General features: G+C 20.2%; 1 protein-coding gene across 1 annotated transcript; it reads left to right on the top strand.

The window, feature by feature from the left end:
* Positions 1-22,907: 22,907 nt before the first annotated feature.
* Positions 22,908-25,034, top strand: LOC126993145 (uncharacterized). Its single transcript, XM_050852003.1, has 2 exons — positions 22,908-23,503; positions 23,693-25,034. Exons 1-2 carry the CDS (start codon positions 22,908-22,910, stop codon positions 25,032-25,034), a joined length of 1,938 nt encoding a protein of 645 aa, XP_050707960.1.
* The last annotated feature ends 47,055 nt before the right edge of the window (positions 25,035-72,089 follow it).

Genomic DNA, 72,089 nt, shown 5'->3' with positions numbered 1-72,089 from the left:
ACAAGTTTAAATTATTTTTGTGTATTTTTGTATATAGTTTTATACAAATTTAGGTTATTTTATATGTATTTTGTATATCTATTTTCATACAAATACACATTCTTTTCATGATATTTTGTTTATTTATTTTGACACGAATTAACATTATTTAATGTGTATTTTATATATATATTTTTATACGTATTTACATTATTTCAAGTGTATTTTGTATATATATTTCTATAGAAATCTGCGTTATTTTATGTGTATTCGTATATATATTTTGAAACAAATTTACATTATTTTATGTGTATTTTGCATATTTTTTCAATACAAATTTACCTTATTGAATGTGCATTTTGTATATTAATTTTAATACAAATTTGATTAATCTATGTGTATTTTTGTATATGTATTTTTATAAAAATATGCTTTATTTTATGGGTATTTTGCATCTTTATTTTCATACAAATTTACATTATTTTATTGATATTGTGTGTATTTATTTTAATATGATTTTAAATTATTCTATGTGTATTTTGTATATATATTTTATATAAAATGTATTTGTTTTCATTTCATACAAATCTACATTATTTTATGTGTTTTTTGTACATGTATTTAAATACAAATTTAACTAGTTATATGTGTATTTTGTATATCTATTTTGTATGTATATTTTCACAGAAATTTACTCTATTTTATGAGTATTCGTATATATATTTTGATACAAATTTACATTATTGATGTGTATTTTGCATATCTATTTCAATACAAATTTATTTTATTGTACGTGCATTTTGTATATTTATTTTAATACAAACTTAACTATTTTATATGTATTTTTGAATATATATTTTTATGCAAATATGCGTTATTATATGGATATTTTGCATCTTTATTTTCATACAAATTTACATTATTTTATTGATATTCTCTTTATTTATTTTGATACGATTTAACATTATTCTATGTGTTTTTTGTATATTTTTTTTATACATATTTACATTATTTAATGTTCATTTTGTATATATATTTTATCCAAATTTACATTATTTTATGTGTATTTGTTTATATATTTTCATACAAATTTACATTATTTTATGTGTTTTTTGTATATATATTTTTCTACGTATTTAAATTATTTTATGTGTATTTTGTATATACATTTTCATAAAAAAATTACGTTATTTTATTGTGTGTATAAGTATATATTTTGATACAATTTTTATACAAATTCATGTTATTTAAGTGTATTTGTATATATATTTTCATACAAATTTATATTATTTTATGTGTATTTTTTCATATATTTCATTACAAGTTTACCTTATTTTATGTTTATTTTGTATATTTATTTCATTCAATTTTAAATTATTTTACGTGTATACTTGTATTTGTATTTAGGTTATTTTATGTGTATTTTGTATATATGTTTTCATCCAAAATTACATTATTTTATTGATATTTTCTTAATTTAATTCGATACGAATTTAGATTATTTCATAGGTATTTTGTATACATATTTTTATACTCATTTACATTATCTAAAGTGTGTTTTGTATATATATTTTTATGCAAATTTATTTTATGTTCATTTTTGTACATATATTTTTATAGAAATTTGCGTTATTTTATGTATATAGTTTTATATAAATTTACGTTATTTTATGTGCATTTTGTATATTTATATTTATACAAATACACATTCTTTTATTGGTATATTGTTTATTTACATTTACACGAATTTACATTATTTTATGTGTATTTTGTATACATTTTTTTATACGTATTTACTTAATATTATGTGTATTTTGTATATGTATTTTAATAGAAATCTTCGTTATTTTATGTGTATTCGCATATATATTTTGAAACAAATTTACATTATTTTATATGTATTTTGCATATCTATTTCAATACAAATTTACCTTATTGTATGTGCATTTTGTATATTTATTTTAATACAAATTCAAATATTTTATGTGTATTTTGGTATCAATATTTTTTTAAAAATGCGTTATTTTATAGGTATTTTGCATCTTAATTTTCATACAAATTTACATTATTTTATTAATATTCTGTGTATATATTTTGATACGATTTTACATTATTCTATTTTTGTTTTGTATATATTTTTTTATACATATTTACATTATTTAATGTGTATTTTGATTATATATTTCATACAAATTTACGTTATTATATGTGTATTTGTTTATATATTTTCTTTCAAATTTATATTATTTTATATGTATTTTGTATATGTATTTCAATACAAATTAACCTAATTTTATATGTATTTTGTATATTTCTTTTCATACAAATTTAAATTATTTTTGTGTATTTTTGTATATAGTTTTATACAAATTTAGGTTATTTTATGTACGCATTTACATTATTTAATGTGTGTTTTGTATATATATTTTTATCCAAAGTTACTTTATTTTACGTTCATTTTTGGACATATATTTTTATGGAAATTAGCGTTATTTTATATGTATTTGTATATGTTTTCTCATACAAATTTACATTATTTTATTGATATTTTGTTTATTTAGTTTGATACGAATTACATGATTATATGTGTATTTTGTACATATTTTTTATACGTATTTACATTACTTAATGTGTATTTTGTTTATATATTTTTAAACAAATTTACGTTATTATATGTATTTTTATAAATATTTTGATACAAATTTACATTATTTTATGTATTTTCTATATACATTTCAATTCAAATTTAGCTTATTTTATCTGTATTTTGTATATCTATTTTCATACGAATTTAATAACTTCTGTGTATTTTTGTATATAGTTTTATACAAATTTACGTTATTTTATGTGTATTTTGTATATTTATATATATACAAATACACATTCTTTTATAGGTATTTTGTTTATTTATTTTGATACGAATTTACATTATTTTATGTGTATTTTGTATACATTTTCTTATACGTATTTACTTCATTTTGTGTGTATTTTGTATATATATTTTTATACAAATCTACGTTATTTTATGTGTATTCGTATATATATTTTGAAACAAATTTACATTGTTTTATATGTATTTTGCATATCTATTTCAATACAAATTTACCTTATTGTATGTGTATTTTGTATATTTTTTTAATACAAATACACATTCTTTTATTGATATTTTAATTATTTATTTTGACACGAATTTACATTATTTAATGTGTATTTTGTATATATATTTTTATACGTATTTCCACATTTCATGTGTATTTTGTATATATATTTCTATAGAAATCTACGTTATTTTATGTGTATTCGTATATATATATATATATATTTTGAAACAAATCTATATTAATTTATGTTTATTTTGTATATATATTTCATTATAAATTTGCCTTATTTTAAGTTTATTTTTATATCTATTTTCATTCAAATTCAAATCATTTTATGTGTATATATTTATTTGTATTTACGTTGTTTTATGTGTATTTTCTATATATATTTTCATTCAAAATTAAATTATTTTATCGGTATTTTGTTCATTTATTTCGATACGAATTTAGAGTATTTCATGTGTATTTTCTATACATATACATATAGAGTAAATTTCTATGAAAATATATATTCAAAATACATATAAAATTATGTAAATAAGTATAAAAATATATATATCAAATACACCTAAAAAAAATGAAAATTCGTATCAAAATAAATAAATAAAATTCCGATAAAAGAACGTAAAATCGAATTAAAATAAATAAACAAAATACGAATAAAAGAATGTGTATTTGGATAAATATAAATATACAAAATACACATACAAAATAAACATAAAAAGGTAGATTTGTAATAAAATATATGTACAAAATACACATAAAATAATGTAAATTTATATGAAAATACAAATACACATAAAATACCATGAATTTGTATAAAAATATATATTTAAAATAAATATTAAATAATGGAAAAGCGTATAAAAATATATATACAAAGTACAAATAATGTAAATTCGTATCAATATAAATCAACAAAACACCAATAAAATAATATATATTTGAATGAAAATAAATTTACAAAATACACATAACATAACTAAAATTTGTATTAAAATATATACAAAAATACATAGAAATAATTTGAGTTTGTATGAAAATAGATATAAAAAATACACATAAAACTAGGTACATTTCTTTTGAAATGTATATACAAAATAGCCATAAAATATTGTAAATTTGTGTCAAAATATATAAACAAATACACATAAAATAACGTAAATTTGTATGAAAAATATATACAAAATACACATAGAATAATGTCAATTCGTATCAAAATGAATGAGCAGAATATCAATAAAATAATATAAATTTGTATGAAAATAGAGATGCAAAATACTCAAAAAATAAAGAATATGTTCATAAAAATACAGATACAAAAATACACATCGAATAATTAAATTTGTATTAAAATTAATATACAAAATGCGTATATAATAAGGTAAATTTGTATTAAAAAATATGCAACATACACGTTTACTCATACAAATTTATATTATTTTATTGGTATTTTGTTTATTTATTTTGATACGAATTACATGATTATATGTGTATTTTGTACATATTTTTTATACGTATTTACATTATTTAATGTGTATTTGTTTATATATTTTCATACAAATTTACGTTATTATATGTGTATTTGTATAAATATTTTGATACAAATTTACTTTATTTCATGTATTTTGTATATATATATTTCAATACAAATTTAGCTTATTTCGTGTGTATTTTGTATATATTTTCATACAAATTTAATTACTTCTGTGTATTTTTGTATATAGTTTTATATAAATTTACGTTATTTTATGTGTATTTTGTATATTTATATTCATGCAAATACACCTTCTTTTATTATTTTGTTTATTTATTTTGATACAATTTACATTATTTTATGATATATATTTTATCCAAATTTACATTATTTTATGTGTATTTGTATATATTTTCATACATATTTACATTATTTTTTGTTTTTTTTGTATATATATTTTCTACGTATTTAAATTATTTGATGTGTATTTTGTATATACATTTTCATAAAAAAAATTACGTTATTTTATTGTTTTTGTATTTTTATACTCATTTACATTATCTAATTTGGGTTTTGTATATATATTTATATGCAAATTTATTTAATGTTCATTTTGTACATATAGTTTTATAGAAATTTGCGTTATTTTATGTATATAGTTTTATATAAATTTACGTTATTTTATGTGCATTTTGTATATTTATATTTATAGAAATACACATTATTTTATTGGTATATTGTTTATTTACATTTATACGAATTTACATTATTTTATGTGTATTTTGTATACATTTTTTATACGTATTTACTTAATTTTATGTGTATTTTGTATATGTATTTTTATAGAAATCTACGTTATTTTATGTGTTCGTATATATATTTTGAAACAAATTTACATTATTTTATATGTATTTTGCATATCTATTTCAATACAAATTTACCTTATTGTATGTGCATTTTGTATATTTATTTTAATACAAGTTCAAATATTTTATGTGTATTTTGGTATCAATAATTTTATAAAAAAATGCATTATTTTATAGGTATTTTGCATCTTAATTTTCATTTTATATGTACTTTGTATATATATTTTTATACGCTCTTACATTATTTAATATTTATTTTGAATATATATTTTTATACAAATTCATGGTATTTTATGTGTATTTGTATATATATTTTCATATAAATTTACATTATTGTATATGTATTTTGTACATATATTTTATTACAAATCTACCTTATTTTATGTTTATTTTGTATATGTGTTTTATATATTTATATTTATCCAAATACACATTCTTTTATTGGTATTTTGTTTATCTATTTTAATTCGAATTTAATTATTTTGTGTATTTTGAATACATTTTTCTATACGTATTTACTTAATTTTATGTGTATTTTGTATATATATTTTTATAGAAATCTACGTTTTTTTATTTGTATTCGTATATATATTTTAAAACAAATTTACATTGTTTTATATGTATTTTTGCATATCTCTTTCAATACAAATTTATCTTATTGTATATGCATTTTGTATATTTATTTCAATACAAATTTAAAAATTTTATGTGTATTTTGGTATATATATTTTTATAAGAAATGCGCTATTTTATGGGAATTTTGCATCTTTATTTTCATACAAATTTACATTATTTTATTAATATTCGGTGTATTTATTTTGATATGATTTTACATTACTCTATTTGTTTTTTGTATATACTTTTTTATACATATTTACATTATTTAATGTGTATCTTGCATATATATTTTACACAAATTTATTATCTATTATCTATTTTCATACAAATACACATTCTTTTCATGATATTTTGTTTATTTATTTTGACACGAATTTACATTATTTGATATGTATTTTATATATATATTTTTATACGTATTTACATAATTTCATATGTATTTTGTATATATATTTAATAGATATTCAAAATACACATAAATTAACCTAAATTTGTATCAAACTATATACAAAAATACACAAAAATATTTTAAATTTGTATGAAAATAAATATACAAAATACACATAAAACTAGGTAAAATTCTATGGAAATACATATACAAAATACACATAAAATAATGTAAATTTGAATGAAAATACATAAACAAATACACTTAAAATAACGTAAATTTGCATACAAAAATATGTACAAAACACAAATAGAATAATGTAAAATCGTATCAAAATAAATACATAGAATATTAATAAAATAATGTAAATTTGTTTGAAAATAAAGAAGCAAAATACCCATAAAATAACGCATTTTTTTTATAAAAATATATATACCAAAATACACATAAAAAAAAATTAGATATGTATTAAAATAAATATATAAAAAAAAAATAAAATAATGTAAATTTGTATTGAAATAGATACGCAAAATACATATAAACCAATGTAAATTTGTTTCAAAATATGTATACGAATACACTTAAAATAACGTAGATTTCTATATATATATATATATATATATATATATATATATATATATATATATATATATATATATATATATATATATATATATATATATATATATATATATATATATATATATATATATATATATATATATATATATATATATATATATATATATATATATATATAAATAGAATATATATATAAACTGTATCAAAATAAATAAATAAAATATATAAAAGAATGTATTTGTATAAATATAAATATACAAATACACATAAAATAACGTAAATTTATATAAAACTATATACATAAATACAGAAGTAATTAAATTTGTATGAAATATATACAAAATACACAAAATAAGCTAAACTTGAATTGAAATATATATACAAAATACATGAAATAAAGTAAATTTGTATCAAAATATTTATACAAATACACATAATAACGTAAATTTGTATGAAAATATATAAACAAAATACACATTAAATAATGTAAATACGTATAAAAAAATGTGTACAAAATACACAAATAATCATGTAATTCGTATCAAAATAAATAAACAAAATATCAATAAAATAATATAAATTTGTATGAGTAAACGTGTATGTTGCATATTTTTTCAATACAAATTTACCTTATTATATACGCATTTTGTATATTAATTTTGATACAAATTTAATTATTCGATGTGTATTTTTGTATCTGTATTTTTGTAAACATATGCTTTATTTTTTGGGTATCTTGCATCTTTATTTTCATACAAATATACATTATTTTATTGATATTCTGCTCATTCATTTTGATACGAATTGACATTATTCTATGTGTATTTTGTATATATTTTTCATACAAATTTACGTTATTTTATGTGTATTTGTTTATATATTTTGACACAAATTTACAATATTTTATGGCTATTTTGTATATACATTTCAAAAGAAATTTACCTAGTTTTATGTGTATTTTGTATATCTATTTTCATACAAACTCAAATTATTTCTATGTATTTTTGTATATATTTTAATGCAAATTTTAGTTATGTTATGTGTATTTTGTAAATTTATTTTTATTCATATATATATATATTATTTTATTGGTGTTTTGTTGATTTATATTGATACGAATTTACATTATTTTATATGTACTTTGTATATATATTTTTATACGCTTTTACATTATTTAATTTTTATTTTGAATATATATTTTTATACAAATTCATGATATTTTATGTGTATTCTTTATATATTTTCATATAAATTTACATTATTTTATGTGTATTTTGTACATATATTTTATTACAAATCTACCTTATTTTATGTTTATTTTGTATATGTATTTTGTATATTTATATTTATCCAAATACACATTCTTTTATTGGTATTTTGTTTATTTATTTTAAACAAATTTACATTATTTTATGTGTATTTTGTATACATTTTTTATACGTATTTACTTAATTTTATGTGTATTTTGTATATATATTTTTATAGAAATCTACGTTTTTTATTTGTATTCGTATATATATTTTGAAACAAATTTACATTGTTTTATATATATTTTTGCATATCTCTTTCAATACAAATTTACCTTATTGTATGTGCATTTTGTATATTTATTTCAATACAAATTTAAATATTTTATGTGTATTGTGGTATATATATTTTATAAGAAATGCGCTATTTTATGAATTTTGCATCTTTATTTTCATACAAATTTACATTATTTTATTAATATTCGGTGTATTTATTTTGATACGAATTTACATTATTCTATTTGTTTTTTGTATATACTTTTTTATACATATTTACATTATTTAATGAGTATCTTGCATATATATTTTATACAAATTTATTATCTATTATCTATTTTTATACAAATACACATTCTTTTCATGATATTTTGTTTATTTATTTTGACACGAATTTACATTATTTGATATGTATTTTGTATTTATATTTATATTTATATGTGATATGTATTTAGGGTAGGCGGTGGCCGAAGTGATAGCGTACTGGACCCACATTCGCCGCGTGATGGACGACGCGGGTTCGAATCCTCACGCTACCACTCGGATTTTTCAGTCACCGCCGAGTGGCTTAAAACTACCCACATGCTGTCCTGAAGACCACCCATCAACCCGGACTCTAGAGGAAGCCGTCCAAGCGAATCAAGAACGAGTTCCGGGGGGCAGCATGAGCCAATGCAAGATGGCGCCACTATAAACACTCGCCTGCGCCAGAACATGCTTGGCCGACCATCAGGCACCACCTGGAAGAAGCCTTGGACCGACCATCCGGCCCCACCGGGAATTTGCCCCCCGGGGCAATAGGCAATAACGTAAAAAAAAAAAAATATAGATATATATATATATATATATATATATATATATATATATATATATATATATATATATATATATATATAAATATATATATATATATATATATATATATATATATTTTATACGTATTTACATAATTTCATATGTTTTTTGTATATATATTTCTATAGAAATCTACTTTATTTTATGTGTATTCGTATATATATTTTGAAACAAATTTACAGGGTTGTATATGTATTTTTGAATATCTCTTTCAATACAAATTTACCTTACTGTATATGCATTTTGTATATTTATTTCAATACAAATTTAAATATTTTATGTGTATTTTGGTAAATATATTTTTATAAAAAATGCGATAGTTTTTGGGAATTTTGCATCTTTATTTTCATACAAATTTACATTATTTTATTGATATTCTGTGTATTTATTTTGATACGATTTTACATTATTCTATTTGTTTTTTGTATATATATTTTTTATACACATTTACATTATTTAATGTGTATCTTGCATATATATTTTATACAAATTTACGTTATTTTAAGTGTATTTGTTTATATATTTTCATTCAAATTTACATTATTTGATGTGTATTTTGTATATGTATTTCAATACAAATTTACCTAATTTTATGTGTATTTTGTATATTTCTTTTCATACAAATTTAAATTATTTTTGTGTATTTTTGTATACAGTTTTATACAAAATTAGGTTATTTTATGAGTATTTTGTATATCTATTTTCATACAAATACACATTCTTTTATTGATATTTTGTTTATTTATTTTGACGAGAATTTAAATTATTTAATGTGTATTTTGTATATATATATATATTTTTATACGCATTTACATCATTTCATGTGTATTTTGTATATATATTTCTATAGAAATCTACGTTATTTTATGTGTATTCGTATATATATTTTTAAACAAATTTACACTTTTATGTGCATTTTGTATAATTTTTCAATACAAATTTACCTTATTGTACGTGCATTTTGTATATTAATTTTAATACACATTTAACTATTCTATGTGTTTTTTTGTATATGTATTTTTAAAAAAATATGCTTTATTTTATGGGTATTTTGCATCTTTATTTTCATACAAAATTACATTATTTTATTGATATTCTGTGTATTTATTTTGATACGATTTTACATTATTCTATGTATATTTTGTATATCTATTTTATACAAATGTACGTTATTTTATGTGAATTTGTTTTCATTTCATACAAAATTACATTATTTTATGTGTATTTTGTACATGTATTTAAATACAAATTTAACTAATTATATGTGTATTTTGTATATCTATTTTCATACAAATTGAATTTTATCTTTTTGTTTCTTCTATATATTTTTATTCAAATTTTCGTATTTTTATGTGTATTTTGTATATTTATTTTCCTACAAATATACGTTCTTTTCTCGGAATTTTGTTTATTTATTTTGATACGAATTTTATTTTTTTTAGGTGTATTTGATATATATTTTTATACTTATTTACATAATTTTATATGTATTTTGAATATATATTATCATAGAAATTTACTCTATATGTTTATACAAAAAAACACAAAAATAATTTAAATTTGTATGAAAATAAATATTCAAAATTCACATAAAATTAGGTAAGTTTGTATTTAAATACATATACAAAATACACTTAAAATAATGTAAATTTGAATGAAATTATATAAACAAATACACTTAAAATAACGTTAATTTGTATAAAATATATATATATATATATATATATATATATATATATATATATATATATAAATACACATTAAATAATGAAAAAATGTATAAAAAAATATATACCAAACACAAATAGTATAATATAAAATCGTATCAAAATATATACACAGAATATTAATAAAATAATGTACATTTGTATGAAAACTAAGATGAAAATACCTATAAAATAACGCATTTTTTATAAAATTATATATACCAAAATACACATAAAATATTTGAATTTGTATTAAAATAAATATACAAAATGCAAATACAATAAGGTAAATTTAAATTTAAATATTTTTGTGTATTTTTGTATATAGTTTGATACAAATTTAGTTTTTTTTATGTGTATTTTGTATATCTATTTTCATACAAATACACATTCTTTTATTGATATTTTGTTTATTTATTTTGACACGAATTTACATTATTTAATGTGTATTTTGTATATATATTTTTATACGTATTTACATCATTTCATGTGTATTTACATTATTTTGTATTTTGTATTTTGTATTTTGTATACATTTATTATACGTATTTACTTAATTTTATGTGTATTTTGCATATATATTTTTATAGAAATCTACCTTATTTCATGTGTATTCGTATATATATTTTGAAACAAATTTACATTGTTTATATGTATTTTGCATATCTATTTTTGTGTATTCTGTATTTATTTTTGTTATACATAGAATAATGTAAAATCGTATCAAAATAGGTACACAAAATATCAATAAAATAATTCAAATTTGTATGAAAATAAAGATGCAAAATACCCATAAGATAAGGCATATTTTTTTTTTAAATACATATACAAAAATACACATAGAATAATTAAATTTGTATTAAAATTAATATACAAAATGCACACATACAATAAGGTAAATTTGTATTGAAAAAAAAAACGCAAAATACAAATAAAACAGTGTAAATTTGTTTCAAAATATATATACGAACACATAAAATAACGTAGATTTCTATAGAAATATATATACAAAATACACATGAAATTATGTAAATACGTATAAAAATATATATATAAAATACATATTAAGTAATGTAAATTCGTGATAAAATAAATAAACAAAATATCATGAAAAGAATGTGTATTTGTATGAAAATAAATAATAGATAATAAATTTGTATGTAATATATATGCAAGATACACATTAAATAATGTAAATATGTATAAAAAATATATATACAAAAAACAAATAGAATAATGTAAAATCGTATCAAAATAAATACACCGAATATTAATAAAATAATGTAAATTTGTATGAAAATAAAGATGCAAAATTCCCATCAAATAGCGCATTTCTTATAAAAATATATACCAAAATACACATAAAATATTTAAATTTGTAATGAAATAAATATACAAAATGCACATACAATAAGGTAAACTTCTGCTGAGATATGCAAAAATACATATAGAAATTGTAAATTTGTTTCAAAATATATATACGAATACACATAAAATAACGTAGATTTCTATAAAAATATATATACAAAATACACATAAAATTAGGTAAATACGTATAAACAAATGTAAACAAAATACACATAAAATAATATAAATTCGAAACAAAATAAATAAACAAAATACCAATAAAAGAATGAGTATTTGTTCTGTGTATTTTTGTATATAGTTTTATACAATTTTACGATACAAATACAAATACAAATATACACATTAAATAATTTAAAATTGAATGAAATAAATATACAAAATAAATATAAAATAAGGTAAATTTGTAATAAAATGTATGTAAGAATACACATGAAATAATATAAATTTGTATGAAAATATATATACAAATACACATAAAATAACATAAATTTGTATAAAATTTGTTTCAAAATATATACGAATACACACAATAAAATAACGTAAATTTTTATGAAAATGTATATATAAAATACACATAAAACAATTTAAATACGTAGAAAAATATATATACAAAATACACATTAAATAATGTAAATTCGTAAAAAATTAAATACACGAAATTCCAATAAAAGAATGTATATTTGTAGGAAAATATATATACAAAAAACAAATAAAATAACTAAAATTTGTATAAAAATATATACAAAAATACAAAAAAATAATTTGTTTGTTTGAAAATAGATATGCAAAATACACATAAAGTTAGGCCAATTTGTATTTTGTATATCTATTTTTATACGTATTTACTTAATTTATGTGTATTTTGTATATATATTTTTATAGAAATCTACGTTATTTTATGTGTATTCGTATATTTATTTTGAAACAAATTTACATTGTTTTATATGTATTTTTGCATATCTCTTTAAATACAAGTTTACCTTATTGTATGTGCATTTTGTATATTTACTTCAATACAAATTTAAATATTTTATGTGTATTTTGGTATATATATTTTTATAAGAAATGCGCTATATGATGGGAATTTTGCATCTTTATTTTCATACAAATTTACATTATTTTATTAATATTCGGTGTATTTATTTTGATACGATTTCACATTATTCTATTTGTTTTTTGTATATATTTTTTTATACATATTTACATTGTTTAATGTGAATCTTGCATATATATTTCATACAAATTTATTATCTATTATTTATTTTCATACAAATACACATTCCCTTCATGATATTTTGTTTATTTATTTTGACACGAATTTACCTAGATATGTATTTTGTATATATATTTTTATACGTATTTACATAATTTCATGTGTATTTTGTATATATATTTCTATAGAAATCTACGTTATGTTATGTGTATTCGTATATATATTTTGAAACACATTTACTTTATTTTATATGTATTTTTGAATATCTCTTTCAATACATATTTACCTTACTGTATATGCATTTTGTATATTTATTTCAATACAAATTTAAATATTTTATGTGTATTTTGGTATATATATTTAAAAAAAAATGCGCTATTTTTTAATGGGAAATTTGCATCTTTCTTTTCAAACATATTTACATTATTTTATTGATATTCTGTGTATTTATCTTGATAGGATTTTACATTATTCTATTTCTTTTTTGTATATATTTTTTTTATACACATTTGCATTATTTAATGTGTATCTTGCATATATATTTTATACAAATTTACGTTATTTTAAGTGTATTTGTTTATATATTTTCATTCAAATTTACATTATTCTATGTGTATTTTGTATATGTATTTCAATACAAATTTACCTAATTTTATGTGTATTTTGTATATTTCTTTTCATACAAATTTTAAATATTTTTGTGTATTTTTGTATATAGTTTTATACAAATTTAGGTTATTTTATGTACGCATTTACTTCATTTAATGTGTGTTTTGCATATATATTTTTATGCAAATTTACGTTATTTTATGTGCATTTTTGTACATATATTTTTTTAGAAATTTGCGTTAATTTATGTGTATTTGTATATGTTTTCTCATACAAATTTACATTATTTTATTGCTATTTTGTTTATTTATTTTGATACGAATGAAAATAGATATACAAAATATACATAAAATAAACTAAATTTGTATTGAAATATATATACAAAATACATAAAATAATGTAAATTTGTATCAAAATATTTTAACAGATGAGCATAAAATAACGTAAATTTGTTTTAAAATATACATATACACATTAAATAATGTAAATATGTATAAAAAAAATATATACAAAACACAAATAGATTAATGTAAAATCGTATCATAATAAATACACAGAATATTAATAAAACAATGTAAATTTGTATAAAAATAAAGATGCAAAATACCCATTAAATAACGCATTTTTTATAAAAATATATATACCAAAATACACATGAAAAAATTAATTTGTATTAAAATAAATATACAAAATACACATACAATAAGGTAAATCTGTATTGAAATAGATATGCAAAATACATATAAAACAATGTAAATTTGTTTCAAAATATATATACGAATACTCATAAAATAACGTAGATTTGTATAAAAATATTTATACAAAATACACATAAAATGATGTAAATACGTATAAGAAAATGTATACAAAATACACATAAAATAATGTAAATTCGTATCAAAATAAATAAACAAAATACCAATAAAAGAATGTGTATTTATATAAATATAAATATACAAAATACACATAAAATAACGTAAATTTGTATAAAACTATATACAAAAACACACAGAAGTTATTAAATTCGTATGAAAATATATATACAAAATACAGATAAAATAAGCTAAATTTGAATTGAAATGTATATATAAAATACATAAAATAATGTAAATTTGTATCAAAATATTTATAAAAATACATATAATAACGTAAATTTGTTTAAAAATATATAAACAAAATACACATTAAGTAATGTAAATACGTATAAGAAATATGTGCAAAATACACATATAATCATGTAACTCGTATCAAACTAAATAAACAAAATATCAATAAAATAATGTAAATTTGTATGAGAAAACATATACAAATACATATAAAATAACGCTAATTTCCATAAAAATATATGTCCAAAAATGAACGTAAAATAAAGTAACTTTGGATAAAAATATATATATAAATCACACATTAAATAATGTAAATGCGTACATAAAATAACCTAAATTTGTATAAAACTATATATAAAAATACCCAAAAATAATTTAAATTTGTATGAAAAGAAATATACAAAATACACATAAAATTAGGTTAATTTGTATTGAAATACATATACAAAATTCATATAAAATAATGTAAATTTGAAAGAAAATATATAAACAAATACACATATAATAACGTAAATTTGTATGAAATATATATTCAAAATACACATTAAATAATGTAAATATGTATAAAAAAATATATACAAAACACAAATAGTATAATGTAAAATCGTATCAAAATATATACACAGAATATTAATAAAATAATGTAAATTTGTATGAAAATTAAGATACAAAATACCTATAAAATACCACATTTTTTTATAAAATTATTGATACCAAAAAACACATAAAATATTTGAATTTGTATTAAAATAAATATACAAAATGCACATACAATAAGGTAAATTTGTATTGAAATAGATATGCAAAATACATATAAAATAATGTAAATTTGTTTTAAAATATATATGCGAATACACATAAAATAACGTAGATTTCTATAAGAATACATATACAAAATACACATAATATTAAGTAAATACGTTTAAAAAAATGTATACAAAATACACATAAAATAATGTAAATTCGTATAAATGTAAATAAACAATATACCAATAAAAGAATGTGTATTTGTATAAATATAAATATACAAAATGCACATAAAATAACGTAAATTTATATAAATCTATATACATAAAATAACGCAAATTTCTATAAAAATATATGTACAAAAATGAACATAAAATAAATTTGCATAAAAATATATATACAAAACACACTTTAGATAATGTAAATGAGTATAAAAATATGTATACAAAATACCTATGAAATAATCTAAATTCGTATCGAATTAAATTAAGAAAATATCAATAAAATAATGTAATTTTGAATGAAAATATATATACAAAATACACATAAAATAACCTAAATACAAATACAAATATACACATAAAATAATTTAAAATTGAATGAAATAAATATACAAAATAAACATAAAATAAGGTAAATTTGTAATGAAATATATGAAAAAATACACATAAAATAATATAAATTTGTATGAAAATATATATACAAATTCACATTAAATAACATGAATTTGTATAAAATTTGTATCAAAATATATACTTATACACACAATAAAATAACGTCATTTTTTTTATGAAAATGTATATAGAAAATACACATCAAATAATTTAAATACGTAGAAAAATATATATACAAAAAACACATAAAATAATGTAAATTTGTATGAAAATATATAAACAAATACACATATATAATGTAAATTTGGATAAAATATATATACAAAATGAACATTAAATAATGTAAATATGTATAAAAAAAATATACAAAATACACATAGAATAATGTTAAATCGTATCAAAATAAATAAAGAGAATATCAATAAAATAATGTAAATTTGTATGAAAATAAAGATGCAAAATATCCATATAATAACGCATATTTGCATAAAAATATATATACAAAAATGCATATAAAATAGTTAAATTTGTATTAAAATAAATATACAAAATGCACGTACAATAAAGTAAATTGGTATTGAAATAGATATGCAAAATACACATCAATAATGTAAATTTGTATCAAAATATATATACGAATACTCATAAAATAGAGTAAATTTCTATAAAAATATACATACAAAATAGGTATACAAAATACACATATAACTAGTTAAATTTGTATTTAAATACATGTACAAAAAAAGACATAAAATAATGTAGATTTGTATGAAATGAAAACAAATACATTTTATATAAAATATATATACAAAATACAAATAGAATAATGTAAAATCATATTAAAATAAATACACAGAATATCAATAAAATAATGTAAATTTGTATGAAAATAAAGATGCAAAATACCCATAAAATAAAGCATATTTTTAAAAAAATACATATACAAAAATACACATAGATTAATCAAAAATGTATTAAAATTAATATATAAAATGTACATACAATAAGGTAAATTTGTATTGAAAAAATATGCAAAATACACATAGAACAATGTAAATTTGTCTCAAAATATATATACGAATACACATAAAATAACGCAGATTTCTATAGAAATATATATACAAAATACACTTGAAATAATGTAAATACGTATAAAAATATATATAAAAAATACACATTAAATAATGTTAATTCGTGTCAAAATAAATAAACAAAATATCATGAAAAGAATGTGTATTTGTATGAAAATAGATATACAAAATACACATAAAATAACCTAAATTTGTATAAAACTATATACAAAAATACACAAAAATAATTTAAACTTGTATGAAAATAAATATACAAAAAACATATAAAAATAGGTAAATTTGTATTGAAATACATATACAAAATACACATAAAATAATGTAAATTTGAATGAAAATATATAAACATATAGACTTAAAATAACGTAAATTTGTATCAAATATATATACAAAAAAACATTAAATAATGTAAATATGTATATAAAATATATACAAAACACAAATAAAATATTGTAAAATCGTATCAAAATAAATACAGAAAATATTAATAAAATAATGTAAATTTGTATGAAAATTAAGATGCAAAATACCCATAAAATAACGCATTTTTTATAAAAATATATATACGAAAAAACATAAAATATTTGATTTTGTATTAAAATAAATAGATATACAAAATACACATAAAATAAGCTAAGTTTGAATTGAAATATATATACAAAATACATAAAATAATGTAAATTTATATCAAAATACCTATACAAATACACATATAATAACGTAAATTTGTATAAAAATATATAAACAAAATACACATTAAATAATGTAAATACGTATAAAAAAATGTAAAAAATACACAAATAATCATGTAATTCGTATCAAAATAAATAGACAAAATACCAATAAAATAATGTAAATTTCTATGAGAAAACATGTACAAAATGCACATAAATAACGCAAATATCAATAAAAATATATATAATATAATATATTTTTATACATATATAAAATATTTAATGTATATTTTGTATATATATATTTTATCCAAATTTACGTGATTTTATATGTATTTGTTTATATATTTTCAAACAAATTTACATTATTTTATGTGAGTTTTGTATATGTATTTCAATACAAATTTGCCTAAATTTATGTGTATTTTGCATATCTATTTTCAAACAAATTTAAATTATTTTTGTGTATTTTTGTATATATTTTTATACAAATTTTAGTTATTTTATTTGTTTTTTTATATAAATTTTCCTACAAATATACATTCTTTTATTGGAATTTTGTGTATTTAATTTTTTACGAATTTACATTATTTTGTGTATTTTGTATATATATTTTTCTACGTATTTAAACTATTTTATGTGTATTTTATATATACATTTTCATAAAAATTTACGTTATTTTATTGTGTGTATTCGTATTTATTTTGAAACAAATTTTATACAAATTCATGTTATTTTATGTGTATTTTTATATATATTTTCATACAAATTTATATTAATTTATAATAAAACAATGTAAATTTGTATGAAAATAAAAATGCAAAATACCCATTAAATAACGCATATTTTATAAAAATATATATACCAAAATACACATGAAAAAAATAATTTGTATTAAAATAAATATACAAAATACACATTCAATAAGGTAAATCTGTATTGAAATAGATATGCAAAATACATATAAAACAATGTAAATTTCTTTCAAAATATATATACGAATACACATAAAATAATGTAGATTTGTATAAAAATATATATACAAAATACACATAAAATGAAGTAAATACGTATAAGAAAATGTATACAAAATACACATAAAATAATGTAAATTCGTATCAAAATAAATAAACAAAATACCAATAAAAGAATGTGTATTTGTATAAATATAAATATACAAAATACACATAAAATAACGTAAATTTGTATAAAACTATACAAAAATACACAGAAGTAATTAAATTCGTATGAAAATAGATATACAAAATACAGATAAAATAAGCTAAATTTGAATTGAAATGTATATACAAAATACAATATTTTATGTGAATATTTGTATTTAGGTTATTTTATGTGTTTTTTGTATATATATTTTCATCCAAAATTACATTATTTTATTGGTATTTTCTTAATTTAATTCGATACGAATTTAGATTATTTCATAGGTATTTTCTATACATACTTTTATACTCATTTACATTATCTAATGTGTGTTTTGTATATATATTTTTATGCAAATTTATTTTATGTTCATTTTTGTACATATATTTTTATAGAAATTTGCGTTATTTTATGTATATAGTTTTATATAAATTTACGTTATTTTATGTGCATTTTGTATATTTATATTTATACAAATACACATTCTTTTATTGGTATATTGTTTATATACATTTATACGAATTTATATTATTTTATGTGTATTTTGTATACATTTTTTTATACGTATTTACTTGATGTTATGTGTATTTTGTATATGTATTTTTATAGAAATCTACGTTATTTTATGTGTAATCGTATATATATTTTGAAACAAATTTACATTATTTTATATGTATTTTGCATATCTATTTCAATACAAATTTACCTTATTGTATGTGCATTTTGTATATTTATTTTAATACAAATTGAAATATTTTATGTGTATTTTGGTATCAATAATTTTATAAAATAACGTAATTTGTATAAAATTATATATACAAAATACACATAAAATGAAGTAAATACTTATAAGAAAATGTATACAAAATACACATAAAATAATGTAAACTCGTATCAAAATAAATAAACAAAATTCTAATAAAAGAATGTGTATTGTATAAATATAAATATACAAAATACAAATAAAATAACGTAAATTTATATAAAACTATATGCAAAAATACACAAAAGTAATTAAATTTGTGTGAAAATAGATATACAAAATATGTGTGTATTTTGTATATTTATTTTCATACAAATTGAAATTATTTTTGTTTATTTTTTTATATATTTTCAAACAAATTTTCATTATTTTATGTGTATTTTGTATATTTATTTTTTCTACAAATATACTTTCTTTTATCTGAATTTTGTTTATTGAATTTGAAGCGAATTTACCTTATTTTGTATATCTATTTTCATACAAATTAAAATACTTCGGTGTATTTTTGTATATAGTTTTATATAAATTTACGTTATTTTATGTGTATTTTGTATATTTATTTTTATACAAATTCACATTCTTTTATTGGTATTTTGTATATTTATTTTGATACGAATTTACATTATTTTAAGTGTATTTTGTATACATTTTTTTTATACGTATTTACTTCATTTTATGTGTATTTTGTATATATATTTTTATAGAAATCTACGTTATTTTATGTGTATTCGTATATATATTTTGAAACAAATTTACATTGTTTTATATGTGTTTTGCATATCTATTTCAATACAAATTTACCTTATTGTATGTGTTTTTTATATATTTATTTTAATTTAAATTTAATTTTTTTATGTGTATTTTGGTATATATATTTTTATAAATAAAAACAAAAATGCGTTATTTTATGGGTGTTTTGCCTCTTTATTTTCATACAAATTTACATTATTTTATTAATATTCTGTGTATTTATTTTGATACGATTTTACATTATTCTATTTGTGTTTTGTATATATTTTTTTTATACAAATTTACGTTATTTTAAGTGTATTTGTTTATGCCTTTTCATTTAAATTTACATTATTTTATGTGTATTTTGTATATGTATTTCAATACAAATATACCTAATTTTATGAGTATTTTGTATATTTATTTTCATACAAATTTAAAATATTTTTGTGTTTTTTTGTATTTAGTTTGATACAAATTTAGGTTATTTTATGTGTATTTTGTATATCTATTTCCATACAAATACACATTCTTTTATTGATATTTTGTTTATTTATTTTGACGCGAATTTATAGTATTTAATGTGTATTTTGTATATATATTTTTATACGTTTTTACATCATTTCCTGTGTATTTTGTATATATATTCCTATAGAAATCAACGTTATTTTATGTGTATTCGTATATATATTTTGAAACAAATTTACACTGTTTTATGTGTATTTTGCGTTTTTTTTCAATACAAACTTACCTTATTGTATGTGCATTTTGTATATTAATTTTAACACATATTTAATTATTCTATGTGTATTTTTGTATATGTATTTTTTAAAAAAATATGCTTTATATTATGGATATTTTCCATCTTTATTTTCATACAAATTTAAATTATTTTATTGATATTCTATGTATAACAAAAATAAATACAGAATACACAAAAATAGATATGCAAAATACATATAAACAATGTAGATTTGTTTCAAAATATATATACGAATACACATGAAATAAGGTATATTTCTATATAAATATATATACAAAATACACATAAAATTAAGTAAATACGTATAAAAAATGTATACAAAATACACACACAACAATGTAAACTAGTATCAAAATAAATAAACAAAATACCAATAAAAGAATGTGTATTTGTATAAATATATATATATATATATATATATATATATATATATACATATATATATATATATATATATATATATATATATATATATATATATATATATATATATATATATATATATATATATATATATCTGCTGCCACCATGGCCTGTGTGTCAGGAACACCTTCGACACCAAGCCGCAACACAAGGTCTCTTGGAGACACCCCCGATCCAAGCACTGGCACCAGCTGGATCTGATTCTCTCCAGACGCTCTAATCTACCAAGCATCAAGCTCACCCGCAGTTATCAGAGTGCTGATTGCGACACTGACCACTCCTTGGTCTGCAGCAAAGTGAAGCTACATGCAAGGAAGCTGCATCGCACAAAAAAGAATGGCAGGCCCCGCATAGACACCAGCAAGTCGCAAAATAAGGAGAGAGTGGATGATTTTGCACGTATTCTTGAAGAATCTCTTCCAGGTCCCTCCAGCGAAACAGCCTGCGATAGATGGGAACACTTCAGAGATGTTGTTTACAACGCTGCCATTTCCACCTTTGGCAAGAAAACGAGATAGTCTGCAGACTGGTTCGAGGTTCACTCCGAGGAAATAATGCCAGTCATTGAAGAGAAGAGAAACGCCCTTGCAGCATACAAGGCCAACCCCAGTGAACGAAACCTGCAAGTCCTTCGGTCAGCCCGCAGCAAAGTTCAGCAGTGTGCTAGGCGATGTGCCAATGACTACTGGCTCCAGCTCAGTTCGCAGATACAGACCGCGGCTGACACAGGCAACATGAAGGAGATGTATGATGGCATAAAACAGGCCCTGGGCCCAACAAAAAAGAAAACTGCACCCTTGAAATCCACCACAGGAGAGGTAATTCAGGACAGATCAAAACAGATGGACAGATGGGTAGAACACTACTCCGAACTGTATAGCAGAGAGAACACCGTTACGGAAGATGCCCTGAACGCCATCGAATGCCTACCAGTGTTGGAGGAGCTAGACAGAGAACCAACCCTTGCAAAACTCAACGAGGCTCTAGACTCCCTTGCCCATGGCAAGGCTCCAGGAAAAGACGGCATCAGCGCTGAAGTCCTGAAATGCTGCAAGGGGACCATCATCACCGAGCTGCATGAAATCCTCTGTCTCTGCTGGAAAGAAGGTGAAGTGCCTCAGGACATGCGTGACGCCAACATCGTTACCCTGTACAAAAACAAGGGCGACAGGAGTGACTGCAATAATAACTATCGAGGCATTTCTCTCCTTAGCATCGTCGGAAGCTATTTGCTCGAGTTGCACTGAAGAGGCTCCAAGTACTTGCAGAGGAGTCTACCCAGAATCGCAGTGTGGATTCGAGCCAACAGATCCACCATTGACATGGTGTTCTCCCTCAGGCAACTTCAGGAAAAATGCAGGGAGCAGCGGCAACCACTCTTTATTGCCTTCATAGATCTCACGAAGGCCTTTGACTTGGTCAGCAGAGATGGCCTGTTCAAGATCCTGCCAAAGATCGGTTGCCCACCAAGGCTCCTCAGCATCATCAGATCATTCCATGATGACATGAAGGGGACAGTGGTCTTCGACGGCTCAACATCGGACGCTTTCATCATCAGAAGCGGAGTGAAACAGGGCTGTGTACTTGCTCCAACCCTGTTCGGGATCTTCTTTGCAGTCATGTTAAAACACGCCTTTGGACCCACAACGGAAGGCATTTACCTCCGGACCAGATCGGATGGAAAGCTCTTCAACCTCTCCAGACTCAGAGCAAAATCCAAGGTTCAGCGAAAATGTGTGCGCGACTTCCTCTTCGCAGATGATGCAGCAGTTACAGCCCACTCAGCTGAAGGCCTCCAGCAACTCATGATTCGTTTCAATGAAGCTTGCGATGATTTCGGACTCACCATCAGTCTGAAGAAGACACAGGTCATGGGTCAAGACGTGGATCAGCCACCCGACATCAGAATCGCTGATCACCGGCTTGATGTTGTCCATGATTTTGTGTACCTGGGTTCCACCATCTCAGACTCTCTCTCTCTCGATGCGGAGCTGAACAGACGGATCGGTAAGGCAGCTACCACCATGTCCCGACTTACCAAGAGAGTGTGGTCAAACAACAAGTTGTCCGAACACACAAAGATCCAGGTCTACAGAGCCTGCGTCGTAAGCACACTCCTGTACGGCAGCGAGTCGTGGACCCTTCGAGCTCGCCAAGAACGAAAACTCAACTCGCTCCACATGCGCTGCCTGCGACGTATCCTGAACATTACCTGGCAGGATAAAATCACAAACAACACTGTCCTGGAGAGAGCTGGGATGACCAGCATGTTCACTTTGCTCAAGCAGAGACGCATGCGCTGGCTTGGCCATGTTGTCCGCATGGACGATGGTCGGATCCCCAAAGACCTCCTTTATGGAGAGCTGACGGAGGGGACACGCCCAACTGGCAGGCCAAAACTGCGATACAAGGACGTATGCAAGAGGGACCTGAAAGCCCTACACATCAACACCGACTCATGGGAAGCAACAGCCTCAGAGCGATCCGCCTGGCGGCAAGCAATTCAACAAGGCCTCCATGTGTTTGAAGAGACACTCGCCCAGCAGTCTGAGGCAAAGAGACAAAGAAGAAAGGCCCAAAACCCGGCAGACCAACCAGTCTCTATCTTCACCTGTGATCAGTGTGGGAGGGATTGCCACTCTCGTATTGGCCTGTCCAGCCACACCCGACGCTGTACCTGAGTCTTCAACTGGAGCGCAACTCCATGGTCTCCCGAGACCGACGGATGCCTACTATATTTTTTTTTTTTTTTTTTTTACAGCAAAGGAGACAGCTCAAGGGCACAAAAAAGTAAACATTAATAAAAAAAAAAGCCCGCTACTCGCTGCTCCTAAAAAGAATCCAAAGAGGTGGCCGAAAGATAAGTCAGTTTCGGGAGGAGAGGTGTCCTGATACCCTCCTCTTGAAAGAGTTCAAGTCGTAGGCAGGAGGAAATACAGATGAAGGAAGATTGTTCCAGAGTTTACCAGCGTGAGGGATGAAAGAGTGAAGATGCTGGTTAACTCTTACATAAGGGGTTTGGACAGTATAGGGATGAGCATGAGTAGAAAGTCGAGTGCAGCAGGGCCGCGGGAGGGGAGGCATGCAGTTAGCAAGTTCAGAAGAGCAGTCAGCGTGGAAATATCGATAGAAGATAGAAAGAGAGGCAACATTGCGGCGGAATTTAAGAGGTAGAAGACTATCAGTATGAGGAGGAGAGCTGATGAGACGAAGAGCCTTTGCCTCCACTCTGTCCAGAAGAGCTGTGTGGTGGAGCCCCCCACACATGAGATGCATACTCCATACGAGGGCGGACAAGGCCCCTGTATATGGACAGCAACTGTGCAGGGGAGAAGAACTGGCGGAGACGGTACAGAACGCCCAGCCTCGAGGAAGCTGATTTAGTAAGAGATGAGATATGAAGTTTCCAGTTGAGATTTTGAGTTAAGGATAGACCGAGGATGTTTAGTGTTGAGGAAGGTGATAGCTGGGTGTTGTCAAAGAATAGGGGATAGTTGTTTGGAAGATTGTGTTGAGTGGATAGGTTAAGAAACTGTGTTTTGAGGCGTTGAAGGACACCAGGTTCTTCTTGCCCCAATGGGAAATAATAGTAAGGTCTGAGGCTAAGCGTTCTGCAGCCTCCAGCCTTGAGTCGTTAAGCTCCTGAAGGGTGGGTCTTCTATTAAAAGAAGTTGAATAATGCAGAGCGGAATCATCGGCGTAGGAATGGATAGGACAGTTCGTTTTGGAAAGAAGATCATCAATGAACAACAGAAAAAGAGTGGGAGATGGGACAGAACCCTGTGGGACACCACTGTTAATAGATTTAGGGGAAGAACAGTGACCGTCTACCACGGCAGAAATAGAACGGTCAGAAAGGAAACTGGAGATAAAGGTACAGAGAAGGATAGAAACCGTAGGAGGGTAGTTTAGAAAGCAAAGGTTTGTGCCAGACTATGTCAAGAGCTTTTGAGATGTCTAAGGCAACAGCAAAAAGTTTCACCGAAATAGCTAAGAGAGGATGACCAAGAGTCAGATAAAAAGGCTAGAAGATCACCAGTAGAACGTCCCTTGGGGAACTCATACTGGCGATCAGATAGAAGGTCAGAAGTGGAAAGGTGCATTTGAATCTTACTGTTAAGTATTGATTCAAAAGCTTTAGATAGACAAGAAAGTAAAGCAATAGGACGTTAGTTTGAGGGATTGGAGCGGTCACCCTTCTTAGGTACAGGCTGTGTGAAGGCATACTTCCAGCAAGAAGGACAGGTAGATGTTGACAGTCAGAGGCGAACGAGTTTGACCAGGCAGGGTGACAGCACGGAGGCACAGTTTTAAGGACAATAGGAGGCACTCCATCAGGTCCATAAGCCTTCTGAGGATTGAGGCCAGAGAGGGCATAGAAAACATCATTTTGAAGAATCTTTATAACAGGCATAAAGGAGTCAGAGGGGGATGAGTAGGAGGAATATGCCCAGAATCGTCCAGAGTGGAGTTTTAGAAAAAGTTTGAGAGAAGAGTTCAGCCTTAGAGATAGATGAGACGGCATTGTTGCCGTCAGGACTGAGTGGAGGAAAGATGAAGAAGTGAAGTTGGAGGAGATGTTTTGGCTAGATGCCAGAAGTCACAGGAAGAGTTAGAGAAAGCAAGGTTTTGACATTTTCTATTAATGAAAGAATTTTGGTTAGTCGGAGAATAGATTTGGCACGATTTCGGGCAGAAATGTAAAGTTCATAATTAGCATTAGTTTGAAGGCTCTGGTATCTTTGTGAGCTACCTCTCTATCATTGACAGCACGAGAACAAGCGTGATTAAACCAAGGCTTTTAGCGTGAGGAGTAGAGAAGAACGAGGAATGTATGCCTCCATTCCAGAGACAATCACCTCTGTGATGCGCTGAGCACACACAGAGGGGTCTCTATCCTGGAAGCAATAATCATTCCACGGGAAATCGGAGAAAACATCCTCAGGTCGTCCCACCGAGCTGAAGCAAAATGCCAGAAGCATCGCCTCTTCGGTGGGTCCAGAGGATGTACAGGAGCGATAGGACAGGATGCAGAAATAAGATTGTGATCGGAGGAGCCCAACGGAGAGAACAGTTTGACAGAATAAGCAGAAGGGTTTGAGGTAACGAAGAGGTCTAGAATGTTGGGCCGATCTCCAAGACGGTCAGGAATACGTGTAGGGTGCTGGACCAACTGCTCTAGGTCGTTGAGGATAGCAAAGTTGTGAAGCTTGTTCACCAGGATGGTCAGTGAAAGAGGATGAAAGCCAAAGCTGGTGGTGAACATTGAAATCTCCTAGGATGGAGATTTCAGTGAAGGAGAGTGGGTCAGATGTGCTCCACTTTAGAATTCAAATAGTCAAAGAATTTTACATAGTTGGTAGAGTTAGGTGAGAGATAAACAGCACAGATGTATTTAGTAATAGAATGACAGTGAAGTCTTAACCAGATAGTGGAAAATTCAGAAGAGTCAAGGTCGTGGGCACGAGAGCAAGTGATGTCGTTGCGCACGTAGGCGCAACATCCAGCTTTGGATTGAAATTTAGGATAGAGATAGTAGGAGGGAACAGAGTAGAGATTGCTGTCAGTAGCCTCAGAAACCTGTGTTTCGGTAAGGAAGAGAAGGTGAGGTTTAGAGGAGGAGAGATGATGTTCCACAGAATGAAAATTAGAGCGAAGACCGCGAATGTTGCAAAAATTGAGAAGAAAGAGGTTCGAGGAGTTATCAAGACACCTCTCAGGTCGGCAGCCAGAAGGGGAGTCCTCCTGGGGAATTTGTGGTCCCAGGCAGGGACTCCGAGGCATTGCGTACTTGAGCCATTTTGAATTTTGAATTTTGGAAAAAGGTGTATATGTTATGTGACTGTAGTGTGGTGTGGATAAAGAGAGGATCTGTCTTTAGACATATATATATATATATATATATATATATATATATATATATATATATATAGATATATATATATATATATATACATATATATATATATATATATATATATATATATATACAACATTAAAATAATGTAAGTTCGTGTCAAAATAAATAAACAAAATATCAATATAAGAATGTGTATGTGTATGAAGATAAATATACAAAATACACATAAAAAATTACCTAAATTTGAATAAAACTATATACAAAAATAAACAAAAATAATTTAAATTTGTATGAAAAAAAAAAAAAAACATAAAATGAAATAATTTTTTATTGAAATACATATACACAATACACATAAAATAATATTTAAATTTGAATGAAAATATATAAATAAATACACTTAAAATAACGTAAATATGTATTAAATATATATACAAAATACACATTAAATAATGTAAATATGTATAAAAAAATATATACAAAACACAAATAGAATAATGCAAAATTGTATCAAAATAAATACACAGAATATAAATGAAATAATGTAAATTTGTATGTAAATTAAGATGCAAAATACCCATTAAATAAAGCATTTTTTTTTAAAATATGTATACCAAAATACACATAAAATATTTGAATTTGTATTAAAATAAATATACAAAATGCACATACAATAAGGTAAATTTGTATTGAAATAGATATGCAAAATACATATAAAACAATGTAAATTTGTTTGAAAATATATATACGAATAACCATAAAATAAGGTAGATTTCAATAAAAATATATATACAAAATACACATATAATTAAGTAAATACGTATAAAAAAAATGTATTTAAAATTCACATAAAATAAAGTAAATTCGTATCAAAATAAATAAATAAAATACTTATAAAAGAATGTGTATTTGTATAAATATAAATATACAAAATACAAATAAAATAACGTAAATTTGTATAAAACTATATACAAAAATACAGAGAAGTAATTAAATTTGTATGAAAATAGATATAAAATATACACATAAAATAAGCTTAATTTGAATTGAAATATATATACAAAATACATAAAATTATGTAAATTTGTATCAAAATATTTATACAAATACACTTATAATAACGTAATTTTTAAAAAAATATATAAACAAAATACTGTAAATACGTATAAAAAATATGTACAAAATACACATATAATAATATAATTCGTATCAAAATAAATAAACAAAATACCAATAAAATAATGTAAATTTGTATGAGAAAACATATACAAAATACACATAAAATAACGCAAATTTCTTAAAAAATATATATACAAAATACACATAAAATAACGCAAATTTCTTTAAAAATATATGTACAAAAATGCACACAAAATAGAGTAAATTTGCATAAAAATATATATATAAAACACACATTAAATAATGTAAATGCGTATAAAAATATGTATACAAAATACATATCAAATAATCTTATTTCGTATCGAATTAAATTAACAAAATACCAATAAAGTAATGTAATTTTGGATGAAAATATATATAAAAATACACATAAAATAACCGAAATACAAATACAAATATACACATAAAATAATTTAAAATTGAATGAAATTAATATACAAAATAAACATCAAATAAGGTAAATTTGTAATGAAATATATGAACAAAATACACATAAAATAATGTAAATTTGTATGAAAATATATATACAAATACACCTAAAATAACCGAAATACAAATACAAATATACACATAAAATAATTTAAAATTGAATGAAATTAATATACAAAATAAACATCAAATAAGGTAAATTTGTAATGAAATATATGAACAAAATACACATAAAATAATGTAAATTTGTATGAAAATATAAATACAAATACACATAAAATAACATGAATTTGTATAAAAATATATATACAAAGTGCATATAAAATAATATAAATTCGTATTAAAATAAATCAACAAAATAGCAATAAAATAATATATATTTGAATGAAAATAAATTTTCAAAATACACATAACATAAGTAAGATTTGTATTAAAATATATACAAAAATACCCTGAAATAATTTGAATTTATATGAAAATAGATATACAAAATACACATAAAACTAGGTAAATTTCTTTTGAAATATATATACAAAAAACCCATAAAAAATTGTAAATTTGTGTCAAAATATATCAACAAATACACAAAAAATAACGTAAATTTGTATAAAATATATATACTAAATACACATTAAATAAAATACACATCAAATAATGTAAATTTGAATTAAAATATGTATACGAAAATTTCTATGAAAGTATATATAAAAATTACACATAAAATTATGTAAATACGAATAAAAATATATATACAAAATACACCTAAAATAATGTAAATTCGTATCAAACTCAATACACTAAATTTCAATAAAAGAATGTATATATGTAGGAAAATAAATATACAAAATAATATATAAAATAACTAACATTTGTATAAAATACATACAAAAATACACAAAAATAATTTCAATTTGTATGAAAATAGAAATATAAAATACACATAAAATTAGATGAATTTGTATTGAAATACATATACAAAATACACATAAAATAATGTAAATTTGTATGAAAATATATAAACATATAGACATAAAGTAACGTATATATGTATCAAATATATATAGAAAATGCATATTAAATAATGTAAATATGTAAAATCAAATATATACAAAATACACATAGAACAATGTAAAACCGTATCAAAATAAATACACAGAATATCAATAAAATAATGTTAAATTGTATGAAAATAAAGATGCAAAATACCCATAAAAAAAGCTTATTTAAAAAAAAAATTATATATACAAAAATACACATCAAATAATTAAATTTCTATTAAAATAAATATACAAAATACCTGTACAATATGGTAAATTTGTATTGAAATATATAAGCAAAAATAACGTAAATACAAATAAATATATACACATAAAATTATTTGAATTTGAATAAAAATAAATATAAAAATAAACATAAAATAAGGCAAATTTGTAATGAAATATATATAAAAAATACACATAAAATAATGTAGATTCGTATCAAAATAAATAAACAAAATACCAATAAAAGAAAGTGTATTTGCATAAATATAAATATTCAGAATTCACATAAAATAACGTAAAATTGTATAAAACTTTATACAAAAATAAACAAAAATAATTAAATTTGTATAAAAATAGATATACAAAAGACGCATAAAATAAGCTAAATTTGAATTGAAATAAATATACAAAATACATAAAATAATGTAAATTTGTATCAAAATATTTATTCAAATACACATATAATAACGTAGATTTGTATAAAAATATATAAACAAAATACACATTAAATAATGTAAATACGTATAAAAAATATGTACGTAATGTAAAAATTTATAAAAATAAAGATGCAAAATACCCATAAAATAGCTCATATTTAAAAAAATATATATACAAAAATACACATAAAATAATTAAATTTGTATTAAAATAAATATACAAAATACACATAGACTAAGCTAAATTTGTATTGAAATAGATATGCAAAATAAACATAAAAGATTGTAAATTTGTATCAAAATATATACGAATACACACAATAAAATAACGTAAATTCTTATGAAAATATATATAGAAAATACAAATAAAATAATGTAAATACGTAGAAAAATATATATACAAAATACACATAAAATAATGTATAATGTATAATAAATGTAAATAACTAAACTAAATTCCACTAAAAGAATGTATATTTGTAGGAAAATATATATACAAAATACAAATAAAATAACTAAAATTTACGTATATGAAAATATATACAAAAATACACACAAAAAAAATAAAATTTGTTTGAAAATAGATATGCAAAATACACATAAAATTAAGCAAATCTGTATTGAAATACATATACAAAATACACATAAATTAATGTAAATCTGTATCAAAATATATATACGAATACTCATAAAAGAGAGTAAATTTCTATGAAAATATACATATAAAATACATATAAAATTATGTAAATAAGAATAAAAATATGTATACCAAATATACCTCAAATAATGTAAATTCGTATCAAAATAAATAAACAAAATTCCGATAAAAGAACGTATATTTGTAGGAAAATAAATTTACAAAATACACATTAAATAAAGAAAATTTATATCAAAATATATAAAAAATACACAAAAATAATTTAAATTTGTATAAAAATAGATATACAAAATACACATATAATTAGTTAAATTTGTATTTAAGTACATGTACAAAATACACATAAAATAATATAAATATGTATGAAATGAAAACAAATACACATAAAGTAACGTACTTTTGTATAAAATATATACACAAAATACACATAGAATAATGTAAAATCGTATCAAAATAAATACACAGAATATCAATAAAATAATGTAAATTTGTATGAAAATAAAGATGCAAAATACCCATAAAATAAAGCATATTTTTATAAAAATACATATACAAAAATACACATAGAATAATTAAATTTGTATTAAAATTAATATACAAAATGCATATACAATAAGATAAGTTTGTATTGAAAAAAAATGCAAAATACATATAAAAAAATGTAAATTTGTTTCAAAATATATATAAAAATACACTCTATCTATATACGAAAACTCATAAATCAACGTAGATTTCTATAGAAATATATATACAAAATACACATGAAATGATGTAAATACGTATATATATATATATATATATATATATATATATATATATATATATATATATATATATATATATATATATATATATATATATATATATATATATATACATAAAATAACCTAAATACAAATACAAATATACACATAAAAAAAATTAAAATTGAATGAAATTAATGTACAAAATAAACATGAAATAAGGTAAATTTGTAATGAAATATATGTACAAAATACACATAAAATAATGTCAATTTGCATGAAAATATATATACAAATACACATAAAATAACATGAATTTGTATAAAAATATATATTCAGAATAAACATTAAATAATATAAATGCGTATAAAAATATATATACAAAGTACATATAAAATAATGTAAATTCGTATCAAAATAAATCAACAAAATACCAATAAAATAATATATATTTGAATGAAAATAAATTTACAAAATACACATAACATAAGTAAAATTGGTATTAAAATATATACAAAAATACCCAGAAATAGTTTGAATTTATATGAAAATAGATATACAAAATATACATAAAACTAGGTAATTATTTTTTTTTAAATATAAATACAAAATACCCATAAAATATTGTAAATCTGTGTCAAAATATATCAACAAATACACAAAAAATATCGTAAATTTGTATAAAATATATATACAAAATACATATTAAATAATGGAAAAGTGAATAAAAATATATATACAAAATACACATAAAATAATGTAAAATCGTATCAAAATAAATGAACAGAATATCAATAAAATAATACAAATTTCTATGAAAATAAAGATGCAAAATACCCATAAAATAACGCAAATATGTGTAAAAATATATATACAAAAATACACATAAAATAATTAAATTTGTATTAAAATAAATATACAAAATACACATACAATAAGATAAATTTGTATTGAAATAGATATGCAAAATACACACCAAATAATGTAAATTTGTATTAAAATATGTATACGAAAACACATAAAATAACGTAAATTTCTATGAAAATATATATAAAAAATACACGTAAAATGATGTAAATACGAATAAAAATATATATACAAAATACACCTAAAATAATGTAAATTCGTATCAAATTCAATAAACTAAATTTCAATAAAAGAATGTATATATGTAGGAAAATAAATATACATTATACAAAATGATATATAAAATAACTAACATTTGTAAAAAAATACATACAAAATACACAAAAATAATTTCAATTTATATGAAAATAGAAATACAAAATACACATAAAATTAGATAAATTTGTATTGAAATACATATACAAAATACACATAAAATAATGTAAATTTGTATGAAAATATATAAACAAATAGACATAAAGTAACGTATATATGTATAAAATATATATAGAAAATGCACATTAAATAATGTAAATATGTAAAATAAAATATATGCAAAATACACATAGAACAATGTAAAATCGTATCAAAATAAATACACAGAATATCAATAAAATAATGTAAAATTGTATGAAAATAAAGATGCAAAATACCCATAACAAAAGCATATTTTTATAAAAATATATATACAAAAATACACATCAAATAATTAAATTTGTATTAAAATAAATATACAAAATACACATACAATATGGTAAATTTGTATTGAAAGAGATATGCAAGACACACATCAAACAATGTAAATTTGTTTCACAATATATATACGAATACACATAAAATAACGTAGATTTCTATAAAAATATATATACAAAATACACATAAAATGAAGTAAATACGTATAAGAAAATGTATACAAAATACACATAAAATAATGTAAATTCGTATCAAAATAAATAAACAAAATACCAATAAAAGAATGTGTATTTGTATATATATAAATATACAAAATACACATAAAATAACGTAAGTTTGTATTAGACTATATACAAAAATACACAAAAGTAATTAAATATGTATGAAAATAAATATACAACATACACATAAAATAAGCTAAATTTGAATTGAAATATATATACAAAATACTTAAAATAATGTAAATTTGTATCAAAATATTTATACAAATACACTTATAATAACGTTAATTTGTATAAAAATATATAAACATAATACACATTAAATAATGTAAATACGTATACTAAATATATACAAAATAAACATATAATCATGTAAATCATATCAAAATAAATAAACAAAATACCAATAAAATAATGTAAATTTGTATGAGAAAACATATACAAAATACACATAAAATAACGTAAATTTCTATAAAAATATAAGTACAAAAATGCACATAAAATTAAGTAAATTTGCATAAAAATATATATGCAAAACACACATTAAAAAATGTAAAAGCGCATAAAAATATGTATACAAAATACCTATGAAATAGTTTAAATTCGTATCGAGTGAAATTAACGAAATACCAATAAAATAATGTAAGTTTGGATGACAATATATATAGAAAAAACACATAAAATAACCTAAATACAAATACAAATATACACAAAAAATAATTTGAAATTGAATGAAATAAATATACAAATTAAACATAAAATAAGGTAAATTTGAAATGAGATATATGTACAAAACTCACATCAATTAATGTAAATTTTTATGCAAATATATATGCAAATATACATCAAATAACATGAATTTATATAAAAATATATATTCAAAATAAACATTAAATAATGTATTTGCGTATAAAAATATATACACAAAGTACATATATAATATTGTAAATTCGTATCAAAATAAATCAACAAAATAACAATAAAATAATATACATTTGAATGAAAATACATTTCTAAAATACACATCACATAACTAAAATTTGTATTAAAAAATATCCAAAAATACCCAGAAATCATTTAAATTTGTATAAAAATAGATATACAAAACTAGGTAAATTTATTTTGAAATATATACACAATACCCATAAAATATTGTAAATTTGTGTCCAAATATATCAACAAATACACATAAAATATCGTAATTTTGTATAAAATATATATACAAAATACACATTAAATAATGGAAAAATGTATAAAAAATATATACAAAATACACATAGAATAATGTAAAATAGTATCAAAATAAATGAACAAAATATCAATACAATAATGTAGATTTCTATGAAAATAAAGATGCAAAATACCCATAAAATATACATATAAATATATAATACACATTAAATAAATAAATAAATAATTCACATTAAATAATTAAATTTGTATTAAAATAAATATGAAAAATGCACATACAATAAGGTAAACTTGTATTGAAATAGATATGCAAAAAAGACATCAAATAATGTAAATTTGTGTTAAAATATATATACGAAAACACATAAAATAACGTAAATTTCTATGAATATATATATAAAAAATAAACATAAAATAATGTAAATACGTATAAAAATATATTTACAAAATACACCTAAAATAAGGTAAACTCGTATCAAATTCAATAAACTAAATTTCAGTAAAAGAATGTATATATGTAGGAAAATGGATATACAAAATAATAATATAAAATAACAAAAATTTGTATAAAAAAATATACAAAAATACACAAAAGTAATTTCAATTTGTATGAAAAAAGATATATAAAATACACATAAAATTAGATAAATTTGTATTGAAATACATATGCAAAATACACATAAAATAATTTAAATTTCTTTGAAAATATATAAACAAATAGAGATATAGTAACGTGTATTTGTATAAAATGTATATAGAAAATACATATGAAATAATGAAAATATGTAAAATAAAATATATACAAAATACACATAGAATAATGGAAAATCGTATCAAAATAAATACACAGAATATCAATAAAATAATGTAAATTTGTATGAAAATAAAAATGCAAAATACCCTTAAAAAAAGCATATTTTTATAAAAATATATATACAAAAATACACATCAAATAATTAAATTTGTATTAAAATAAATATACAAAATGCACATACAATATGGTAAATTTGTATTGAAATAGATATGCATACATAAAACAATGTAAATTTGTTTCAAAATATATATAAAAAATACATATAAAATGATGAAAATACGTATAAAAATATATTCACAAAATACACATAAAATAATGTAAAATCGTTCCAAAATAAATAAACAAAATACCAATAGAAGAATGTGAATTTGTTAAAATAAATATACAAAATACACATAAAACAATGTAAATTTGTATAAAACTATATACAAAAATACACAAAAGTAATCTAAATATGTATGAAAATAGATATACAATATATACATAAAATAAACTAAATTTGTATTGAAATATATATGTAAAATACATATAATAATGTAAATTTGTATCAAAATATTTCAACAAATACGCATGAAATAACGTAAATTTGTTTTAAAATATATAAACAAAATACACATTAAATAATGAAAATACGTATACAAAATATATACAAAATACACATATGATAATGTAAATTCGTATCAAAATAGTAAACAAAATACCAATAAAAAGATGTAAATTTGTGTGAAAAAATATATACAAAATACACATAAAATAACGCAAATTTCGATAAAAATATATGTAAAAAAATGCACATAAAATAATTAAATTTGTATAAAAATAAATAAACAAAATACACATAAAATAAGGCAAATTTGAAGGAAAAAAAGTACAGAATACACTTAAAATAATGTAAATTTGTATAAAAAAACAACAACACAAATGCACATAAGATGAAGTAGAATTGTATAAAAATATATATATACAAAACACACATTAAATAATGTAAATGCGTATAAAAATATGTATTGAAAATACACATGAAATAATGTAAATTCGTATCGAAATAAAGGAACAAAATACCGATAAAATAATGTAGTTTCGAACAAAAATATATATAGAAAATATACATAAAATAACGTAAATACAAATAAATATATAAACATGAAATAATTTAAATTTGAAAATAAATAAATATAAAAATAAACATAAAATAAGGCAAATTTGTATTGAAATATATATACAAAATACACATAAAATAATGTAAATACGTATAAATATATATATACAAATTACACATAAAACAATGTAAATTCGTATCAAGATAAATCAACAAAATACCAATAAAATAATATATATTTGTGTGAAATAAAATTTACAAAATACACATAACATAACTAAAATTTGTATTAAAATCTATACAAAAAAACACAGAAATAATTTAAATTTGTATGAAATTAGATATACAAAATACACATAAAAATAGGTAAATTTGTTTTGAAATATACGTATATACAAAATACATAAAATAAATATATAAATATAGATAAATATATATATATCTATATAGATATATATATATATATATATATATATATATATATACATATATATATATATATATATATATATATATATATAGATTTATATATATATATATATATATATATATATATATATATATATATATATATATATATATATATATATATGTAAAGAAAATATATACAAAATACATAGAATAATGTAATATTGTATCAATATAAATACACAGAATATCAATAAAGTAATGTAAAATTTATGAAAAATAAAGATGCAAAATATATATATAAAATATATATATATATATATATATATATATATATATATATATATATATATATATATATATATATATATATATATATATATATAAATGCACATAAAATAATTAAATTTGTATTAAAATAAACATACAAAATGCATATATAATAAAGTAAATTTGTATTGAAATAGATATGCAAAATACACATCAATAATGTAAATTTGTATCAAACTATATATACTAATACACATAAAATGGGGTAAATTTCTACTAAAATATACATGCAAAATGCATATAAAATGATGTAAATAAGTATAAAAATATATATACCAAATACACCTAAAATAATGTAAATTCGTATCAAAATAAAAAAACTAAGTTTCGATAAAAGAACGTATATATGTAGGAAAATAAATATACAAAATACACATAAAAAAACGAAAATTTGTATAAAAATATATACAAAAATACACAAAAATAGTTTCAATTTGTATGAAAATAGATATACAAAATACACATCTAATTAGTTAAATTTGTATTTAAATACATGTACAAAATACACATAAAATAATGTATATTTTTATGAAACGAAAACAAATACACATAAAATAACGTGCCGTTGAATAAAATATATATACAAAATACACATAGAATAATGTAATATCGTATCAAAATAAATACACAGAATATCAATAAAATAATGTAAATTTGTATGAAAATAAAGATGTAAAATACCCAAAAAAAAAGCATATTTTTATAAAAATACATTTACAAAACTAAACATGCAATAAGTAAATTCGTATGAAAATTAATATACAAATTGCATATATAATTACGTAAAGTTGTATTGAAAAAATATGCAAAATACACATAAAACAATGTAAATTTGTTTCAAAATATATATATATGAATGCATAAAATAACGTAGATTTCTATACAAATATATATACAAAATACACATGAAATGATGTAAATACGTATAAAAATATATATACAAAATACACATTAAATAATGTAAATTCGTGCCAAAATAAATTAACAAAATATCAATAAAAGAATGTGTATTTGTATGAAAATAAATATACAAAATACACATAAAATAACCTAAATTTGTATAAAACTATATACAAAAATATACAAAAATAATTTAAATTTTTATAAAAATAAATAAAAAAAATACACATAAAATTAAGTAAATTTGTATTGAAATACATATACAAATACACATAAAATAATTCAAATTTGAATAAAAATATATAAACAAATACAATTAAAATAACGTAAATTTGTAAAAAATATATATACAAAATACACCTTAAATACTGTAAATATGTATAAAAAAATATATAGAAAACTCAAATAGAATAATGTAAAACCGTATCAAAATAAATACACAGAATATTAATAAAATAATGTAAATTTGTATGAAAATTAAGATGCAAAATACCAATAAAATAACGTGTTTTTTTTTTATATATATTCCAAAATACATATAAAATATTTGAATTTGTATTAAAATAAATATACAAAATGCACATACAATAAGGTAAATTTGTATTGAAATAGATATGCAAAATACATATAAAACAATGAAGATTTGTTTCGAAATATATATACGAATACAAATAAAATAACGTACATTTCTATAAAAATATATATACAAAATATACATAAAATGAAGTAAATACGTATAAAAAAATGTATACAAAATACACATAAAATAATGTAAATTCGTATCAAAATACCAATAAAAGAATGTGTATTTGTATAAATATAAATATACAAAATACACATAAAATAACGTAAATTTGTATAAAACTATATACAAAAATACACAAAAGTAATTAAATTTGTATGAAAATAGATATACAAAATACACATAAAATAGGCTAAATTTGAATTGAAATATATATACAAAATACATAAAATAATATAAATTTGTATCAAAATATTTATACAAATACACATATAATAGCGTTAATTTGTATAAAATATATAAACAGAATACACATTAAATGATGTAAACACGTATAGAAAATATATACAAAATACTCATATAATAATGTAATTCGTATCAAAATAAATTAACAAAATAATAATAAAATAATGTAAATTTGTATGAGAAAACATATACAAAATACACATAAAATAACGCAAATTTCTTTAAAAATATATGTACAAAAATGCACATGAAATAAAGTAAATTTGCATAAAAATATATATACAAAACACACATTAAATAATGTAAATGTGTATAAAAATAATTATACAAAATACCTATGAAATAATCTAAATTCGTATCGAATTAAATTAACAAAATACCAATAAAATAATATAATTTTGGATGAAAATATATATAGAAAAAACACACCAAAATACAAATTCAAATGTATGAAATAAACATACAAAATAAACATAAAATAGGGTAAATTTGTAATGAAATATATGTACAAAATACACATAAAATAATGTAAATTTTTATGAAAATATATATACAAATACACATAAAATAACATGAATTTGTATAAAAATATTTATTCAAAATAAACATTTAATGATGTAAATGCGTATAAAAATATATATACAAAGTACATATAAAATAATAAAAATTCGTATCAAAATAACTCAACAAAATACCAATAAAATAATATATATTTGAATGAAAATAAATTTACAAAATACACATAAGATAACTAAAACTTGTATTAAAATATATAAAAAAATACCGAGAAATAATTTGAATTTGTATGAAAATAGATATTCAAAATACACATAAAACTAGGTAAATTTCTTTTGAAAAATATATACAAAATACCTATAAAATATTGTAAATTTGTATCAAAATATATCAGCAAATACACATAAAATAAAGTAGATTTGTATAAAATATATATACAAAATACTCATTAAATAATGTAAAAATGTATCAAAAATATATACAAAATACACATGCAATAATGTAAAATCGTATCAAAATAAATGAACAGAATATCAATAAAATGATGTAAATATCTATGAAAATATAGATGCAAAAAACCCATAAAATAACTCATATTTAAAACAAATATATATATTCAAAAATACACATCAAATAATTAAATTTGTATTAAAAACAATATACAAAATACACATACAATAAGATAAATTTGTATTGAAGTAGATATGCAAAATACATATAAAATAATGTAAATTTGTATCAAAATATACGATTACACACAATAAAATAACGTAGATTTTCTTGAAAATATATATATAAAATACACATAAAATAATGTAAACTCGTATCAAAATAAATAAACAAAATTCCAATAAAAGAATGAATATTTGTAAGAAAATATATATACAAAATACAAATAAAATAACTAAAATTTGAATAAAAATATATACAAAAATACTTAAAAATAATTAAAATTTGTTTGAAAATAGATATGCAAAATACACATGAAATTCGGCAAATTTGTATTAAAATACATATACAAAGTACACATAAAATAATGTAAATTTGTATGAAAATATATAAACAAATACACAAAATAACGTAAATTTGCAAAAAATATATATACAAAATATACATTAAATAATGTAAATATGTATAAAAATATATATACAAAATATACTTAGAATAATGTAAAATCGTATCAAAATAAATAAACAGAATATCAATAAAATAATATAAGTTTGTATGAAAATAAAGATGCAAAATACCCATATAATAACGCATATTTGTATAAAAATATATATACAAAAATACACATAAAATAATTATATTTGTATTAAAATAAATATACAAAATGCACATACAATAAAGTAAATTTGAATTGAAATAGATATGCAAAATACACATCAATAATGTCAATTGGTATCAAAATATATATACGAATACACATAAAATAGAGTAAATTTCTACGAAAATATTCATAAAAAATACATATAGAATGAAGTAAATAAGTATAAAAATTTATATACCAAATACACCTAAAATAATGTATATTCGTATAAAAAATAAATAAAAGAAATTCCGATAAAAGAACGTATATTTGAAGGAAAATAAATATACAAAATTCACATAAAATAACGAAAATTTGTATAAAAATATATACAAAAATACACAAAAATAATTTCAATTTGGATGAAAACAGATATATAAAATACACATATAATTAGTTAAATTTGTATTTAAATACATGTACAAAATACACATAAAATAATGTAAATTTGTATGAAATGAAAACAAATACACATAAAATAACGTAAATTTGTATAAAATATATATACAAAATACACATAGAATAATGTAAAATCGTATAAAAAAAAAACCCACAGAATATCAATAAAATAATGTAAATTTGTATGAAAGTAAAAATGCAAAATACCCATAAAATAAAGCATATTTTTATATAAATACACATAGAATAATTAATTTTGTATTAAAATTAATATAGAAAATGCACATACAATAAGGTAAATTTGTACTGAAAAAATATACAAAATACACAGAACAATGTTAATTTGTTTCAAATTATATATACGAATACACATAATATAACGTAGATTTCTATAGAAATATATATTCAAAATACACATGAAATGATGTAAATACGTATAAAAATATATATACAAAATACACATTAAATAATGTAAATTCGTGTCAAAATAAATAAACAAAATATCAATAGAAGAATGTGTATTGTATGAAAATAGATATACAAAATACACATAAAATAACCTAAATTTGTATAAAACTATATACAAAAATAAACAAAAATAATTTAAATTTGTATGAAAATAAATATACAAAATACACATAAAATTAGGTAAATTTGTATTGAAATAAATATATAAAATACACATAAAATAATGTAAATTTGAAGAAAAATATATAAACAAATACACTTAAAATAACTTAAATTTGTATCAAATATATATACAAAATACACTTTAAATGAAGTAAATATGTATAAAAAAAATATATACAAAACAGAAATAGAATAATGTAAAATCGTATCAAAATAAATACACAGAATATTAAAAAAATAATGTAAATTTGTATGAAAATAGAGATGCAAAATACCCATAAAATTACGCTTTTTTTTTTTAAAAATATATATACCAAAATACACATAATTTTTTTTAATTTGTATTAAAATACATATAAAAAATGCACATACAATAAGATAAATTTGTATTGAAATAGATATGCAAAATACATATAAAACCATGTCAATTTTTTTCAAAATATATATGCGAATACACATAAAATAACGTAGATTTCTATAAAAATATATATACAAAATACACATAAAATGAGGTAAATACGTATAAAAAAATGTATTCAAAATACACATAAAATAATGTAAATTCGTATAAAAATAAGTAAACAAAATACCAATAAAAGAATGTGTATAAATATATAAAATGCACATAAAATAACGTAAATTTATATAAAACTATATACAAAAAAACACAGAAGTAATTAAATTTGTATGAAAATAGATATACAAAATACACACAAAATAAACTAAATTTGAATTGAAATATATATACAAAATACATAAAATAAAGTAAATTTGAATCAAAATATTTTTACAAATACACAAATAATAACGTAAATTTGTATAAAAATATATAAACAAAATACTCATTAAATAATGTAAATACGTATAAAAAATATTTACAAAATACACATATAATAATGTAACTCGTATCAAAATAAATAAACAAAATACTAATAAAATAATGTTAATTTGTATGAGACAACATATACAAAATACACATAAAATAACGCAAATTTCTATAAAAATGTATGTACAAAAATGCACATAAAATATAGTAGATTTGCATAAAAATATATATACAAAAAACACATTAAATAATGTACATGCGTATAAAAAACATAATAAAAAATACCTAAATAAAAAGTCTTGTCTCTAATTAAATTAACAAAATACCAAAAAATTAATGTGATTTTGGATGAAAATATATATAGATAATAAACATAAAATAACCTAAATACAAATACAAATATACACATAAAATAATTTAAAATTGAATGAAATAAATATACAAAATGAACATAAAATAAGGTAAATTTGTAATGAAATATATATACAAAATACACATAGAATAATGTAAATTTGTATGAAAATATATATACAAATACACTTAAAATAACATAAATTTGTGTAAAATATATATTCAAAATAAACATTAAATAATGTAAATGCGTATAAAAATATATATACAAAGAACATATAAAATAATGTAAATTCGTATCAAAATAAATAAACAAAATACCAATAAAATAATATATATTTGAATGAAAATAAATTTACAAAATACACATAACATAAGTAAAATTTATATTAAAATATATACAAAAATACCCAGAAATACTTTGAATTTTTATGAAAATAGATATACAAAATACACATAAAACTAGGTAAATTTCTTTTGAAATATATATACAAAATACCCATAAGATATTGTAAATTTGTGTCAAAATATATCAACAAATACACATAAAATAACGTAGATTTGTATAAAATATATTTACAAAATACACATTAAATAATGGAAAAATGTATTAAAAATATATACAAAATACACATCGAATAATGTAAAATCGTATCAATATAAATGAAGAGAATATCAATAAAATAATGTAAATTTCTATGAAAATAAAGATGCAAAATAACCTTAAAATAACGCATATTTGTGTAAAAATATATATACAAAAATACACATAAAATAATTAAATTAGTATTAATATAAATATACAAAATGCATATACAATAAGATAAATTTGTATTGAAATAGATATGCTAAATACACATCAAATAATGTAAATATGTATTAAAATATATTTACGAAGACACATAAAATAACGTAAATTTCTATGAAAATCTATATAAAAAATACACATAAAATGATTTAAATACGTATAAAAATATATGTAAAAAATACACCTAAAATAAGGTAAATTCGTACCTATTCAATTAACTAAATTTCAATAAAAGAATGTATATATGAAGAAAAATAGATATACAAAATAATATATAAAATAACTAAAATTTGTATAAAAATATATACAAAAACACACAAAAATAATTTCAATTTGTATGAAAATAGATATACAAAATATAAATAAGACTAGGTAAATTTGTATTGAAATACATATACAAAATACAAATGAAATAATGTAAATTTGTATGAAAATATATAAACAAATAGACATAAAGTAACGTATGTTTGTTTAAAATACATATAGAAAATGCACATTAAATAATGTAAATATGTAAAAAAAAATATATATACAAAATACACATAGAACAATGTAAGATCGCATCAAAATAAATACACAGAATATCAATAAAATTATGTAAATTTGTATGAAAATAAAGATGCAAAATACCCATAAAAAAAATATTTTTATAAAAATATATATACAAAAATACACATCAAATAATTAAATTTGTATTAAAATAAATATACAAAATGCACATACAATATGATAAATTTGTATTGAAATAGATACGCAAAACACACATCAAACAATGTAAATTTGTTTCAAAAATATATATACGAAGACAAAAAAACGTAAATTTCTATAAAAATATATATATATATATATATATATATATATATATATATATATATATATATATATATATATATATATATATATATATATATATATATATATATATATATATATATATATATATATATATATATATATATATATATATATATATATATATATATATATATATATATATATATATATATATATATATATACAAAATAAAATAATGTAAATTCGTACCAAAATAAATAAACAAAATACCAATAGAAGAATGTGAATTTGTATGAAAATAAATATACAAAAATTCATATAAAAGAACGTAAATTTGTATAAAACTATATACAAAATACACAAAAGTAATTTAGATTTGTATGAAAATAGATATACAAAATATACATAAAAGAAACTAAATTTGTATTGAAATATATATACAAAATACAGAAAATAATGTAAATTTGTATCAAAATATTTAAACAGATACGCATAAAATAACGAAAATTTGTTGTAAAATATATAAACAAAATACACATTAAATAATAAAAATACGCATACAATATATATACAAAATACAAATATAATAATGTAAATTTGTATCAAAATACGTAAACAAAATACCAATAAATTTTTTTTTATTTGTATGAAAAAATATATACAAAATACACATAAAATAACGCAAATTTCTATAAAAGTATATGTACAAAAATGCACAGAAATTAATTAAAATTTGTATGAAAATAAATAAACAAAATACACATAAATAAGTAAAATTTGTAGTAAAAAAGTACAAAATACATTTTTAATAATGTAATTTTGTATAAAAAAACAACAACACAAATGCATATAAAATGAAGTAAAATTGTATAAAAAATAAATATACAAAACACAATAAATAATGTAAATGCGTGTAAAAATATTTATAGAAAATACACATGAAATAATCTAAATTCGTATCGAAATAATGAACAAAATACCGATAAAATAATGTAATTTTGAATGAAAATATATATAAAAAATACACATAAAATAACGTCAATACAAATAAATATATACACATAAAATAATTTAAAATTGAGTGAAAATAAATATAAAAATAAACATCAAATAAGGCAAATTTGTAATGAAATATATTTACAAAATACACATAAAATAATGTAGATTTGTATCAAAATATATATACAAATACACGTAAAAATAACATGAATTTAAATAAAAATATATATACAAAATACACATTAATTAATGTAAATACGTATAAAAATATATATACAAATTACACATAAAACAATGTAAATTCGTATCAAAATAAATCAACAAAATACCAATAAAATAATATACATTTGTGTGAAATTAAGTTTACAATACACATATAACATAATTAAAATTTGTATTAAAATCTATACAAAAAAAAAAACAGAAATAATTTATATTTGTATGAAAATAGATATACAAAATACACATAAAATTAGGTAAATTTGTTTTGAAATATACGTATATACAAAATACCCATAAAATATTGTAAATTTCTATCAAAATATATAAACAAATAAACATAAAATAACGTAAATTTGCATAAAAATATATATATATATATATATATATATATATATATATATATATATATATATATATATATATATATATATATATATATATATATATATATATATATATATATATATATATATATATATATATATATATATATATATATATATATATATATATATATATATATATATATATATACAAAATATACAATAAATAATGTAAATATGTAAGGAAAATATATACAAAATACACATACAATAAGGTAAAATTGTATCAATATAAATATACAGAATATCAATAAAGAAATGTAAAAATTTATGAAAATAATGATGCAAAATACTCATAAAATAACTCATATTTAAAAAAAATATATATACAAAAATACACATAAATTAATTAAATTTGTATTAAAATAAATATACAAAATACACATACAATAAGGTAAATTTGTATTGAAATAGATATGCTAAATACACATAAAATAATGTAAATTTGTATCAAAATATATACGAACACACACAATAAAATAGCGTAAATTTTTATGAAAATATATATACAAAGTACACATAAAATAATGGAAATACGTAGAAAAATATATATACAAAATACACATAAAATAATGTAAATTCGTATCAAAATGAATAAAGAAAATTCCAACAAAAGAATGCATATTTGTAGGAAAATATATATACAAAATACAAATAAAATTACTGAAATTTTTATAGAAATATATACAACAATACACAAAAATAATTTAAATTTGTTTGAAAATAGAAATGCAAACTACACATAAAATTAGGCAAATTTGTATTGAAATACATATACAAAATACACATTAAATAATGTAAAATTTTATGAAAATATATAAACAAATACACATAAAATAACGTAAATTTGCATAGAATATATATACAAAATATACATTAAATAATGTAAATATGTATAAAAATATATATACAAAATACACATAGAATAATGTAAAATCGTTTCAGAATAAATAAACAGAATTCCGATGAAAGAACGTATATTTGTAGGAAAATAATTATACAAAATACACATAAAATAACGAAATTTTTTATAAAAATATATAGAAAAATACACAGAAATAGTTTCAATTTGTATGAAAATAGATATACAAAATACACATATAATTAGTTAAATTTGTATTAAAATACATGTATAAAATACACATAAAATAATGTAAATTTGTATGAAATGAAAACAAATACACATAAAATAACGCACATTTGTATAAAAAATATATATTCAAAATACACATAGAATAATGTAAAATCGTATCAAAATAAATACACAGAATATGAATAAAATAATATAAATTTGTATGAAAATAAAGATGTAAAATACCCATTAAATAAAGCATATTTTTTTTAAAAATACATCTACAAAAATACACATAGAATAGTTAAATTTCTATTAAAATTAATATACAAAATTCACATACAATAAGATAAATTTGTATTGAAAAAATATGCAAAGTACACATAAAACAATGTAAATTTGTTTCAAAATATATATATACAAATACACATAAAATAACGTAGATTTCTATAGAAATATATATATAAAATACACACGAAATGAGGTAAATACGTATAAAAATATTTATACAAAATACTCATTAAATAATGTAAATTCGTGTCAAAATAAATAAACAAAATATCAATAAAAGAATGTGTATATGTAAGAAAAAAGATCTTCAAAATACACATAAAATAACCTAAATTTGTATAAAACTATATACAAAACTACAGAAAAATAATTTTAATTTGTATGTAAATAAATCTACAAAATACACATAAAATTGTGTAAATTTGTATTGAAATACATATACCAAATACATATAAGATAATAATTAAATTTGAATGAAAATATATAAACAAATACACTTAAAATAACGTAAATTTGTATAAAATATGTATACAAAATACACATTAAAAAATGTAAATATGTATAAAAAAAGTATATACAAAACACAAATAGAAAAATGCAAATTCGTATCAAAATAAATACACAGAATATTAATAAAATGTTGTAAATTTGTATAAAAATTAAAATGCAAAATACTCATAAAATAACGCATTTATATATATATATATATATATATATATATATATATATATATATATATATATATATATATATATATATATATATATATATATATATATATATATATATATATATATATATATATATATACAAATACACATAAAATACCATGAATTTGTATAAAAATATATATTAAAAATAAACATTAAATAATGTAAATGCGTATAAAAATATATATACAAAGTACATATAAAATAATGTAAATTCGTATCAAAATAAATCAACAAAATACCAATAAAATAATATATATTTGAATGAAAATAAATTTACAAAATACACATAAAATAATTAAATTTGTAATAAAATATATACAAAAGTACCCAGAAATAATTTGAATTTGTATGAAAATAGATATACAAAATACACATAAGACTATGTAAATATATCAACAAATACACATAAAATAACGCAAATTTGTATAAAATATATATACAAAACACACATAAAATAATGGAAAAATGTATAAAAATATATAAAAAATACACATAGAATAATGTAAAATCGTATCAAAATGAATAAACAGAATATCAATAAAACAATGTAAATATCTATGAAAATAAAGATGCAAAATACCCATAAAATACCGCATATTTGTATAAAAATATTTATACAAAAATTCACATAAAATAACTAGATTTGTATTAAAATAAATATACAAAATGCACATACAATAAGATAAATTTCTGTTGAAATAGATATGCAAAATACACATCAAATAGTGTAAATTTGTATTAAAATATATATACGAAAACACATAAAATAACGTAAATTTCTATGAAAAAATATATAAAAAATACACATAAAATTATGTAAATACGCATAAAAATATATATACAAAATACACCTAAAATAATGTAAATTCGTATCAAATTCAATAAACTAAATTTCAATAAAAGAATGTATATATGTAGGAAAATAAATATACAAAATAATACATAAAATTACAAAAATTTGTATGAAAATAAATACAAAAATTAAGAAAAAAAATTTCAATTTTATGAAAATGGATATACAAAATACACATAAAATTAGGTAAATTTGTATTGAAATACATATACAAAATACACATAAAATAATGTAAATTTGTATGAAAATATATAAACAAATAGACATAAAGTAACGTATATTTCTATAAAATATATATATAGAAAATGCACATTAAATAATGTAAATATGTAAAATAAAATATATTCAAAATACACATAGAAAAATGTACAATCGTATTAAAATAAATACACAGAATATCAATAAAATAATGTAAATTTGTATGAAAATACAGATGCAAAATACCCATAAAAAAAGGATATTTTTATAAAAAGTATATATACAAAAATACAGATCAAATAATTGAATTTGTTTTAAAATAAATATACAAAATGCACATACAATATGGTAAATTTGTATAAAAATGTATATATTAAACACACATAAAACAATGTAAATTTGTTTCAAAATATATATACGAATACACATAAAAAAAGGCAAATTTCTATAAAAAAAATATATATAAAAAATACACATAAAATTAAGTAAATACGTATAAAAATATATATACAAAATACACATAAAATAATGTAAATTCTTACCAAAATAAATAAACAAAATACCAATAGAAGAATGTGATTTTGTGTGAAAATAAATATCCAAAAAACACATAAAATAACGTAAATTTGTATGAAACTATATACAAAAATTCACAAAACTAATTTAAATTTGTATGAAAATAGATATACAAAATATACATGAAAAAAACTAAATTTGTATTAAAATATATATAAAAAAGAATTAAAATAATGTAAATTTGTATCAAAATATTTAAACAAATACGCATAAAATAACGTAAATTTGTTTAAAATATATATATATATATATATATATATATATATATATATATATATATATATATATATATATATATATATATATATATATATATATATATATATATATATATATATATATATATATATATATATATATATATATATATATATATATATATATATAAAACATTAAATAATGAAAATACGTATACAAAATATATACAAAATACATATAATAATGTAAATTGAATCAGAATACATAAACAAAATACCAATAAAAAATGTAAATTTCTATAAAATACATATACAAAATATATATTAAATAATGAAAATACGTATACAAAATGTATACAAAATACACATATACTAATGTAAATTCGAATCAAAATACATTAACAAAATACCAATAAGAAAATGAAAATTTTTATGAGAAAACATATACAAAATACAAACAAAATAACACAAATTTCTATATATATATATATATATATATATATATATATATATATATATATATATATATATATATATATATATATATATATATATATATATATATATATATATATATATATATATATATATAAAAATGCACATAAAATAATTTAAATTTGTATGAAAATAAATAAACAAAATACACAAAAAAATAAGGCAAATTTGTAGTAAAAAAAGTACAAAATACACTTCAAATTATGTAAATTTGTATAAAAACAACTAAACAAATGCACATAAAATGAAGTAAAATTGTATAAAAAATATATATACAAAACACATTAAATAATGTAAATGCGTATAAAAATATGTATAGAAAATAAACATGAAATAATCTAAACTCGTATCGAAATAAATGAACGAAATATCGATAAAATAATGTAATTTTAAATTAAATATATAGAAAATACATATAAAATAACGTAAATACAAATAAATATATACACTTAAAATAATTTAAATTTGAATGAAAATCACTTTAAAAATAAACATAAAATAAGGCAAATTTCTAATAAAATATATATACAAAATACACATAAAATAATATAGATTTGTATCAAAATATATATACAAATACACGTAAAATAACATAAATTTGTATAAAAATATATATAAAAAATTCACATTAAATAATGTAAATACGTATAAAAATATATATACGAATAACACATCAAACAATGTAAACTCGTATCAAAATAAATAAACAAAATACCAATGAAATAATTTATATTTGTGTGAAATAAAATTTACAAAATACACATAGCAAAACTAAAATTTGTATTAAAATCTATACAAAAAAACACAGAAATAATTTAAATTTGTATGAAAATAGAAATACAAAATACACATAAAACTAGGTAAATTTGTTTTGAAATATACGTATATACAAAATACCCATAAAATATTGTAAATTTCTATCAAAATATATACACAAATAAACATAAAATAGTGTATATTTGCCTAAAATATATATACATATATATATATATATATATATATATATATATATATATATATATATATATATATATATATATATATATATATATATATATATATATATATATATATATATATATATATATATATATATATATATATATATATATATATATATATATATATATACTCAAAATATACATTAAATAATGTAAATATGTAAGAACATAAGAACATAAGAACGCAGGAGTCTGCAAGAGGCCGGTAGGCCTGTACGAGGCAGCTCCTTTGACCCTAAGCTCCCGTGTATCTAACCCCACCTAATATCGCTGTCCATGAATTTATCTAGTCTATTTTTGAATGTGACAATTGTATTGGCACTCACCACATGACTGCTAAGCCTATTCCACTCATCCACCACCCTGTTAGTAAACCAATTTTTGCCTATGTCCCTGTTGAATCTGAATTTATCCAGTTTAAACCCGTTACTTCGTGTCCTACCCGGTTCTCTTACCAACAAAACCTTATGAATGTCTCCCTTATTAAAGCCCTTCATCCATTTATAAACCTCGATCATGTCTCCACGCACCCTTCGCCTTTCTAGAGAATGCAAGTTTAACTGTTTGAGTCTTTCCTCGTATGGCAAGTTTCTCAACCCCTGAATCATCTTAGTCATCCTCCTCTGCACCGATTCTAACATTTTGATATCCATTCTATAGTAGGGTGACCAGAACTGAACCGCATAGTCAAGATGAGGTCTAACTAATGCTAAATATAGTTTGAGGAAGACCTCGGGGCTTCTGTTGCTTACGCTCCTTGAAATAAATCCCAGTACCCTATTAGCTCGATTTCTAGCTTGAATGCATTGTGCCCTTGGACGGAGATCAGAGCTCATTAAGAACCCTAAATCCCTCTCGCACCCAGACCTACTTATGAGAGTGTCATTTAAGCAATAGTTATGTGATGGGTTGTTCCTACCTACACTCAGAATACTGCACTTCCCTACATTGAACTCCATCTGCCATTTATCCGCCCAGTCATATAATCTGTTGAGTTCACCTTGGAGAATACTAGCGTCCTGATCCGACTCAATTACTCTACCGATCTTGGTATCATCTGCAAATTTACTAACATCACTACTAATTCCTGTGTCTAAGTCATTGATATAAATAATAAACAAAAGTGGACCTAGTACCGAACCTTGTGGGACCCCACTCGTAACACATCCCCAGTCAGATCTTTTACCATTGATTAGCACTCTTTGTTTCCTATTGCTAAGCCACGCCTTGACCCAGTTCAAAACTTTACCCTCTACTCCGTGAGCCTGTAATTTAAGCAACAGTCGTTGGTGAGGAACTTTGTCAAACGCTTTACTAAAATCAAGATAGATTACATCATAATTTTCATCTCTGTCAACCGCCTCAAATACTTTATTGTAGAAGGACAAGAGATTGGTGAGGCATGACCTACCTTTTGTGAACCCATGCTGCGAGTCGTGAATTAAGCTATGTTTCTCTAAATGCTCCCGAATGTTCCTGGCTATTATGGACTCCAGCATCTTCCCTATAACCGATGTTAAGCTAATTGGGCGATAGTTTGAAGCAACTGACATGTCTCCTTTTTTATAAATCGGCGTCACATTAGCTACTTTCCATAGGCTCGGCACATAGCCAGTATTTACCGACATCTTAAAGATGTCGGTTAGTGTCACTGATTATATCACCTAACTCCTTTAATACCCTCGGAAATATCCCGTCAGGACCTGGCGACTTGTTCATCTTAAGCTTATCTGTCTCATCCTGAACTACTTGCCTGGTAATGATTATATCCCTCAATTTATCGCCATCCCGCCCTCGTAAACCTGAAATCTTACCGGTATAGTCGTTCGATACACCTGTGTGAATACTGAAAGGAAGTAGTCGTTCAACAATGTGCTCATATTTTCGTAATTTTCTACAAGCTACACTGTGTTTGTTTTCATCGGTACAATTATGTCCCTATTTTTTGTTCTATACATCTGAAAGAATACCTTAGGATTACTTTTCGCCTCATTTGCTACTTTGATCTCATAGTTCTTTTAGCTATCCTGGTGTTTTTCTTAACTAATCTAGATAGTTCGACGTACCGGCCCCTGAGATGTGTTTCCCCATTCTTTATTTTCTTCTTTAACCCAATCTCGTGTTTTAGTCCACGAGTCATCCACTTAGGATCATTGTTTTCTTTTCTAAGTGTTCGCTGTGGTATATGCTGTTCTTGCCCCTCTACTATTACTCTAACTAAATTATTGTAAGACATTTCTACCTGGTTCTCCTGGCTCTCCAATCCGCAGTTCTGGCCCTCATGAATCCCTAAATTATCCCAGTTTACCCCTTCAAGATGTCTTCGAAGCCCCTCGTAGTTTGCTCTTCTAAAATCTGGCACTAACACTGGGTTTGGTTCGCGGGTTACCGCCCAGTCTAAGCTAAAACGAACCGTTCTGTGATCACTATTTCCTAACTCTCCGCCCACCTCCAACTCACGTAGCAAGTTCCGATTATTGGTTAGGACTAAGTCTAATATGTTATCTCCTCTGGTAGGCTCAGTAACTACCTGCTTAAGGAAATTATCTTGTATAACACATACACATAAAATAACGAAAATTTATACAAAAATACAAAAAAATAATTTAAATTTTTTAAAATAGATATACAAAATACACATATAATTAGTTAAATTTGTATTTAAATACATGTACAAAATACACATAAAATAATGTAAATTTGTATTATATGAAAAAAACACACATAAAATAACGTACATTTATATAAAACATATATACAAAATACACATAGAATAATGTAAAATCGCTTCAAGATAAATACACAGAATATCAATAAAAAATAATGTAAACTTGTATGAAAATAAAGATGCAAAATACCCATAAAATATAGAATATTTTTATAGAAATACATATACAAAAATTCAGATAAAATAATTAAATTTGTATTAAAATTAATATACAAAATGCTCATACAATAAGGTAAATTTATATTGAAAAAATATGCAAAATACACATAAAACAATGTAAATTTGTTTCAAAATATAGACGAATACACATAAAATAACGTAGATTTCTATAGAAATATATATACAAAATACACATGAAATGATGTAAATACGTATAAAAATATATATACTAAATACTCATTAAATAATGTAAACTCGTGTCAAAATAAATAAAAAAAATATCAATAAAAGAATGTGTATTTGTATGAAAATAGATAACGTAAATAACGTAAATTTGTATAAAACTATATACAAAAATACACAAAAATAATTTAAATTTGGATGAAAATATATATACAAAATACAGATAAAATTACGTAAATTTGTATTGAAATACATATATAAATACACATAAAATAATGTAAATTTGAATGAAAATATATAAACATAAACAAATAAAATAACGTAAATTTGTATAAAATATATGCAAAATACACATTAAATAATGTAAATATGTATAAACAAAATATATACAAAAAAAAAAATAGAATAATGTAAAATCGTATCAAAATAAATACACAGAATATTAATAATATAATGTAAATTTGTATGAAAATATTTATACAAATACACATATTATACCGTAAATTTGTATAAAACTATATAAACAAAATACTCATTAAATACTTTAAATACGTATAAAAAATATGTACAAAATACAAATATAATAATGTAATTCGTATCAAAATAAATAAACAAAATACCAATAAATTAATGTAAATTTGTATGAGAAAACATATACAAAATACACATAAAATAGCGCAAATCTTTAAAAATATATGTATAATAATGCACGTAAAATAAAGTAAATTTGCATCAAAATATATATACAAAACACACATTAAATAATGTAAATGTGTAAAAATATGTACACAAAATACCTATGAAATAATCTAAATTCGTATCGAATTAAATTAACAGAATACCAATAAAATAATGTAATTATGGATGAAAAAATATATAGAAAATACACATAAAATAACCTAAATACAAATACAAATATACACATAAAATAATTTAAAATTGAATGAAATAAATATACAATATAAACATAAAATAAGGTAAATTTGTAATGAAATATATGTACAAATTACACATAAAATAATGTCAATGTGTATGAAAATATACATACAAATACACATAAAATAACATGAGTTTGTAAAAAAAAATATATTAAAAATAAACATTAAATAATATAAATGCGTATAAAAATATATATACAAAGTAAATATAAAATAATGTAAATTCGTATCAATATAAATCAACAAAATACCAATAAAGTAATATATATTTGAATGGAAATAAATTTACAAAAAACACATAACATAACTAAAATTTGTTTTAAAATATATACAAAAATACATAGAAATAATTTGAGTTTGTATGAAAATAGATATACAAAATACACATAAAACTAGGTAAATTTCTTTTGAAATATATATACATAATACCCATAAAATATTGCATATATGTGTCAAAATATATAAGCAAATACACATAAAATAATGTAGATTTTTATAAAATATATATATATATATATATATATATATATATATATATATATATATATATATATATATATATATATATATATATATATATATATATATATATATATATATATATATATATATATATATATATATATATATATATATATATATATATATATATATATATATATATATATATATATATATATATATATATATATATATATATATGTACATATATATACAAAATACACATAGAATAATGTAAAATCGTATCAAAATAAATGTGCAGAATATCAATAAAATAATGTAAATTTCTATGAAAATAAAGGTGCAAAATACCCATAAAATAACGGTTATTTGTATAAAAATATATATAAAAATACACATAAAATAATTAAATTTGTATTAAAATAAATATATAAAATGCACGTACAATAAGGTAAATTTGTATTGAAATAGATATGCAAAATACACATCAAATAATGTAGATTTGTATTAAAATATATATACGATAACATATAAAATAAAGTAAATTTCTATGAAAATATATATACAAAATACACATAAAATGATGTAAATACGTATAAAAAAATATATACAAAATACACCTAACATAAGGTAAATTCGTATCAAATTCAATAAACTAAATTTCAATAAAAGAATGTATATATGTAGGAAAATAAATATACAAAATAATATATAAAGTTACAAAAATTTGTATAAAAATATATACAAAAATATACAAAAATTATTTCAATTTTTTGGAAATATATATACAAAATACACATAAAATTTGGTAAATTTAAATTGAAATACATATTCAAAATACACACAAAATAATGTATATTTGTATGAAAATATACAAACAAATAGACATAAAGTAACATATATTTGTATAAAATATATATAGAAAATGCAAATTAAATAATATAAATTTTTAAAATTAAATATTTACAAAATACACATAGAATAATGTAAAATCGTATCAAAATAAATACACAGAATATCAATAAAATACTGTTAATTTGAATGAAAATAAAGATGCAAAATACCCATAAAAAAAGCATATTTTTATAAATATATGTACACAAAAACACACATCAATTAATTAAATTTGTATTAAATTAAATATACAAAATGCACATACAATATGGTAAATTTGTATTGAAATAGATATGCAAAACACACATAAAACAATGTAAATTTATTTCAAAATATATATACGAATACACATAAAAAAAACGTAGATTTCCATAAAAAATATATATAAAAAATACATAAAAAAATACACAAAAATAGTTTAAATTTGTATGAAAATAAATATACGAAATACACATAAAAATAGGTAAATCTGTATTGAAATACATATACAAAATACACATAGAATACTGTAAATTTGAATGAAAAAATATAAACAAATACACTTTAAATAACGTAAATTGTATAAAATATATATACAAAATACACATTAAATAATGCAAAAATGTATGAAAAAAATATATACAAAACACAAATAGAATAGTGTAAAATCGTATCAAAATAAATACACAGAATATTAAAAAAATAATTTAAATTTGTATGAAAATAAATATGCAAAATACCCATAAAATAATGCACTTTTTATAAAAAATATATTTACCAAAATACACATAAAATATTTAAATTTGTATTAAAATAAATATACAAAATGCACATTCATTAAGGTAAATTTGTATTGAAATAGATATGCAAAATACATATAAAACAATGTAAATTTGTTTCAAAATATATATATACGAATACACAAAATAACGTAGATTTCTATAAAAATATATATACAAAATACAAATAAAATGAAATAAACACAAAATACACATAAAATAATGTAAATTGGTATCAAAATAGATATACAATATAATAAAAACCAATAAAAGAATAAGTATTTGTATAAATAAAAATATACAAAATACACATAAAATAACGTAAATTTATATAAAACTGTATAAAAAAATACACAAAAGTAATAAAATTTGTATCAAAATAGATATACAAAATACACTTAAAATAAGCTAAATTTGAATTGAAATATATATACAAAATACATAAAATAATGTAAATTTGTATCAAAATATTTATACAAATACACATATAGTAACGTAAATTTGTGTAAAAATATATAAACAAAATACACATTAAATAATGTAAATACGTATAAAGGATATGTACAAAATACACATATAATAATGTAATTCGTATAAAAATAAATAAACAAAAAAACAATAAAATAATGTAAATTTGTATGAGAAAACATATACAAAATACACATAAAAGAACGGAAATTTCCATAAAAAATATATGTACAAAAATGCACATAAAATAAAGTAAATTTGCATAAAAATATATATAAAAAACACACATTAAATAATGTAAATGCGCATAAAAATATGTATACAAAATACCTATCAAATAATCTAAATTCTTATCGAATTAAAATAACAAAATACCAATAAAATAATAAAATTTTGCAAGAAAATATATATAGAAAATACATATAAAATAACCTAAATACAAATAAAAATATACACATAAAATAATTTATATTAAATGAAATAAATATACAAAATAAACATAAAATAAGGTAAATTTATAATGAAATATATGTACAAAATACACATAAAATAATGTAAATTTGTATGAAAATATATATACAAATACACATAAAATACCATGAATTTGTATAAAAATATATATTCAAATTAAATATTAAATAATGTAAATGCGAATAAAAATATACATAAAAGTACATATAAAATAATGTAAATTCGTATCAAAATAAGTCAACAAAATACCAATAAAATAATACATATTTGAATGAAAATAAATTTACAAAATACACATAACATAACTAAAATTAGTATTAAAATATATACAAAAATACCCAGAAATAATTTGAATTTGAATGAAAATAGATATACAAATTACACATAAAACTATGTAAATTTCTTTTGAAATATATATACAAAAGACCCATAAAATATTGTAAATTTGAGTCAAAATATACAAGCAAATACACATAAAATAATGTAAATTTGTATGAAAAATATATACAAAATACACATAGAATAATGTCAAATCGTATCAGAATGAATAAGCAGAACATCAATAAAGTAATGTAAATTTTTATGAAAATAAAGATGCAAAATACAAATAAAATAACGCATATTTTTATGAAAATATATATACAAAAATACACAAAATAATTAAATTTGTATTAAAATAAATATACAAAATGCACATACAATAAGGTAAATTGGTATTGAAATGGATATGCAAAATACAAATCAAATAATGTAAATTTGTATTAAAATATATATATGAAAACACATAAAATAACGTAAATTTCTATGAAAATATATATAAAATATGTATGCAATGTGATATGATATGATATATGATATGCAAAATACAGATCAAATAATGTAAATATGTATAAAAATATATATACAAAATACACCTAAAATAAGGTAAACTCGTATCATATTCAATAAACTAAATTTTAATAAAAGAATGTATATATGTAGGAAAATAAATATACAAAATAATATATAAAATAACTAAAAAAAAATTAAAAATACATACAAAAATACACAAAAATAATGTCAATTTGTATGGAAATAGATATACAAAATACACATAAAATTAGGTAAATTTGTGTTGAAATACATATACTACAAAATACACATAAAATAATGTAAATTTGTATCAAAATATATAAACAAATAGACATAAAGTAACGTATATTTGTATAAAATATATATAGAAAATGCAAATTAAATAATGTAAATATGTAAAATAGAATATATACAAAATACACATAGAACACTGTAAAATCGTATCAAAATAAGTACACAGAATATCAATAAAATTATGTAAATTTGGATGAAAATAAAGATGCAAAATACACATGAAAAAAACCCATATTTTTTTAAAAATATATATACAAAAATACACATCAATAATTAAATTTGTATTAAAATAAATATACAAAATGCACATACAATATGGTAAATTTGTATTGAAATAGATATGCAAAACACATCAAACAATGTAAATTTATTTCAAAATATATATACGAATATACATAAAAAAACGTAAATTTCTAAAAAAACATATATAAAAAATACACATAAAATGATGTAAATACGTATAAAAATATATATACAAAATACACATAAAATAATGTAAACTCGTACCAAAATAAGTAAACAAAATACCAATAAAAGAATGTGAATTTGTGTGAAAATAAATATACAAAATACACATAATATAACGTAAATTTGTATAAAACTATATACAAAAATACACAAAATTATTTTTAATTTGTATGAAAATAGATATACAAAATATACATAAAATAAACTAAATTTGTATTGAAATATATATACAAAATACATAAAATATTGTAAATTTGTATCAAAATATTAAAAAAAATACGCATTAAATAACGTAAACTTGTTTTAAAATATATAAACAAAATACACACTAAATAATGAAAATACGTATACAAAATATATACAAAATACACATATAATAATGTAAATTCGTATCAAAATATATAAACAAGATACCAATAAAAAAATGTAAATTTGTATGAAAAAATATATACAAAATAAAAATAAACCAAAAATACAATGTAAATTTGTTTCAAAATATATATACGAATACACATAAAATAACGTACATTTCTATAGAAATATATAGATACAAAATACACATGAAATGATGTAAATACGTATAAATAAATATATATATATATATATATATATATATATATATATATATATATATATATATATATATATATATATATATACAAAAGACACATTAAATAATATAAGTTCGTGTCAAAATAACTAAACAAAATATCAATACAAGAATGTGTATTTGTATGAAGATAAATATACAAAATACACATAAAATAACCTAAATTTGAATAAAACTATATACAAAAATAAACAAAAATAATTTAAACTTGTATGAAAATAAATATACAAAATACACATAAAATTAGGTAAATTTGTAATGAAATACATATACAAAATACATATAAAATAATATCTAAATTTGAATGAAAATATATAAACAGATACACCTAAAATAACGTAAACTTGTATGAAATATATATACAAAATACACATTAAATAATGTAAATATGTATAAAAATATATATACAAAACACAAATAGAATAATGTAAAATTGTATCAAAATAAATACACAGAATGTTAATAAAATAATGTAAATTTGTATGTAAATTAAGATGCAAAATACCCATAAAATAACGCATTTTTTACTAAAAATATATATACCAAAATACACATGAAATTTTTGAATTTGTACTAAAATATATATACAAAATGCACATACAATAAGGTAAATTTGTAATGAAATAGATATGCAAAATACATATAAAACAATGTAAATATCAAAATAAATAAACAAAATACCAAAAAAATAATGTATATTTGTATGAGAAAACATATACAAAATACACAAAAAATAACGGAAATTTCTATAAAAATATATGTACAAAAATGCACATAAAATAAAGTAAATTTGCATAAAAATATATATATACAAAACACACATTAGATAATGTAAATGAGTATAAAAATATGTACACATAATACCTATGAAAAATTCTAAATTCGTATCGAATTAAATTAAGAAAATACCAATAAAATAATGTAATTTTGGATGAAAATATATATAGAAAATACACATAAAATTACGTAAATACAAATACAGATATACACATAAAATAATTTAAAATTGAATGAAATAAAATAAACATAAAATAGGGTAAATTTGTAATGAAATATATGTAAAAATACACATAAAATAATGTAAATTTGCATGAAAATATATATTCAAATACACATAAAATAACATGAATTTGTATAAAATTTGTATCAAAATATACACGAATACACAAAATAAAATAACGTAAATTTTTATGAAAATATATATACAAAATACACATAAAATAATGTAAATACGTAGAAAAATATATATACAAAATACACTTAAAATAATGTCAATTCGAATCAAAATAAATAAACAAAATTCCACTAAAAGAATGTATATTTATAGGAAAATATAGATACAAAATACAAATAAAATAACTAAAATTTGTATAAAAATATATACAAAAATACACAAAAATAATTTAACTTTGTTTGAAAATAGATATGTAAAATACACATAAAATTAGGCAAATTTGTATATGAATACAAATACAAAATACACATAAAAAATTGTATATTTGTATGAAAATATATAAACAAAAACACATAAAATAACGTAAATTTATATAAAATATATATACAAAATATACATTACATAATGTATATATATATCTATATATATATATATATATATATATAAATATATATATATATATATATATATATATATATATATATATATACATATATATATATATATATATATATATATATATATATATATATATATATATATATATATATATATATATATATATATATATATATATATATATATATATATATATATATATATATATATATATATATATATATATATATATATATATATATCTCCTTATATCTTATGATAGTCTTATACTCTTTCTTAATCGGCTGTATGACTTCGCCGAATCTAGTCATGTTCGCTAGATGGCGATTTCGGGTCCTAGACCCTTCCTCAGTAGCGAGGTCTTTCCTTGGTAAGGATACCTGAGAGAATGGCTTGTGTGGGGAGCGGTGGTGGATTTATACCGCTTTGTTGGTCGTCCCACTGCTCGTCCTAGTCTCTGATTGGCTGGCAGGTGTTACTACGGGCTGCGCGGGGGTACTCGTCAAACTTGTTCTTCGCGCACTTGGTAGGGCTTGTAGATCTTCTGCTTGCATGTTTAATGTCGGGTTTGTTGTTTTGATGTAGAGTGCCTCTAGGATGGGGAGGCGTCTTGTGTCAGGACATGTTGTCAGGATCTCCGTTTTGTTTTCCAGCATTTCTCTTGTGATGTTGATTCTATGCTGCTCCTTCAGGTGTTTCTTGGGTGCTCCTGACGCGAGGTGGAATGTCAGTCGTCGCGAGAGTCTTGTTGTCGTCATGCCAACATAGGTAGAGGGAAGGACTTCACAGTTTCCTTGGTTGCACGTGAACCTATATATGACATTCGACTTTTGGAGGCTCTCTATCTCTTTTGAGGGGGTGTTTTTCAGAAGGAGATGGCTGGTTTTCTTGGTCTTGTAGTATATGACCAGCTTTACTTGTTTGTTAGGGTCGGATGGCTTAACGTTTCTTCTTACTATTTGTGTGATGACCCTCTCATCTTCATTGTAGGCGGTAGAGAATGTCGCTTTGTAAAAAATGCTGATGTCTTCTTTCTTCTCCTCTTTCTGCTTCTTGCTGTGCCAGCCGTTTATGATCTTCTTCGTCCTTTTCGCTGAAGCCGTTGTTTATCAGAGCTTGAGTTGAGCGCTCTATTTCTTGATGGACTTGCTTCCACGTACTGCAGTGTGTGAGCGCTCTTCTGATATAGGCGCAGATGGTGGAATCCTTGTGCTTCGTGGGGCACTCACTTCGTCCGTTTAAGCAAAATCCTGGGTTCGTTGGTTTGGTGTAGACGCTGGTGGTAAATCTTCCGTCTTCTTGTTGGACGAGGACGTCTAGAAAAGGCATGGCTCCGTCTTCGCTGTTTTCCATGGTGAATTTCAGTCCGGAGGTTTCTTGGAGGTGGAGTATAAGGCGTTCTGTTTCGGTGGCATCCTTTGTCTTGATGAATATATCGTCAATATACCGGCAGTATATATCTGGCTTTTCTATTATCTTGAAAACTTCCTCCTCGATGCAGCCCATGAAATTTTTTTGCCAAGCAGAAGATCTACAAGCCCTACCAAGTGCGCGAAGAACAAGTTTGACGAGTACCCCGCGCAACCCGTAGTAACACCTGCCAGCCAATCAGAGACCAGGACGCGCAGTGGGACGACCAACACAGCGGTATAAATCCACCCCCGCTCCCCACACAAGCCATTCTCTCCGGTATCCTTACCAAGGAAAGACCTCGCTACTGAGGAAGGGTCTAGGACCCGAAATCGCGATCTAGCGAACATGACTAGCTTCGGCGAAGTCATACAGCCGATTAAAAAAGAGTATAAGACTATCATAAGATATAAGGAGAATATCTTTAAAAAAATAATCAATGCTCAACTAGCTATGACAGTCAATGAGATATGCATTAGAGAAAGACTCCTGCCCATATACACCCCCAATATATATATATATATATATATATATATATATATATATATATATATATATATATATATATATATATATATATATATATATATATATATATATATATATATGTACAAAGTATACATTAAATAATGTAAATATGTAAGGAAAATATATATTCAAAATACACATAGAATAATGTAAAATTATGTCAATATAAATATACAGACTATCAATAAAGTGATGTAAAAATTTATGAAAATAAAGATGCAAAATACCCATATATATACAAAAATACATATAAGGTATTTAAATTTGTATTAAAATAAATATAAAAAATATACATACACTAAGGTAAATTTGTATTGAAATAGATATGCAAATTACACATAAAATAATGTAAATTTGTATCAAAATATATACGAATACACACGATAAAATAACGTAAATTTTCATGAAAATATATATACAAAATACACATGAAATAATATAAATACGTAGAAAAATATATATACAAAATACATATAAAATAAAGTAAATTCGTATCAAAATAAATAAACAAAATTCCGATGAAAGAATGTATATTTGTATTAAAATATATATACAAAATACAAATAAAATAGCTAAAATTTGTATAAAAAATATATACAAAAATACACAAAAAATTATTTTAGTTTATTTGAAAATAGATATGCAAAATACACATAAAATTAGGCAAATTTGTATTGAGATACATATACAAAATACACATGAAAAAATGTAAATTTGATTGAAAATATATAAACAAATACACCTAAAATAGCTTAAATTAGCATAAAATATATATACAAAATATACATGAAATAATGTAAATATGTATAAAAATATATATATATATATATATATATATATATATATATATATATATATATATATATATATATATATATATATATATATATATATATATATATATATATATATATATATATATATATATATATATATACAAAATACACATAGAATAAAGTAAAATCGTATCAAAATAAATAAACAGAATATCAATAAAATAATGCAAATTTGTATGAAAATAAAGATGCAAAATACCCATATAATAACGCATATATGCATCAAAATATATATACAAAAATACACATGAAATAATTAAATTTGTATTGAAATAAATATACAAAATGCACATACAATAAAGTAAATTTGTATTGAAATAGATATGCAAAATACACATAAATAATGTAAATTTATATCAAAAAATATATACGAATGCACATAAAATAGAGTAAATTTCTATGAAAATATACATACAAAATACATATAAAATAATGTAAAAAAGTATAAAACTATATATACGAAATACACCTAAAATAATGTAAACTCGTATCAAAATAAATAAACAAAATTCCGATAAAAGAACGTATATGTGTAGGAAAATAAATATAGAAAATACACATAAAATAACGAAAATTTGTATAAAAATAAATACAAAAAAAAAAACAACAACAATAATTTCATTTTGTATGAAAATAGATATACAAAATACACATATAATTAGTTAAATTTGTATTTAAACACATGTACAAAATACACATAAAATAAAGTAAATTTGTATGAAATGAAAACAAATACACATAAAATAACGTATATTTGTATAAAATATATATACAAAATACACATAGAATAATGTAAAATCGCATTAAAATATAAACACAGAATATCAATAAAATAATATAAATTTGTATGAAAATAAAGATGCAAAATAACCATAAAATAAACCATATTTTTATAAAAATACATATACAAAAATACACATTGAATAATCAAATTTGTATTAAAATTAATATACAAAATGCAGATACAATAAGGTAAATTTGTATTGAAAAAGTATGCAAAATACACATAAAACAGTGTAAATTTGTTTCAAAATATATATACGAATACACATAAAATAACGTAGATTTCTAAAGAAATATATATACAAAATACACATGAAATGATGTAAATACGTATAAAAATATATATACAAAATACACATTAAATAATGTAAACTCGCGTCAAAATAAATAAACAAAATATCAATAAAAGAATGTGTATTTGTATGAAAATAGATATACAAAATACACATAAAATAACCTAAAATTGTATAAAACTATATACAAAAATACACAAAAATTATTTAAATTTGTATGAAAATAAATATACAAAATACACATAAAATTAGGTAAATTTGTATTGAAATACATATAAAAAATACACATAAAATAATGTAAATTTGAATAAAAATACATAAACAAATACACTTAAATTAACGTAAATTTGTATGAAATATATATACAAAATACACATTAAATAATGTAAATATGTATAAAAAATATATATACAAAACACAAATAGAATAATGTAAAATAGTATCAAAATAAATACACAAATTATTAATAAAATAATGTAAATTTGTATGAAAATAAAGATGCAATATACCCATAAAATAACGCATTATTTATAAAAATATATGTACCAAAATACACATAAAATATTTAAATTTGTATTACAATAAATATACAAAATGCACATACAATAAGGTAAATTTGTATTGAAATAGATATGCAAAATACATATAAAACAATGTAAATTTGTTTCAAAATATATATACGAATACACATAAAATAACGTAGATTTCTATAATATATATATATATATATATATATATATATATATATATATATATATATATATATATATATATATATATATATATATATATATATATATATATATATATATATATATATATATATATATATATATATATATATATATATATATATATATATATATACGTATAAGAAAATGTATACAAAATACAAATAAAACAATGAAAATTCGTATCAAAATAAATAAACAAAATACCAATAAAAGAATGTGTATTTGTATAAAAATAAATATACAAAATACACATAAAAAACGTAAAATTGTATAAAACTATATACAAAAATAAACAAAAATAATTAAATTTGTATGAAAATAGATATACAAAAGACACATAAAATAAAATAAATTTGAATTGAAATAAATATACAAAATACATAGAATAATGTAAATTTGTATCAAAATATTTATTCAAATACACGTCTAATAACGTAAATTTGTATAAAAATATATAAACAAAATACACATTAAATAATGTAAATACGTATAAAAAATATGTACGTAATATAAAAATTTATAAAAATAAAGATGCAAAATACCCATAAAATAACCCATATTTAAAAAAAAATGTATACAAAAATACACATTTAAATAATTAAATTTGTATTAAAATAAATATACAAAATACACATACAATAAAGTAAATTTTTATTGAAACAGATATGCAAAATAAACATAAAAGAAAGTAAATTTGTATCAAAATATATACGAATACACACTATAAAATAACGTAGATTCTTATGAAAATATATATAGAAAATACACATAAAATAATGTAAATACGTAGAAAAATATATATACAAAATACACATAAAATAATGTAAACTCGTATCAAAATGAATAGACAAAATTCCACTAAAAGAATATATATTTGTAGAAAAATATATATACAAAATACAAATAAAATAACTAAAATTTGTATAAAAATATATACAAAAGTACACATAAATAATTTATATTTGTTTGAAAATAGATATGCAAAATACACATAAAATTAGGCAAATCTGTATTGAAATATATATACAAAATACACATAAAATAATGCAAATTTCTCAAAATATATATACGAATACTCATAAAATAGAGTGAGTTTCTATGAAAATATACATACAAAATATATGTAAAATTATGTAAATAAATATAAAAATATATATGCCAAATATACCTCACATAATGTAAAATCGTATCAAAATAAATAAACAAAATTCCGATAAAAGAACTTATATTTGTAGGAAAATAAATATACGAAATACAGATAAAATAACGAAAATTTTTATAAAAATATATACAAAAATACACAAAAATAATTTAAATTTGTATGAAAATAGATATACGAAATACACATATAATTAGTTCAATTTGTATTTAAGTACATGTACAATATACACATAGAATAATGTAAATATGTATAAAATTAAAACAAATACACATAAAGTAACGTACATTTGTATAAAATATATATACAAAATACACATAGAATAATGTAAAATCGTATCAAAATAAATACACAGAATAACAATAAAATAATGTACATTTGTATGAAAATAAAGATGCAAAATACCCATAAAATAAATCATATTTTTATAAAAATACATATACAAAAGTACACATAGAATAATTAAATTTGTATTAAAATTAATATACAAAATGCATATACAATAAGGTAAGTTTGTATTGAAAAAATATGCAAAATACACATAAAACAGTGTAAGTTTGTTTCAAAATCTATATACGAATATCATAAATCAACGTAGATTTCTATAGAAATATATATACAAAATACACATGAAATGATGTAAATACGAATAAAATATATAAACAAAATACACATTGAATAATGTAAATTCGCGTCAAAATAAATATACAAAATATCAATAAAAGAATGTGTATTTGTATGAAAATAGATATACAAACTCACATAAAATAACCTAAATTTGAATAAAACTATATACAAAAATTCACAAAAATAATTAAAATTTGTATGAAAATAAATATACAAAATACACATAAAACTAGATAAATTTGTATTGAAATACATCTACAAAATACACATAAAATAATGTAAATTTGAATGAAAATATATAAACAAATACACTTAAAATAACGTAAATTTGTATAAAATATATATACAAAATACACATTAAATAATGTAAATATGTGTAAAAAATATATACAGAACACAAATAGAATAATGTAAAATCGTATCAAAATAAATATACAGAATATTAATAAAATAATGTAAATTTGAATGAAAATTTAGATGCAAAATACCCATAAAATAACGCATTTTTTATAAAAAATATATATACCAAAACACACATAAAATATTTAAATTTGTATTAAAATAAATATACAATATGCACAAACAATAAGGTAAATTTGTATTGAGATAGATATGCAAAATACATATAAAACAATGTAAGTTTGTTAAAAAATATATATACTCATAAAATAACGTAGATTTATATGAAAATATATATACAAAATACACATAAAATGAAGTAAATACGTATAAAAAAATGTATACAAAATACACATAAAATAATGTAAACTTATATCAAAATAAATAAACAAAATAGTAATAAAAGAATGTGTATTTGTATAAATATAAATATACAAAATACACATAAAAAAACGTAAATTCATATAAAACTATATACAAAAATACAAAAAAGTAATTAAATTTGTATGAAAATAGATATACAAAATACACATAAAATAAGCTAAATTTGAATTGAAATATATATACAAAATATATAATACAATGTAAATTTGTATCAAAATATTTATACAAATACACATATAATTCTAAAAATGTGTATAAAGATATATAAACAAAATACACATTAAATAATGTAAATACGTTAAAAAAAATATGTACAAAATACACATATAGTCATGTAACTCGTATCAAAATAAATGAACAAAATACCAATAAAATAATATAAATTTGTATGAGAAAACATATAAAAAATACACATAAAATAGCGCATATTTCTATAAAAATATATGTACAAAAATGCACATAAATTAAAGTAACTTTCCATAAAAAATATATATACAAAACACACATTAGATAATGTAAATGAGTATAAAAATATGTATACAAAATACCTATGAAAAAATCTAAATTTGTATCGAATTAAATTACGAAAATACCAATAAAATAATGTAATTTGGGATGAAAATAAATATATAGAAAATACATTTAAAATTACCTAAATACAAATACAAATATACACATAAAATAATTTAAGATTGAATGAAGTAAATATACAAAATAAACATAAAATAAGGTAAATTTGTAATGAGATATTTTTAAAAATACACATAAAATAATATAAATTTGTATGAAAATATATACAAATACACATAAAATGACATGAATTTGTATAAAATTTGTATCGAAATAAATACGAATACACACAATAAAATAACGTAAATTTTTTATGAAAATATATATACAAAATACACATAAAATAAAGTAAATACGTATAAAAATATATATACAAAATACACATAAAATAATGTAAACTCGT

Source organism: Eriocheir sinensis, unplaced genomic scaffold, assembly GCF_024679095.1.
Source record: "Eriocheir sinensis breed Jianghai 21 unplaced genomic scaffold, ASM2467909v1 Scaffold57, whole genome shotgun sequence".
NCBI classification, from domain to species: Eukaryota; Metazoa; Arthropoda; class Malacostraca; order Decapoda; family Varunidae; genus Eriocheir; species Eriocheir sinensis.
Note: the sequence above shows the minus strand (reverse complement) of the source record. Positions and strands in the feature narration are given on the sequence as shown.

Coding starts and splice junctions, on each gene's coding strand:
- LOC126993145 (XM_050852003.1), top strand. CDS start 22,908: ATGCCAGTCATTGAAGAGAAGAGAAACGCCCTTGCAGCATACAAGGCC. Junction 23,504..23,692: donor GACGCCAACATCGTTACCCT/GTACAAAAACAA, acceptor GTTCTCCCTCAG/GCAACTTCAGGAAAAATGCA.